This window comes from Cupressus sempervirens, chromosome 9, assembly GCF_028749045.1.
Source record: "Cupressus sempervirens isolate cs-2001-9-10 chromosome 9, ASM2874904v1, whole genome shotgun sequence".
Classification (NCBI taxonomy): Eukaryota; Viridiplantae; Streptophyta; class Pinopsida; order Cupressales; family Cupressaceae; genus Cupressus; species Cupressus sempervirens.
The window spans coordinates 747,955,233-748,027,321 of record NC_143126.1 but is presented as its reverse complement, the minus strand read 5'-3'; the positions used below and the strand labels follow the sequence as shown (position 1 = coordinate 748,027,321).

The following is a 72,089-nucleotide window of genomic DNA, read 5'->3' as shown; positions in this document are numbered from 1 at the left end:
AAATGTTCCAACTCTCACAGTTCCACTATCAGTGTTATGGGTTAGAGTTTTTAATCACCTTGGGATACATGTAAATGCCGAAAAAAAATTGGACTATGTAATTGAGCAATCATTTTGGTGAATTAGAAGGTGTAAATTGGTCGGATGAATGTAATTATAATTTAGAGCATTCCAGAAAAAGAATCAGGTCAAAAAACCCCACGATTTGAAAGTTATCGCAATTTTTCAATTTTTGGAGACCTCCTAAGAATGCTTCAAAGTCAGGTTAGGGGCATTAAATGACTTTGAACAGGGCCAAAAATGGGGGATGAGTGAAGTTGGTCCATAGGGCTATAGAGCATTTTGTATGCATGAATATGCGGCCTCTGCTAACACACACACTTCAACACGGTCTTTATTTGCGGATTCATCCCGGAATAAACATTGGATTGTTCATCTGAAAATCAGCCGGCAGGCCGACCTGTTGCCTTCTATCTAAAGGGAATTGCTTGTTAGATATGCTCAAATTTGAGTTGTTTAAGCAACCAGACCCTCTACAAACAAAGGATTTGAAAGAAAATGTGACTAATCTATATGAGAATGCAGATTAATCTAGAATGGAGTATGCATGTTTAATCTATAAACATGTAAAAGAAAGCTATGCTAAAATGTATGCATATTATGCTAAATGAGATTAAGCTAGAAAATGAATATCTTATGAAAGTAAGGACCTCAAATGAATGCACAATCCAACAACAATTCGATGAAAATTCTCATTCAACATCCTTCAAAATGAAGAGATGAGGGTCTCTTAAATAGACTTTCCTGGAATCCATCAACGATTGAGATCAATTTCAATCAACGGTCAGGATTAAAGGTGAAGTTCAGTCATAAAGGGAGATTTCCAAATTAAAGAGAGTTAACAGATTTAATTTGAGTAAAAAAAAGAGTTAACTGATTTAACTCATTTTTTATCAATAGTGAACTAGAAATTCCCCTTTTTGAACTGAAGAGAGATTTTGGTGAAATATTTAATTTAATAAAATGAGATATACTCTCATAATTACCTTTTCTATTTAATTAAATAATCTTTTAATTAATTTAGAGGCACTTTTCTTATTTAATTAAATAACTTCATTTAATTAATTAGGAATGATTTCCCATTTAATCAAATAATTTTGTTTAATTAATTAGAAGTAAGTTCTCCATTTAATTAAATAATTTTGTTTAATTAATTAAAATAGGCACATTTATTAAATTAAATAAATTTAATTTTTTAGTACATTAGCCTTTAGGATATAATTTAATTTAATTAAAGTATAAATACTTAGTAATTAAATTAAATATTAATCAATAGGTTTAATGCGACTAACATGAGTACGTACTATAGGAATTAAATAAGAAATATGATGAATGCAGATTAGGGTTTTCTGCATCTGACAATTAAGTCAAGTAGCGAATAGAAGAATGAGAATTGCTTATTAGAATAGGTCTTTAGGATTGGTTAAAAATAGACCAAAATTGGTATCATGGCGATGAGTCAATTTTGGGGTATTACACGCTTCGAGAGCTTTTTGAAAATGTAAACGGTTCATCAATCAAAGCTACAGTTCAAAAGTTATGCCTCCCAAAAGTTCGGTTACCGTTTCTGAATTCTTCTAATTTTGTGCCAACTTCTAATGCGACTTCTAGAGCCTTTTATTTGGTCGGTGGATGCCAACTAGCACTTTCTAGAATGTATTCCTAATCCTTAACCCTGCGGGGTCTATTTAAGAACATTTTTGGCATTGTAAAAGGCAATTAGGAGTGGAGTTTGAGAAAAGGTATTGGAAGAAGAATTTATCTCCAAATTTATGCTATTGTAAGCCCATAGGGCATGTTGTGAAGTCTATTTTCTCTGTACTGAATGTAGTAGCTTATTTACAAAGTTAATAAAATTCCCCTTTCTTGTTGTGTCCATGTTGTGCTTGGGTTGTGTCCTCATCAAGTGGTATCAGAGCTGGTTTCCTGAGTGTGTAGACAGAGCGCCGACTATAAGGCAGTTTGCACCAAGATTGTGTGGTTGTGGATTTGAATTAAGAAGATGTCTCCATGAAGAGAGCGTGGTGGAAGGGTTGGAGCTATTAATCCTAAGGAGTTTAGAGCCCTCCAAAGGTAGGAACAAGCATTGCAGGAGGAGCTCTGTAGAGGAACAAATGTTACTGCAGGTGATGAAAGTGAGGATGACAATGAAGAAGAAAAAATTGGACCAGAAGGAGAATTTGATAGGAAAGTTTTGAATCAGGCAGAGGAAAGGATTTTTAGGGCCATTAATAAGTTTGGGAAAAGACCTATAATTGATGTGGGTGTATTTTCAAGAAATTTGAAACCAGATGAGTTGATCGATTGGATCAATGAACTGGAAGAATACTTTGAGTATGAGGATATAAGGGATCCAAATAGGATTAAGTTTACAAAGGCCATGCCAAAATTTGGTGGCAAGAGGTTCAATTGGAAAGAAACAAAAGAGGAAAGGAGAAGATCACAAAGTGGGATCACATGGTGGACAAATTGAAGAAGCAATTCATTCCTGTTGATTATCAGCTTGATTTGTTTAAGAAGATGCATGGGTTAAAGCAAGCAAGAAAATCAGTCTAGGAATATTCATGGGTTAAAGCAAGCAAGAAAGTCATGTCCCCTTTTCAAATAATTAAAAAATAATAATCTTTGCTAAGGCAGGCAGGCCCAAGAAAGTGAAGTTTCGAAAAAAGGGGGTTAATCTTTGGAAACCGTTGGACTAATAAATGAAAATTATTATTAAAATATGTTTCATTAACCTCTCTTGGATGTGAGTTACAGTTATGCCCTCTTTTAAGGGGTTTGGAGGCATTTTGGGCTGATTCCAAAACTGAATTTTGCTCATTTCTTTGTTATTCTTCAAAGGCTGCCAAACCTGTGGAGAAGGAGACCCAAGAACGGGAGTTTGCAGGTTTCCAGGGAGACCCAAGAATGAGAGTTTGTAGGTTTCTAAGAAGGCTAAGGATGGGAGTTTGAAGCCATTCCATGTGCATGCTCATACAGAGTTTGCCTTTGTGCTGAATAGTGCAGATTTGTGAGTTTTCGGGGTTGTTTTTGGTATGAGTTTGGTGTTTTCAGTTGAGTATTTCATATCAGTTTGGGTTGCTGTTGTATTTCAGACTTTAAGATGTTAAAATAGAGCTGAATATATGTATTGGGACATGATTAAAATTCTGAGATAGTTTATTAGTGTTTTTGTGGTGTTTCCGAGCTTTTTGTGTTAATTTTGGGAGCCCGGTGAGCATAGTTTTTGTCCTACATTTGTGAGCTGTTGTGTAAAGGCTATACAGATCTGAAAATGTCATTTTGTAGTCTGTTATGCTGCTGAAATTTCTGTAAAAATGTCCATTTTCAGATTTATTAATAATAGGTGAAGCTATGAAGCTTTTGGCACCATTTCTGGCATACCTGATTTAGGGTTTCTTGAGAAATTTGGAGGATCTTTGTAATATTGGTTGTTTGATTTTAAAGATCTGATTTGAGGCTTGAAATATCATGTAAAATCAGAAAAGAGACATTTCAGCCCTCCAAAGGTAGGTACAAGCATTGCAGGAGGAGCTCCGTAGAGGAACAAATGTTACTGCAGGTGATGAAAGTGAGGATGACAATGAAGAAGAAAAAATTGGACCAAAAGGGGAATTTGATAGGGAAGTTCTGAATTAGGCAAAGGAAAGGCTTTTTAGGGCCATTAATAATTTTTGGAAAAGACCTATAATTGATGTGGGTGTATTTTCAGGAAATTTGAAACCAGATGAGTTGATCGATTGGATCAATGAACTGGAAGAATACTTTGAGTATGAGGATATCAGGGATCCAAATAGGATTAAGTTTGCAAAGGCCAAACTGAAAGGCCATGCCAAAATTTGGTGGCAAGAGGTTCAATTGAAAAGAAACAAAAGAGGAAAGGAGAAGATCACAAGGTGGGATCACATGGTGGACAAATTTAAGAAGCAATTCATTCCTGTTGATTATCAGCTTGATTTTTTTAAGAAGATGCATGGGTTAAAGCAAGCAAAAAAATCAGTCTAGGAATATACATAGGAGTTTTGTCGACTTCAGATTAGAGCATTGCATGCAGAAGCAAATAAGAGTGGGTTGCGACCTAGTATTCAGGAGGAATTAAGTCTGGTAAGAATGACTAGTGTTGAAGAGGCATACCAGTTTGCCCTACGAGTTGAAGAGAAGCTGAATAAAAGGTTTGAAGGAAGACAAATAGGGCATGGTCAAAGAGGAAGGGGTAGTGGTAGGTCATCTAGAGGCCAAAATGAAACCCAAAAGAAAAATGAAGATGTGGGTACTAGCAGGAACCAAAGGAATGAGGGTTTCAATCACTCCCATGATCAAGACTTTGGAAATCAGAGAGGAAGAGGAAGAGGATGTGGACAAGGAAGAGGAGGCTTCCATGGTACCTTTTTCCATTGCAATGAAGAAGGTCATCGTGTCTTTGAATGCCCTCAATGACAAGGAAGGACAGATAGGAGAGCTAAGGGTCAAGCTAGGGTTGCTCATATGGATGAGGATGCACAATCATCACATTCAGAGGATGCAGAAAGAGGAGAGACTTTAGTAAATGAAAGGGTCCTACTAAGTGGTGAGATTGAACCAGGACAAAGGAGGAGTTTATTCCATTCCAAGTGCAAGTGTGAGGATAAATGTTGTGATGTGATCATTGATGGTGGTAGCACTGATAACTTGGTATCAGAGGAGATGGTCTCTAAGCTGAAGCTCAAGAGGGAGAAACACCCCCAGCCCTATCAGATTGCTTGGGTGAAAGATGATCATAAGGTCCTAGTAAGTGAACAATGTTTAGTGAAGTTCAAAATTGGGAGTTACCATGATGAAGTTCTTTGTCATGTTATTACAATAGATGTTTGCCATTTATTGTTGGGTAGACCGTGGTAGTTTGATAGGCATGCATTACATGATGGTCATGCAAACACATACTCTCTAACAAAGGATGGAGTTTGCCACAAACTAAAGCCCATGAAAAAGGAAGGCGAAAAGGTATGTAGCAGTGCTAGGATTTTTCTTGTTGATGGAAGAAATTTTTTAGATGGCATAAAACATTAGCGTATGTGCTATGCTTTGATTCCTAAGAAAGATAAAGAAGGTAGTAGTGAAATACCACTTGAAGTTTCAGATTTACTGGGTGAGTTTGGAGATATCATCTCTGATAATGTTCCAGAAGGATTGCCACTAGTAAGGCAAATCAGTCATCAGATAGATTTAATCCCAGGAGCTAGTTTGCCTAACAAGGCTGCTCACAGGATGACTCCTACTAAAATTGAGGAGCTAAATAGACAAGTTCAGGAGCTATTGAGAAAGGGTTTGATTCAGGAGAGTCCGAGTCCATGTGCAGTACCTGCAATACTGGCACCAAAGAAGGATGGAGAAAGTGGAGCTCAGTACTTCACAACGATAGATCTCAAGAGTGGCTATCATCAGATATGGATACGAGAAGGAGATGAGTGGAAAACAGCCTTCAAGACCAAGGACAGTCTTTATGAGTGGTTAGTCACGCCCTTTGGATTGACAAATGCCCCAAGCACCTTCATGCAGCTTATGAATGAGGTACTTAAGAAGTTCTTGAGAAAATTTGTTATTGTTTATTTGGATGATATTTTAATTTTCAACAAGACTTTGGAAGAACATTTATTTCATATTTGTAGTGTCCTTGAAAGGTTAAAAGAAGAGAAACTGTTAATTAATCTGAAGAAGTGTATCTTTGCAAACAGGGAATTAGTCTACTTGGGGTTTGTTATATCACTTGAAGGTCTCAAAATGGATCCAAAGAAGGTAAAAGCCATCTTAGAATGGCCTACTCCAAGGTCTGCTACTAAGGTAAGATCGTTCCATGGTCTGGTTAGTTTTTACAGAAAGTTCATTAAGAATTTCAATGGCATATGTGCACTCCTGACCGACACAATAAGAGGGGATAGAAAAGAGTTCAAATGGACTGCAGCAGCTGCGAGAAATTTTGAATTGCTGAAGAAGAAGGTGACAGAACAACCTGTGTTGGCACTTCCAGATTTTAGAAAGGTGTTCCAAGTGGATTGTGATGCTAGTGGCAGTGTTATTGGGCCTGTATTAAGCCAAGAAGGTAAGCCTATTACATATTTTAGTGAAAAATTGAATGATGTGAAAAAGAAGTATTCTGTTTATGATCAAGAGTTCTATGCAATAGTTCAAGCCTTAAAAAAATGGAGGCATTATTTTTTGCCAAAGGAATTTATTTTGTATACTAATCACCAGGCATTACAGTACCTAAATAGCCAAGGTAAATTGAATCAGAGGCATATGAAGTGGGTAGAGTTCTTGCAGAGCTATACATTTGTGTTGAAGCATAGAAGTGGAAAATTTAATAGGGTTGCAGATGCACTAAGTAGGAGACAGTTGTTACTTATAGTAATGCAGGTTGAAGTAGTTGGGTTTGATGAACTCAAGAATTTGTACCTTGAGGATCCTGATTTTGCTAAAGCGTGGAAAGCTTGTAAAGAGCCTGTTGCTATAGACAGAACCAAGTGGCTAGACTATTTGATTCAAGATGGTATGTTGTTCAAGGGCAGTCAATTGTGCATTCCAAGGAGTTCCATGAAGGAAAATCTGATTAAGGAGAAACATAGTGGAGGGATGGTTGGACATTTTGGTCGAGATAAGACCATTGCCATTCTTAGAGAACATTATTTCTGGCCTCAGATTTCACAAGATGTGAAGAAGTTTGTACAGAGTTGTCAGATTTGTCAAGTTGCCAAGGGATTTAGTCACAATACTGGACTATATCAACCATTGCATGTTCCATCAAAGCCATGGGAGGACATAAGTATGGATTTTGTTCTTGGATTGCCGAGGACACAAAGGGGTAATGACTCAGTATTTGTGGTGGTTGATAGGTTCTCCAAAATGGCACATTTCATTCCATGCCACAAAACTCATGATGTTGTCCATATTGCAGACTTTTTTTTCAGAGAGGTGGTAAGACTACATGGCCTCCCAAGGAGTATAGTTTCTGACACAGATACTAAATTTATGGGGTATTTCTAGTGGACATTGTGGAAGAAGTTGAGAACAGACTTGAAATTTAGTTCCACACATCACCCGCAGACTGACGACCAAACAGAAGTGGTAAACAGAAGTCTGGGCAATTTGTTGAGATGTTTAGTTGGGGATAAGCCCAAGGGATGGGATTTGATTCTACCACAAGCAGAGTTTTCTTACAATAACTCTGTAAATAGGAGTACTGGTAGATCACCATTCCAAATTGTATATGGAAGTAGCCCAAGGACTGCACCAGAATTGAGGAAGATAGAGCAAGGGGAGAGGACAAGTGCTAAGGCTGAAGAATTTGTTGAACATATCAAGCGCCTACATGAGGAGGTCCAAGCACACATTATCAAGATGAACTAAGAGTATAAAACCAAGGCTGATCAAAGGAGAAGACATAAGGAATTTCAAGTAGGGGATCTAGTCATGGTACACTTACGAAAAGAAAGATTTTCAGCCGGTACTTACAACAAACTGAAAATGAAGAAATTTGGCCCCTACAAAATTCTAAAGAAAAATGACTCAGGAAATGCATATGAGGTGGAGTTGCTAGATGGTATTCACATTTCTCCTATTTTCAATATTACAGACTTAACAGAGTATCATGATGATGGTGCAGATGAGGAGCCGATGTTAGAGCCATGTCCAATTCCTACTTCTAAGAAGGAGGAGATAGAAGACATTCTAGATCATCGTGTGGGTAGGAGTACCAAACATAGGTAGTATGAAAAGTATTTGGTCAAGTGGAAAGGATAGTCAATCGAGAACTCAACTTGGATATTAGTAGCTGAGGTTTCCCATTTGGGATTTCCTCTACCATTCTTAAAGTGACAGGGTCACTTTTAAATCTACCCCAAGTGTCTGATGTAGGAGCATCCAGAGGTATAAGGACAATCTTGTGTCACCCAAAAAAATGTACTTAGACTTAGCTTTTGTTTCATGTGTTTTCATTTCTGGATACCCATTTGGGTCAAATAAAATTTCCAACTCTCACAGTTCCACTATCAGTGTTTTGGGTTAGAGTTTTTAATCACTTTGGGATACGTGTAAATGCCAAAAAAATAGGAGTATATAATTGAGCCATCATTTTGGTGAACTAGAAGGTGTAAATGGTCAGATGAATGTAATTGTAATTTAGAGCATTCCAGAAAAAGAATTAGGTCAAAAAGCCTCATGGTTTGAAAGTTATCGCAACTTTTTCAATTTTTGGAGACTTCCTAAGAATGCTTCAAAGTCAGGTTAGGAGCATTAAATGATCTCGAATAGGGCTGAAAAATGGGGGACGAGCAGAGCTGGTCCATAGGGCTATAGAGCTTCAAGAGCTTTTCGAAAATGTAAACGGTTTGTCAATCGGAGCTATGGTTCAAAAGTTATGCCTCCTAGAAGTTCGGTTACCATTTCTGGATTCTTCTAATTTTGTGTTGACTTCTAATGCGACTTCTAGAACCTTCTATTTGGTCGGTGGATGCCAATTAGCACTTTATAGAATGTATTCCTAATCCTTAACCCTCAGGGGTCTATTTAAGAACATTTTTGGCATTGTAAAAGGCAGTTAGGAGTGGAGTTTGAGAAAAGGTACTGGGAGAAGAATTTATCTCCAGATTTATGCTATTGTAAGCCCATAGGGCATGTTGTGAAGTCTTTTTTCTCTGTACTGAATGTATTAGCTTATTTACCTCTAGATTTATGCTATTGTAAGCCCATAGGGCATGTTGTGAAGTATATTTTCTCTGTACTGAATGTATTAGCTTATTTACAAAGTTAATAAAATTTCTCTTTCTTGTTGTGTCCATTTTGTGCTTGGGTTGTGTCCCCATCAATCTCACAACATGACATCATCAAGATCAAAACAAACACTTCAGTCTTATCAAGGCGACTAGAAAGTAATCCAAGTATAACTGATCGACGACTCAAAAATGATTACGTCAAGTGTCTCATACACATACATCTCAGCTTCACACAAGAAGATTGATGAGTATCAACGAATAGTGAATATAAACATCTCATAGAGCATACCATCACATTACCATGGTTGAGTTTAGAAAGATCGAGATCAAATAACATCAACATGCCATCACATTCACATAACCCCCGAGCCTCTGGTAACAACCTAAGACTGGTCAAAGCTAAGACAAACCCCAAAACACATATAGCATAGAGAAACAAGATACAAACACTTGTTTTTGCAATCACATGGTTAAGCCAAATATGAGGTTTTAGTTTTCATTTCCAAGTGTATTTCAAGAGTATAAGATTCTTCTACAAGTCAACCCATTTATCTTTTCGAATAAAACATAGAATTATCCCTCCATTATTTTAAAACAATTTTCTAAAATAGTCAAAAGATAATTATTTACCTATTTAAATCATTAAACTAATTCCCAGTGACTTGTAATAAAATCATTCACATTATTCAAAACATTAGAATAATACTTATCAACTTTCAAATAATTAGTTTACAAATTTCCTTAAAACACTTCAAGGACAAACATTTATTTAAAATAATCTTCATTGATTTTAAGTAAAATCAATCTCATTAATAATTCAATTATTTAATTCCACTTAATACTTATTAATATCTCTTTTCTTTTAATTTGCCCTAATTTTAAAATCCATCTACTAAAATTGACTAATAAATAATTACACTCCTTCAATTATTAACTAATCTTAATTTAGTTCAATTAGACTAGTTAATAAATCATATAAAACTAATGCGTAACAATAAGATTCTACTTTTATTCGAACCCAAACCCAAATCAATTTCCAAATCTTGATTCTACTAAGAGAAGATTGCAATAATATTTTTAATTCCCATAATTGGATGAAACAATATGCATGCCCAAAATCCAAATTACAAAATTAAAGATTCATTCATAGAGAATTATTCAGACACACATAACAGACACGATGAAGATAGGAAAAGAAAGAGCGTAATAAAATATGCGAAATAATCACGAGTGCCTACCTAGACACTGATGCTAACTCGCTACACCACAGAAAATTGTAGAGAAGCTCCTCCTCTTAGAACCTTCTCCTTTCTAAAAATTTCTTCTTTCTCCAACATTTGCAATTCGTCCAAGAACCGAACCCCATCGAGTGACTAGGAGTGCTTGTAGAAGCATATGAGGATGCAGAAGCATATGAGCTTTTCCATACACACTAATAGAGCCTCTATATAAAAGCCTCTAAGATGCATCTAGAATGTGTCTAGAAAGAACTAGGAGATAAGCATGACAACTAAGCACATAACTTCCACGATAAAAAAATTAAGATGATGAGGTGTCTAGAATGTTGTAGACACCATGTGCTCAATTAGTACGCTAACTCCTGTGTTGTAGACAACATGTGCATAATTAGAGTGCAAATTCTTGTGTTGTCAACTTGACAACTCCCAAGAGCTCGCATACTCCTATGTGAATAAATATTAAAATAATGCACATTAATTTATTTAATATTTACTTGACTATTTTTAAATTAATTTATTAATTTTAAATCTCATGCACTCACTTTATTAAATCCACTTGTTTTATCTTAATATATTTTAATCACATGCACGCATCACGTGATCTAGAATCTTTTAATATTTTTAATATTTTTTCCACTTTTAAATTTATTTTTGAAACTTAATTGATAAAATATTTATTAACCTAAATAATAATATTATTTAGCATTTATTTAAAAATGAACTCTAAATATATTATTATTAAATTAAATAAATATTATCACATTCCAACTTTAAAATTATAACTTTTATCTTCGAATTTAATTATTTTATTTAATTAATTTTTTAATTAATTAAATAAAATAAGTGTTAAAATACCATATTAATTTTTCATTAAATTAAATCATTAATTAAATCTTTTAATTAGACTTAATTAATAGAAAATACACCAAAGACTCATAAAGTAAAGTACGAAAAACCCATCATAGCAAAACACACACAAAATCAAACTAAATGGGTTAATATCACATAGTACGTCATCCGACACATTCGGAAGGTACTCAACTTATATACTTGTCCTAATTTTCAATTAAGACAAATGGCTTAAAGGGTTGAGATTTGGACTTGAGAATTTATCTCCCCTCTCTTACCATTGAGATAATGTGATAAGGTACGCTCATCCTAGCAATTTAGGAAAGTCGATACCCGATACCTGCAACTTGCATAAAACTCACGCATGTACAAGCACAATATATATACTAAGCTAAATAGGCAATGGCAAGAAGTTGTGCATCGTGTAGATCCCGACTAGTAGGTGACTACAACTCCCTTCCTTAACCACATCAGAAATGTCATACAAAAAGAAAACAAACACGCACACCATACACATGCAAGCTTGGGGTAAATATCCATAAGAAAACACACACAAAATAAACCATCTATCTAATCATCATCAATAATTGAAATCACTTAAATAATCATCATGCATACATGAACTATGAAGTACCAAGTAATCTCATCATATAATAAACTGAATCTGAAACAATATTTGATAATCTCAAAATAATGTTACTAATAATCATCAACATAAAACTAGCCTTAAAAGAGTTCGACAATGATAACAAAAATGCGACCTAGTGGCAAGCACTACAAGGGCTCCTATCATGTCTGAGTGACCTGTAATGTTCTCTCATCTGATTTACGAAGCGTTCAAAGGTCATCCTCTCCCAAACCTGCAATGCCAATAATTCTCATTCATCATTTGCAACCATAAGGATATCTGCAACTGTCTCATCCTCAACTTCCTTTGTTGGTTCCTGTACTAGTTCCTCTCTAACAAAAGTAGGACGTCTAGGCCTGTCTATTGTTCTGGAAAGAGTTCTATGAGTTCTAGGTGATCCCACTGCACTCCTGTTATCTCATTGTTCTTGATTTCGTCTATCTTGTGAGTTCATGCGCTCAACCATGGTGGTGAGTCCCTACAAAGCCTGAGTCATTCACTCTTGTCCTATAACCATTGCTCTAAAAAATTCTCTTGTTTCCTTATCCTCATTCCTATTGTCTCTTGGTGGGCTATGCTCTTGCCTGTCACTCATGATGTCTGGCTACCTGATAAAATCTTGTTCCTTGTCAAAGCTCGCCAGATAGTGAAAAAGCTATGAGAGCCAACCTCAAGTGGCTTGTGATTGCTAAACCCTCAAGATGACAAGATTTAGCTATGATACCAATGTAATAACCCCAACTGGTTATAACTTCTTCAAACACCAAATTCTTTTATACTTCAATTGTTTGACATTTCGTCAAACACTTTGCAAGCAAACTCTAATACCAAGTGTAATAACCCTTGCACAAACTAACTGATTTTCACTCGAGGAATATTGTCAAACACTTGTATTGCTACCTTTCAATACTAAGAAATTTAGAATGTTTGCAAATGATATTACAATGCCTCTTTTAATGAACTAATATGCAAGTGCAATTCTTTTGATATTTTCAATGCATATACATGAAAACTAGATAAGGAATGCATATCTACAGCCAACTGACATTTTGACAAACACTTGACATACAACTATTATGTTGATCATATATGTTATTAGATAGCCATTTCGTCAAACAAATGGTATGCAACATATATCTCCTTTATTGAATTCATTCTCATGTACAATGTTGCTATGAGTTTGCCAGGACAAATGGCTTACAATAATGACTACAATAATGCCAAAATCTAATTCAAAATTATTGCAACAAAATCATATGCCCTAAAAAAAAATTACAATGTTAACTACTAATAGTTGCAAGAGGAACCTAATAATAGTAATGCCCAATGATGGAAATGAATCAAACATAAGTATTGTAATGTAGCATTGTTCTTAGATACTATAGCAACCAACAATAAATGTATGCTTCAATTTAAGCACAAATAGAACTCCTAAATTGAAGTTGTTCTAAATACCAAATTCAATGAATATTTCACCACCTCAAATGGTTGCAACACTTAAAGCTTGACATTCTCCAATGGTTGATTGAAATCAGAAACCTTAGTTTCTTCTCCCAAGTTTATATCAAATGCAATTCACAATAATTAGATGATTAACAATGAAGCTCTCACTTCTATTTACTCTTTTCCTTCATCCTTCTAAAAAAAAAAAAATTATTATTTAATTGCATTCTCTAGAAGCTTCCCCCTTTCCAATACCATAATTAATTATATTTTTTAAAAATGCACTCTCTAGAAGCTTCTTCTTTGCAATACAATAATTAATTGTGCTTCTAAAAATTAAATTAATTAAATATAAAGTCACCTTTTAATTTTTATTTTTATTTTAATAACTTTATAAGAAATTAATTTAATCAATTTCTCCTTATTTCTTCACTTAGCCTTCAGAGAATATAAAAGTTAAGAACTCCACTGAGTAGCTTAAAAGATGGGGACATTATATTATAAGTCTAAAGTTTGTTAATAATATTCATAGTTGGGCAAAAGTTTGTGGAACACTTATTCACCTTCATGATAAAGGGATCTTGGTTCCTTCGATTATTTTTCCAAATGTGCAAGATAATGTAAATTTACCAAAGTATCAACAATGTTGATTCTACTTAACACCCATTGCTTTACAAATTATTACATTCTTAAATAATATTTTAAGTGAACTATGTCCAATGCTCTTTTAAATATTGATGGTTACAAGGATCTCTTGCACGTCTTGTACCATGCAATCTGACCTATATTATCATTAATTATTCACTCAAATTGCAAATGAGGTATAATTAATGCTGGGGTAGATAATTATCAACACTCAATTACTCCCTAATTAGAAATACTAATAAATATAAATATTTTGATTATCAAAAATATGGAGAGTAAAATTTATAAAAAATTAATTCACTCTAGTGATTACAACCTAATTAAAATGACAAAAAATCAGAGCAAAAAGTGAAAGTACAATTCATTTATACAAAGATTTAACATTAAAAGATAAAAACTTGAAAAACACTCTAAACAATCATTGCCTACTTGTGAAGAACATGGATCTAAGCAATGCTAGACTTTGCTTTAAAAATGTATTTTACATAAAATAATGTATAAAACAGGGAAAGGGAAATAATGAAACCAAAAACCCAGTTGCAGAATGAAATACATCGTGCAAATAAGGCCTGAACTCATTGTGAGGCCAAAGATATCCATCATCAACAAGGAAACTCTCTTCCTCCAAAACATTAACATTTCAGGATTTGCAATATTTCTTGTCACCCACTACTCTGGTGATTGAAGGGTGAAAGTTGCCAGCCTGTCACATAGAATTTTGCATCCACAGCTCCTTAAGTACTTTCCCAAGCTTAAATACAGCATGTCACATACACTCAAGTCCCGTTCACAATGATTTCAGAAACAATGGGACTCCCATCTTCAAGGAACTTCCCATTCACCTGGGATCTCTGCCTCTGTAATTGCCATGTTGCAAAAAATAATTCATAAAAGTTAAAAACCTTCGACCGATGAAATCACAAATCCTTTCTCCAGGCCTACCTTGGTAACTTGGGAAATCATAAAATTGACTATTTTTAATCAAATTACCAACAGAGAGATGATCATGATATTGTAAAACCGATCACAACAAGAAAGTAAATTTAAACTCATCAGACACAATATTCGCATACCCTATCAGGTGAATCCCCAGAATTGCCATTCATGAGCTTATGGTGTTCTTCTTTGGTTCTGCTATCTTTGTCTCTGCCATTTATAGATATTAAGGGCAGTGTACCACTGGTGCCAGAACGTTCCATCCCTTCTGCAAATATGAAAAATATCCTCAGTCCCAAGTGTTTGATTAAATTTATTTTTAAAATGTCCAAAATTCTATCTCAGTGAACCCAAGAATCAAAGAAAGTGTTGAGGAATATAAACCTTCTGGCAACTGCCTATCAACAAAGTAGACCACCAGATTAACCGTATACCTACATATCACAAACAAGAAAAATAACAAACACAAAAATGAATTAAACATGAATTTAGCTATATTCATGCAGTTCAAATACAACTATCTAGGAAAGAAAGATTGGAAGAAGACATTTACAATAATGAAATTCACCAGGGAAAATTTGTCTTACCATGCAACAACAACATCAACAGTGTAGTGCTTGCGAGAAGCTATAATCAGAAGGCTGAGTATAATGGCCATAAACCAAGCTATCTGTTTGATCCACCTGCAAAAGATAAAACAAGGCATTTCGCATCAAACTAATGTTTGATGGTTACCATATTCTATACTAAATTAGGGAAGAAAACCAACCAATTTAGTGGGATTATTCAATAACTAAGCAACGGTTCTATTTAGTGGAAAAAGCAGAAATAACACTATCAGATGACTTCCAAAACTAGTACTTAAATAAAAGTACTACAGAACAACTCCCGTCAAAAAATAACATTATTCCTTTCCTCTAGTAATTGCTCTAAAAAACAATTTTATACACAATATAAATGCCTGGAATGGGAACAGTAGCTTTAGCACATGCTATTAGTCTTCTGATTAAAGAATGTTACATCGGCATTGTTCTGCAAACACTGCAAAGCCACAACATATGATATAGAACTTCAGGCACAAAATATTTTCTTCTAATCAGCAAATTGTAGTCTACTGGAACACATTCTTTTGTTAATAATAGTAACAAAACGTTGCAAAAACAGTAAAACTTCACATCTCATAATGTATCTGGTCCAATTTTTAAACATTTTCCATCCTTTCTGATGGGATTGAATATCATATACAAGAGGCTGAACCAATGTTAGTTGAATCTTTCATTTTCTTCTGCACCATGGTCCAAAGTTGCATTGGCCATCTCATCAACAAGAGCCACTAAAGAAGACTTAGATCCATTTACTAACAAATAAGCTTGTATTGCTGAAACATTGGCACTCCCACCATCAAGAGTGTCTAAAGAAGGCTGAGATACAATAACTGAGACATAATCTTGTATTGATGATACTATACTCCATGAGGGAGAAATGAATTTCTGCTTGACTGTAGAGGACTCCTTTTGCACTAATGATGGCTCATGCAAATTACCTAAACTCTTTGGTGGCACAAGCAAGCCCTGACTAAGATTAGATGACAACTATGGGGAGCTTCAACAGCATGGTATAGGGCAAAACTTTCCACCACAAAGCCTATCTATCCAATTTGTGCTCGGCACTGTGGCAAACTACAGCATTATGGTCTGTATCATTACACCTACAGAACCAGAATAACTACAGTTGGCAACCTTTTATATAATGTTAGCAAGTAGATTTTTGAGATGTCTTGATCAAATTAAATGTGGTCAAGGGATGTGTAAAACATAAGTGTTTATATGTATCACCAAGAATCCGCCCAATGAATTGCCAATTGTTTTGTTTTAACTGATTTAGACAGCTGGAACTCACAAGGCTGCTTAAACTAAAAAGTTTAGGCAGACTCGGAGTCTCTTCTCTTAGTGCAATAATCCAGCAAGCCCAAAAAAATTAAAATTTGGGACTCCACAATAACTCAGCAAGCTTATCAAACATTTGAAAATAGACCATTTGAATAAGGCTAGCGGCAAAGTAACAAGAATCGGAATCGGATCGAAATCGGCAAGGCCGAATCAAATCATGAATCGGCCATGAATCGGAATCGAATCGGCCATGAATCGGAAAATTTAAAAAACCCTTGAAATTTAGTGAGTAACTTATTTCATAAACCCTTTATCGCTGATTCGATTCACCGATTCACAAAAAATCGTTTGGCTTGAATCGAATCGCCGAATCGCGTGAATCGCATGAATCGCCGTGATTCTTGGAACTATGGCTAGCGGGTCTATTGGCAGGAGGTTAAGTGTTTGGTTGACTTCAGGGCAGCGAGGTGGCATTGTTGCAGGTGTCAATGTCTTTGTTGGACCATTCTGGTGATGTGGTCAAGAGTAGCGGTGGCACGATGGCTATGGGTGGGGCTGGAGCTGAAATCCCAAATTTCCCCCACAAGGAGGCAGCCGATGGTTTAAATGAAGATGTGGCATGGCATTTGATTATTTTTGAGTCATGTAGTTTATGCATATTTTGTATGTGTTGTGCTTAGTCATAGTGTCTTGGGGGATATAAGGTGGTGTATGAAGTCCAAGTCTTCATATTGCCACTAGGTGGCCATTTTGGAAATGTAACCCTTGATGTACTTTTTATTCTTATTATTAATAAAATATATAAAACTATTTACCGATCAAAAAAAATTGCCTAGTACTTGAGCATCCTCCACATATCAATTTATTTTCAAACCCTGACCATTGCATTGATCACTGATTCACTATAAAAGAATCTCCTTCCGCTATTAAATCAGATTACATTTGCAATATAACATCTCCTAAAGGCTAAACCTGCAATTGAACCTTCCCATTCTGCAAGATTGTTTGTGCTTATACCCAAATAAAGACAGCCTGGATAAACCAATTCACCTAGCAAATTCCTAATAGCATATTCTCCACCAGCTGAACCTGGGTTTCCCCTTGAAACTCCATCAAAATTCAGTTGGTCTGTCTGAGGTGGAGACTTATGATATATCTATTGCATATGGCTTTCGAACCAAACTTAATATCTCTAATATGAGTGCCACATAACCCTTAAATGAGAGAACTATAGTAATTTTTATTCATACAAGATATTGATATATTTAGTATATTAATGAATTGATTATTTATTAATTATTTAATTAATGATAATGTAGTTTCGGGATTTTATTGTGTTCACCTTTTTGGATCGCACTGTATGATCCATCAACAGGATGATATAATGAAAAGAAAATTGGAATGCTATTGAGTGTGATCCAAAATGTTGACCCAAAAAGCTAAACACAATATTATCTATATGATGGGTTGTAGAAATCTCTTATCATTAATTATTTATTTACTGTTACTGCGAAATTTCAATTTCTTTACTATTTTTGTAATTAATCTTTTAAATATATTACTCCCATCCCAGCTTTTGAGAAGAAATATTGTAGTTCACAAAGCCTGTTCCCATAACCCCATTTCCAAAACTCAGTGCACCACTGATTTCTAATGTCCCTTTAGTTGTATAAACCCTACAATCCTACCATATGTATCCACATTTCTCATATTCTATAATTCTATTGAAACTACTATTTTTAAGTACGTAGATATTTCTATACGTGCAGACTGCATGCCTAAATGGTGTGTAACACTGACCTCTGTAAACATTACAACAAATGATTTTGGATATGTAAAGGAGCTAACTGAAATACAGTAAAACTAAAAAAGATAATAACTAATCTCTCAATACTCACAAGAAGAGCTATAAAATAACGATGTGAAATAACACCCAATAAAACTTAAGGGATAAAGTACAGAAAGAACAAGAAGCAAGATAATTTACCTCTTTGTTCCATATTTTTGATAGGTGAGTACAAAAACCAGAGTAAAGATCATGTGTGATGAAAAAATAAGGTCTCCACAACCATAGATTACTCCACGTGGAACTGTGTAAACGAGGTAATCAAATTTGAGATCTTAAATCTACTATAATTAATTAACTAAGCATTCTGTGATATTTTCACTCACAAACTCATGGTATATCAACTTACAATTTAGCAAAAGTACTTCAAGTATGCTATCAGGGCGAGGAAGGCGAGCAAGTTTAGACCCCTGTATTTAAAGATAAGATCAATAATAATTGGAGTTTCACCCAGTCAATTTTAAACAAAAACCCAGTGAGAATACAACTTGCATTAATAAGATGGATATAAATGGCCAATAGGCATGTAAAACACAAACATATTTGCATTGATGGCTGAAAGATTTTGTTAATGGCATCACAAAGCATGTCATCTTTAAAACAATTAAAAACGCACAGATTTTTATGTCTAGGATTCAATCATCAGAAGGAAGAAAGTGAATTACCTCACGACAGTGATAATTAGGACCAGGCAACTGAGTTGACATGAATGTGACAACTCTTAAGAATTGAGAAACCTGTAAGTCAAATAAAATATTAGAAACTCAATTGGATAATGAAATCAAATCTACGCATTTTTTTGGATGCAATAACAGCACTTCAAAATATCTTTATGTTTTTTCCAAAAATTTATTTTCCTCAAGATATGTAAAACCATAAAAACCTTGTGAACCTATTTAAGGATTTGGATCTAAAAGCCAGATAACTCAAACTCAATCTGACGGAATGAACCCAAATTAAATCTACGAAGTAACCCATCCGAAATGATCTATGGGGATCTAAGAAAGCCATCAAAAGACTCCATACACTCCCAAGAGATATCAAGCTCAAAAAATTAACAAATATGTTGTGGATTAAAGTAATTAGGTTTCCACAATCCATTAGAAATGCAAACAGTTTTGTGGAAACTGATTGTGTAGAATTTTTTTATCATCAACGTTTTGGATCACACACAGTGATCCATCATCATTATTTTTCCACTCTCTTGTACTCTTCTTCATCCTGATGATGAATTACTGTGTGATCTGAAACGTTGATAAAAAAATTCTACACAAGCAATTTCCAGAAAACTGTTTGCATGTTGTGAATTGTTACTTATAACGACATTGTCAAATTTGGAAGGGCGCATCATTAGTTTTGCTTCACCCTGACTCATTATTATTGCATATCTTGAATTGCCCTTGATAAGTTCTGCACTACAAGAAAAAAAAATGGCACCCAATATAGGAATGGTTTCCATACTGTCAAGGGACCATTTCAAAACTACTGGTAGCAGTTTTATTTTGAATAGCTGCATAATGCAATTTTGTTTCAGACACTTCCATTAAGCAGCAATTTTACTGTAAGAGGAACTATTGCATGGCTACGTGCAAAAGAATCACTATTAAGGAGTCCAAACTGTTTGGAAAGTCAGGATAAGGAAAAATGACTTCTTCACACAAACAAGAAAGAGGCCAAGACATACTCCAAGAAGATAAGAAACCATTCGAAATGAACACATTCAAGTATATCAATTGTGTACTACTTGCAAGGTAAATGAGCCTTGAGATGTGAAGTATCAGAAATTCCATCTACCTCTAAGTCAAAAAGAAGGAAGCCACAATCAAAAGACGAAGAAAAGCCTCCAAGATCAAGAATCAATGAGCAAACAAAATTTATATGTTTTCATGACCATTAATAACAAGTAGTGGTAAGGGAGTTCCATTTGATTATTGAAATAAGCATTTGCATGACTTGGAAAGATTGTTGAGCTAAATTCAAATGTGTGGCCAGAGAGGGACACTCCAAAGTTGTTTCCAAAATGATGTATGTTTCCACTTGTTGGAACTGCTGATGTGAGTTTTGTTCCACTACAACATGCAGAATCAAACACTCAATGTTTCAAGATGGAACACTATATATCCAATCCTCTCTTGAATACACTTCTTATACTAAGGCTGCAAAGAAAGATCATCAAGGGACTAAAAGGTTTCTTCTAGTGTGGATATTCACTCAATTGAAATGATGTGATACACTGGATCACTAAGGGAACTTAGTTGTTTCTCAAGACTTGTCAACTACTTGATTCTAAAGATTTGGCTCCAAAATGTGCAATGAAAATATATTTTGTTTTTCCAACTTTCAACTTAAACTAACTCCAACTACTCCTAACTTCTACCTATGGATGCAAGAAGTGTGAATGCACTTGGACTCTACTAGATGTAATATTATCAGCATCTCCACCGACCTAGTGCAAGCTTCTAAGGTGTATCCAAATGATTTTCAAATCAATACACTTTCTTCAAGCCCATCAATAGATGCAAACTAAAGACCAAGTGTAAATTGAAGTTAAGTGCACGTAAATGACATTTGACCATGCATGACTTGATTATAATATAGGGAGCTCAGTTACAATGGCCAAGACTATTTCAGAATCAATGGCCAGATTAATTCCTACAAACCATAATTAGGGTTGCCACATCATCGACCAACGTAAATAAAGAACCTTAAAATAGGAAAATAAGAAAATTACAAAGTTTTGACGACTAATCAAATGGCACCAAAACATGGGCCAATTAGAATTAAGGACCTAATCTAACAACCAATGATAAAATTATTTCCTACTTACACTTACATCAAATTATCTTTTAGAATATGATTTCCTTTTTTACTCTTTGTCAATTCAATGAACTTGGACAAGATATCATTGAGCTCATTCATTGGAGGCATAGGTGTGTTTTGTGATTTCCAATCTGTTGTGTCCATCTCAATTTTGCTTGTAGAAATAGTTTTTTTTTCCTATCTGGTGTATTGTCCTATACTAAAGTCGTGACAACTATTGGTGCAAAAGCACCCAAAGCAAAGAAAGAAGACCAGGAACCCAAAAATACACTTCAGTCTAAATAACACAAACATCATTTTATGGATGCAATGTAATAGGTTGTTAGTTCTTTGAGTCACTAAGACCCAATATTGTAAGGCTTTGTCATGGTTTGCATACAATAAGCCACCATGGACAAATGAAAAAATGGGTCAATGACTCAATAGGATGATAGGTAGGAGTTGTGTGTAGGTGCATAAGTCTTAATAGGACCCTAGGAGTCAATGAAAACATTTGTTCAATTACCTAACTAATAGAATGCAAAAGTGCAATTTCTTGACAACATTGTGAAAAATTGTCAATGCAAGAAATGCAACTCTTTGAGCAATTTTCTGTTAAGGTTGTAGCTTCTGTCGGATTGATTTTATCGTGAGATACCTTGTTGAAGGTAAATCATCTTTAAGATATATATCTTATATATATTATATATGTAATATAATATTTATTATATATATATATATATATATTATATATTATTATATAATAATATACTATATATTATTATATAATAATATAATAATTTATTACATATATGGTTAACATATTAATATTACATATATGCTTAAGATGAGTTACATATATGGTTATTTAAATTACTATTATATTAATATTTTAACTAGTGATGTTTAACTGTAGAGACATGTCTCTTCATGAGACATGTCTCCTCTCATATTTATGAGTCCTCAAATCTGCATTTGGAAGGTCATCAATACAATGACAATGTTATTACATTTGCAGAAGTGATCCCAGTTACTCAACATGGAATCAAAGCCAAACTACAAATGTAAAGGAGGTTGAAGAGATCTAAGAAATATATAAATTGATTCAAAAGATTGTTTCAATCAAATATCTTCACATGTAAAATGTTGATTAAGGGGAGCAGATTGTAGAGACACGAAATAATCCATGGACATGTTTAAAAGCTTGTAAACTATTACCCAAACAAAATTGGCGGCTCTAAGGCTGAGACCACAACCTTTACCAGCATCTATGTTGTTTATGCCCATTTGAGAACTCCGAAATGAGAAATCCTAATGAGATACAATTCTCTTGTGAAACAAACAAGCACAGATCCATCGTGCAAGTCTCAGCGTCAACCACTATGACCTTCATGCTGCGAAAATGAAGACAATGTGTCTCCAGTCAAATTTTTTTGCTTGTCCATAATGGAGTCCATTAGATCAAGCCTTGTGTGATTACACGTTGAGCTCAGGTAGTATGTGCCTAAGGCGGACCTTGAGCACCATTTGATGTTGTTGGTGATTGAATTAAAAGCAATGTTCGCAGGTGTGAGCCTAAACTACAATTGATCTACAAGTCTCAAATCTCATGATGCCAATGTTAGATCAGAAGGAATGTTGAGTTGGATCGAGGGTCTATGCTTGTCTCAGAATGATAATGGGGCTTGGCAAGAGAGGATCAATATCGTGAATGTTCCTCTAAATGTATTGACAGAGAAGCCAAGTTGGTGAAAGTAACCACAAGCCCGATTAACAATATTTGATTCCCCAATCCACCGCATGGGTTCAATTGCATGGATTGGAGTTTTTTCATTATCATTTCATTATAAACCCAAAGTGATAATCACAAATAAATTGGTATGATAGAAATTATGTTAGCAATAGATAATACTCAGAGGGGGGGGGGAGCTGAATCAATATTCTACAAACTTTTGTCCACAACTGAATATTGGTACTTACTTTATAACTTGCATATGAAAGTAAACCAACAATGCTGAACAGTAAATATAACCATGCACATAGATAACTCATAATTCCATTATTTGTTAACTAGGGAAACCCTGGCCAAGGGAAAACCCCGGTGGGGATGATACCCACTAGATGATTCACTAAACAATAGGATCCTACTAAGGATATTGACCCTATTAAGAGTCTATGAAATACATATAGTGTCTTGAGTCCCTGTTAGGAGACTAGGCCTTGTTAGAAGCCTCAACCCTGTTAGGAGTTGGTAGAACAAATACAATGTATGCAAGAAGAGCCCACTGCGCTAACATGAAATAATACAATTTGGTTCTTCACAAGATAGGCATACATACAATACTTGCTTTCTTGCTGTAACTCGCATTTGCTCTCATCAAACATCAGATCTCGCATCACATAAGGCTTCTATAATAGTTTGCATCACAATTATAATATCTCACGACTTCACTTTATTTGCGCATCACCCACTGTAACTACGCAATATAAGATCTTTACTTATACCTTGCAAATTCACAAAAACTCTACTCAATCGGCCTTCATGTGTTCACACACTTGATATAATATAAAATAACTTATGGATTAATATCCACAAAGTCGGCTCATCATAACTTAGTAATTACTTTGTAACCAAAATAATTCCTCAAGCCATACAGCTCTATTTACTGATATGCTTTGTTCTGCTTTGTTAAATACCCGCACTGGTATATTAATCATATCTTGCATCATATTGTCCGTACACATATGCGCACTTAACCACATCATCATGACAGAGTCATGAATCTTTCCTTAACTGCACATAAGCCAACTCTCAAAGAGTTGTCTGTACTCCTAAGATATGTTCTCTGTACTGCTGCAAATTGACTAACACTTAGACAATTTTCTAACTCTAAATGCATAAATGAAATCTTGAATACATGTTGCCATAAATGACAATCATCAAGATATCTAACTAACCATATTGCCAACAGATTATGTGCTATCAGTCATACAACATATTTTGAGGAAATCAATGTTTTATTTCCATACTATCGACTATATGAATCAATCAGTATATGCAAATTTTCAAATAATCCTAATATTCCTTTGAAGAACATGTTGAAAAATGCAAACAGGATGGTTGTAAAGAATATTGTCAATTTCAGAAAACATGGGAAGCGCTTGGAAAGTACAGATAGTCAAGCTCCCAATGTACAGACACCAACCAGGTGAATTAGAATTGGTGATTAGAGTTGATATCTTTAAAGAAACAACAACAAAAAATATGGGAAAGAAGATGATAAGGTTGAGTTTGGATAATATAATTCAATGCTAATGAACCATACCGTAATCAAGGATATTACTTTGAAGATCTGCTAATGATGTGGGAAATCAACTGATAGTCTAACATTTTGTATTATATCTAATATCACCACGATCGGTACTAAAGATTTCCATGAATGGACAGGCACGTCTCTTCCAGATATAAGCATCATATCTAATCGGCCCATTATATATTATGGTGCTAATGAAGTACGTTACAAGATGAACATAAGTATCCTCACAAAGAAATTAAGGGGTTAAATTGACATATCTATATAAACTAAAGAGTGACTGAAACCCCTATAAAATGGAGTAAGTGGGATTTTTACATTGTGAGGGGAATTATAACCAATGTTTCATTCCCCTTTTTTTCAAAAATGCTTATATGTAGACAATCTTTTGATGGACCCTCACTAAAGCAACTTGTATCAATGATGTTTATGTGCAAATAAGTATATTTGAGTATTACATTTATCTACTCATTGTACACTTTCTATTTGTAGTTCTATACATTCTATAAGAGTCATTTGCCTTGATCTTTTCCTTTATGTTTGACAATATTGTTACAAGAAAAGAAGGTTGGTACTTTACATATGCTACCAAATATTGTGCAGACGTTAACTAATGATAGTAGCTCCAAAGACCTTGATGATCAAGATGGATAAATTGAGGCTCTTGAAGCAAACATATTTGATGATTGAGATTATCAGATTCTTCTACATTAAGAGGGAGTATGACACTTCTTCCAAAAGTAACGCAAAAGCTTAGAAGATTAATACTAAAAGGGAGTCTAGAAATACATTTGGATATCTACATGATTTTGATGGGCCCACTCCTATGTATACTTATCACCAAAAAATTAGATATCGGATTCAAAGTGAGTTTGACAAGAATCCTTGGGGAAGAGAGACTCTAAGGGAGTAACTATTGGACCTGACTTCCCAGGATCATTGTTCAAAGGGAGAATTTTTGAGGTGCAATCCTTTGTGAATGATTTCTTTACGAGAAGTTCTAAGTGAAACTCCTTGTAATGCATTCTTCTTTGTGGAAAAAAAAAAAAGGTGAAAGACTTGTACCACCCTCTAACTGGGTTCATGGTGGTTACTATTGATATGTAATGAAAGGTGACGATCTTTCATTAACATTTATGAACAGAAGGTAACCATTATAAGGTAACAATCTTATAAATGATAGACCTGTTATCATGAAAAACTTCATTAAATTGTTGTCCTAGAGTGCTAGAAATCATGATAATGAAAAGATAGACGATAACCATTGTAAGGTGGTGATCTTATAAATGGTAGACCTATTACCATGGTTCTTTGGGCCAGATTTTGCCGGACACCATGATAACCAACTTGTTATGGTTCTTTGGGCCGGATCTTGCCGGACACCATAGTTACTACTATAGACCACAATTATGGTGATGTTTTTAAAGTTATGGAAATTGCTTCAATTGTGTGCTATGAAAGGTCAGAAATTTAGCCTCATAGTGAATTGAATATCATATTGAGATGATATCTCTTCATATTCTTGAGAGCATAATGTGTTCAATAAATCCTCCCTGGCTAAGAGGGAGTGTTAAGGTTGTAGCATCTATCGGTTGATTTTATCATGAGATACCTTGTTATGATAAATCATCTTTAAGATAAATATCTTGTATATATAATGTATATTATATATGTAATATAATATTTATTATATATATTATACATTATATATTATTATATAATAATATAAATATACCATATATTGTTATATAATAATATAATAATATATTACATATATGCTTAAGATGAGTTACATATATAATTATTTATATTACTATTATATTAATATGTTAACTAGTGATGTTTAACCGTAGGTACATATGTCTTCCATGAGACATATCTGCTCTCATATTTATGAGTCCTCAAATCTGCAATTGGAAGATCATCAATACAATGGCAATGTTATTACATTTGTAGAAGTGATCTTAGTTAACATTTTCTTCCGAACGGCTAGAAGGTTTGAAAACCCCTTGGAACCAATTGGGAAAGGAATATAAGGGCTTGGAAGATCATTTGGAAAACAGGTTGGTGGTTGTAAGATGTTTTTGCATGGTAAAGCAATAAGAAATCTGAAATTTTCCTGCATTTTCTCTATTGTTTTGGTTGGCATGTGAGTGTATGGACTTAAGATGATCTGAGATCTATTGGATGAGTTAACCCAGTCTTTCATCTTCCTTTTACAACAAATTTGAGGTTCTAATTCGATCTAGGAAGAGAGTTGAACTGAGTTTTTGTGCTGACAGGTTTAAAACCCTGATTCGCCTAAGGTTTAAAATGTATATGGCCCAAACTAACATTTGTGCCCTTAGAAGTTCATGGCCCTTGGTGGAATGTTAGTGGAAAGCATGTACTTTAAGACTTGAAAGGAAGTTTGCAGGTATCTTTCAGCAGTGAGGAGAAAAGCTTTGACCTAGGCAGGCAACTCCATGTGGCCACCTATGTGTTTAAATGCAAGAGAGTTTGCAGAGACCTAATTGCCCTAAGAGAGCTATTGTTTTGACTGGGAAGTCTCTTTTTGCTAAACTTGCTTTGGAATCTAGGCCTAATTGGCACAATTAGGTATGGCAGCATGGTGCTATTTAACACCCTTAGATTGGTGATCTGTCTGAACCCTCTTGAAAATTAGTGTAGCTCTGAAAAGGGTATTGTAAAATGCATTTTGTTCCTTAGGTCCTTTGTCAAGTATGAAAGTAAAGTTGGAAAAGCAGTCTGCCAAGGGCTAGTAGAAACTAGGCCAGTTATGAAGCAACTCATCTTTGGAGAGTTGGGAGTCAAGAAATAATGCTTGGAACATGTCATTGGGTTCACCAAGGGTCCAAATGTAAGTTGGTTTCATTCCATCTTTTGGTTCATGTAAGTTTCACATTCTTGGGTATAGTAGTCTAGTAAGGGCCTAGGCATAGTGAGGATCAAGCATGGACCTTGTCACACAAATAAGTCTAATGTCCAAAACCTATTGAATTGAGGGCATACACCATCCATGAAATAGAAAGAACATCTTTGCTTGCTTAGTTGTGTGGGTGTGGATTGAGTTTCATTGTTGGTCCTTGGGCTGCAAATCTTCTCAATTGCTCTCACTTGATAGCGTCAATATCCTCAAGGCTGAAAATTTTCAATTTTTCCTTCAAAACTTCTAAGTTAATGTTTTCTTCTCTTTTCTCACCAAACTGAAATGTTACTGCTCGGCTTCTTTAGCCTCTTTGGTCATCGTTTGGATGGAGGAATTGAGATGGTAACAATCATTTCTTATTTATTCCAAAGTGTCCTACCTAAATATCAAAGCAAAATACCATTCAGTTGCATCCATAATTCCATTCACTTTTATCACTTTGCTCTTCTCTAATAGCTTCTCGGGAAGCTCTATCATTGCTTGCAATTGAGGCATAGTTCTCTCTCTAATAGATTGGCATTCCTCCCAAAGTTTATCCAAGGTTTTGAAATCTTGCTCTAAGTGATGCAAGTGACTAATATTGCCTCAAGAATCTTGGAAGAGAGGCAATCACCTCTTGTGCAACATCTTCCATCCAAGCATGTGACTTCTAGAATGAAATCCTGAAACGCTTTGCATTATCTATTGATTTCCTCTCAAGGGTGAGAGATGGTGCAAATATGTGATCTCTTTGTAGGATGGAGTTGAAGACATGCTTGAAGTATTCTCTATATCTTTGACTTTCCTCCTTGTACTTCTTTTTCTTTGCAACTTCCTTGTTCACTCTATCTTGCAAGACTTAAAATGCATCTCAAGCATTTTCAAATTCTTGCTTTGTTGTAATCTGAGAACTATATAAAGGCCCTCATTTCTCATTTGTTAAGGACGGAATTTCAAAGATTGTTGGTTATGAGCTACTGAGATAATTAAGTTGTCGTTGAAGTATGGTGATTTCTTGATGTATCTTGGTGCTTGCATGTTCTCCTTGTTCCCTCACTTAGATTAGATTTGTTTTCATGTACTTAGATGAATGTAATTAATAATAGTGTTATAATGGAATCATCTTGCTCATAACTTTTGTTCTTAGGTGATTCTTAAGCACCGTGTAAGGTTGGATCTGAACCATTATGTGGATGCTTTACTTCTATCTTTGATCCGCATGTTTTAATAGTGTTCATTAGGATATGAAAACTATTTGCACAGACCTTGAAGATTGCACCAGCTCTGAGTAGTTGAATTTAGTGAAGCAAAGTTTGGTAGATTGCATTAGAATTATTCATCCTTCAAGTTCTTAGGATTAGAATAAAATTTCTCAACCCTCCTCTTATTTACCATTGTGCTTATCCAGCCTAGAAGGAACTTTGGAAACCGCTTGTGCAATCTTACTTGCAATCTTAGCATACACAGAATTTTGATGAAGAGGGGATAAGATACTTCAATATTTTATTCTACTGTTAATGTGGTCATAAAACACACATCAACACTATTCTTGCTAAAGTTATCTCCTTGTTTGATAACTTCTCCAGCTATAATTTGTGTGTTTTAGTTGTCATTGCATTTTTCTTTTGCTCCATTATGTTCTTTTATGAATGTTGCAAGTTTGAATAAACAAGAAACATTGCAATTTAAACTTTAAACCATTTCTAGTGGTGGAAGACAATGTTTTGAAGGTTATGATAAGGTTTTCACAAGCAATATCCATTGTCAATGAACATGAGAGAGGTATATCCTTCTTGTGTAGGATAGGCCATGAGAGGACACCATTTAAGGAAGAGTTATGGTTGGACAACAAAATCAATCAGGTTGTAGGAGGGCAAGAGGGTGGAACAGCCAACTATACTTGAGACAATCAATTCACTCTTCTATGTTGCCTTAGCACAAGGATTCATCCTATTAGAATGGGGTTGTCGTTGCACCAAAAGACCAATCTTTCAATGCCCAATACAACCACTCAACTTATAGTACACATGAAGCAATTAAGCCCTTGTCACATATCTCGAAGGGAGTGCTAAATAAATTTTGAATAATCTCCCCCTCAGAGTTACTTGAGGGTCTGAGGATTCAAACCTGTGACCAAGCTCTAATACCACTTGTACTTTTCCTGTCATCAATGTTTCCAACCCAATCAGCATTTATATAGGCTCTTAATTCAAACTTGTCATTCTTCTTATAGTTTAGACCCTAGTCTTTTGTACCTTTTAAGTATCTCATAATCCTTTTAACAGCCATTAAGTGATTCTCCTTAGGATTTGCAGAAAACCTTGCAACAATCCCAACAGTTAGTGCAATATCAAGTCTACTATGAACTACATATTGCAATTTTCCAATCATAGACCTCTACAATGTTTGATTTACTTCAGCAAAATCATCAGTTTTGGATAGTTTATGTCTTTTCACCATGGGAGTACTAACTAGTCTTGATTCTTTCATACCAAATGTCTTCAAGATTTCCTTTACATACTTGGACTGAGTAATGTAAATACCATATCTCATCTAATAAACTTGCAATCCAACAAAGAACTTTATTTCTTCAAACATAGACATCTCAAATTCTTTCATCATTTCATTTGCAAATGTCTTACAGAATGCATTTTGTCCTCCAAATATGATATCATCAACAAATATTTCAATTAGTAAAATTTTTTTACCTCCTTCTATCTTCAAGTACAGATTGTGGTTGTAATCAGTCTTCTCAAAACCAATCTTCACAAGATAGTTGTGTAGTCTTTCATATCATGCTCTTGGAGCTTGCTTTAAACCATATAAAGCTTTGTGCAAGCTACACACCATGTTCATATTGTTTGGATTAACAAATCCTTCAAGTTGTTCAATGTAAACCTCCTCTTCCAGTATACCATTAAGAAATGCTTTTAACATCCATTTGATAAACATTGAATCCTTTATAAGCAGAATAAGTAAGTAGAGTTCTTACTCCTTCCAATTTTGCAACTAGGTCAAATGTCTCTATGTAGTCAATTCCCTCTTCTTGTGCATAACCTTTGCAAACTAAGCTTGCCTTATTCTTTGTTACTTCACCCTTCTCATCCAATTTGTTTCTGTACACCCACTTTGTTCCAATAACACTCTTATTCTCTAGTCTTGGTATTAGTGTCCAAGTTTTGTTCTTCTGAATCTGATCAATTTCTTCTTTCATGGCTCCACTTTAGTCTTCATTTTCTAATACATCCTTCACTAATTTAGGTTCATGTATACTTAACAAACATGTTTCATTCCTTAATCTATTCCTTGTCATTGTTCCATCTTCTTTTTCTCCAATGATTTGTTCAACAAGATGATGTCTTCTGACATATTTTGATAATCTTGGTTGTGTTCTTCTTTCTTCAACAATAGGTCATTCATGAAGTTCAATCTCAGGTTAACTATGTACTTCTTTGTCAGGTAACTCGACATTCCTTTCTTGAAAACTGATCTCGGCATCAGAATGTACCTCAACTTTTGATTGTAACTCGGCTCCTGAATGCAACTCAACATCCATTGTATCAACTCCACAATCACTGATTCTTGTTGATTAGCAGCTTGGTTCACAGTATCATCAGCATTAGCAGACATGCCTTCATAGTAGTACATAAAGGTTTTGTAATTCTCAGGTTTCTTCTTTTGTTCATCTTCATCTATTTCTGTATATTCATCAAATTTTACATTTGCACTTTCCACAACTTTGTTGGTGTTATTATTTAAAATTATAAGCTTTACTTCTTGTGGAATATCCTAAGAATATACCTTCTTCACTTTTAGCATCAAGTTTACCATTTTTGGTGTCCTTTACAATATAACACTTGCTTCCAAATATCTTAAAATATTTGACAGTGGGTGAGTATCCATACCATAATTCATAAGGTGTGAAACTTGTACCTTTCTTAACTTGTACTTGGTTCAAGGTATAAACAATTGTACTGACAACTTCTCTCTAGTATTTTAAAGCAACATTTTTCTCCATCATCAGTGTTCTAGCACAATCCATCACAAATATGTTCCTCCTTTCACCTATCCCATTTTGTGGAGGCATCCTAAGTGTAGAAGTTTGTCTTTTGATTCGTCTACCATTGTAGAAGTTATTGAATTCATTTGATGTAAACATTCCACCTCTGTCAGATCTCAGACATTTCAAGCTTTTACTAGTTTCTTTTTCAACTTTTGTCAAATACCACTTAAACATTTGAAAAGCATCAAATTTTTCTGTCAAAAACATCACTATCATCATTCTATAATAATCATCAACAAATAGAATAAAATACTTGTCACCTTTGTAGCTTTGCACATTAATTGGTCCACATAGATCAGTATGAACTAATTCCAAAATTTATTTTGAAGTATGAGTCTTGCTATTACAACTAGACTTTGTCATCTTGCCTAACTGACATTGTTTGCAAATCACATTATCAAGTTTCTTCAGTTTTAGCAAACCTCTGACTCTTCTCATCTTACTGATACTAACCAAGCTGTCAAAATTTACATGACATAATTTTTTGTGCCATAGCCATACATCATCAAATTGTACAAGACAAATAGCTTCATTCATGTCAAAATAAAACAGATTACCTCTAGTTTGATCACCATTTCCAATGAGTTCTCCATCAACATCATAGATCTTAGACTTCTTGTGTTCAAATTCAGCTTTGCATCCTAAACTATTCAATTGTGACACACTCAGTAAGATTATAGTTAGGTCCTTCCACATAGTAAGCATTGTCACACATGATCTTGTTTATCAATCTTGTTGATCCTTTACCTTTCACTGGATAGGGTGCATCATTACCAAATCTAACACTATTTCTATTGTAATGCTCAAGGGTAATGAACTTACTTCTGTCACCAGTCATGTGATGAGAACATCCAATGTCAATGATCCATCTTTCACTTTTGGTTACATAAGATACTAATGCAGTTGCCTCATCCTCATCTGAATCTTCTTTCATAGCAACATAGACAACTTCATCATCATGATCATCAGATTCATCATTAGATTCTTCTTCAGTAATGTAACAAGCTTTCTTTCCCTCATCTTTATAGCCTTTGTTACTCTCATCTTTTCTACTTCTAGATTTGTCTTCATTTATGTTGTTTTTCTTCTCAAGACATCTTGCTGCAATATGACCAACTTCATTAAAATTAAAACATATGATGAGTAACTTACCTTTGTATTTTCCCTTGCCTCGGTAAAATCTCCTAGCCAATAGTGCTTCCAGTTCTTCTAGATCTGCATCATCTGTTTCACTGTCACTAGCAACATGCTTGACCTTTTTCTTTCCTTTAGGTTCTTTGAGTGTCAATTTAGTTTTGAAAGCAAAATCAATATTCTCAAATTTGAAATTATCAAAATTTGAAAGTTCAAAAGCAATGAGTCTACCAACCAATCCTTCAAGGGTTAGATCACTACCAGAAGTACACCTCAGTTCTTGTATAGCAGAGACTCTAATAGCATAGATAGGCAGCAAGGTTCTCAACACTTTGCTGATCACAGTCTCATTTTCAATAATTCCATTGGCTCCTCTGATTGCATTAAAAATCATCTTTAATTCTTGCATAATACCCAACTATAGTCTCACCTTCTTGCATTCTCATTTCATCAAATTTTCCTCTTAGACTCCTCCATAGATCTTTTGTAAGGCGGATGCAATCTCCAACATTGCCTGATTGTGTTCTTTCTTCTGTTTCAATTGTTCAGCAGTTAAGGCTCCAACTACTTCAACATGTTCAATGGTGATAGTTGTCTGTATATAATCTCCAAGTCCTCCTAGATGCAGCTTCATCAAACTTTGCCATGCAAGAAAGTTATCCTTGTTTAACTTGGGCATCTCCTCTCTGTACATCTTGATCTTTAGCTTCAAGTACCTTCAAACTTTTTCTTTCACAAGCACCAAACACTCTGATACCAATTGTTGGAATGGGGCTGTCATTGCACCAAAAGACCAATCTGTCAATGCCCGATACAAACACTCAACTTATAGTACACAGGAAGCGGTTAAGCCCTTGTCACGAATCCTGAGGGGGGCGCTGAATAAATTTCCAACACATCCAACATTCTTCTAGGCAGATGAGGAAGGAGGCATCCTTGTAGGTTGATTGATGTTACCCTAGGGATGTGAATATCCTTAGAATCCTTCCATGTTGCACAATGTGTTAGGTTGCAATGCTACCTTATAAGGAATAAGAGGAGTGTAAAGCATCACCTTGGACTATATAATAGAACTCTGAGAGAGCTTTCTTGCAAAGGGTAGTGTGCAGAAACCAAATTGAATTACAAAACTGAGTGAAAAGTAAGGAGATTTGTCACTGTCCAGTGGCAATCTGTCAGTCTACTAATTTTTTTTCAAAAAATCTGCATAAAGTAGTGGTTCTGCCACTGTCAGTTGCTTGCTGCAACAATTTCATCATGAGAAGTTGGGCGGGTAAAGGAATGACAAAAGGCAATGCTTCTTCAATTTTTTGATTCTCAAGAGTCCCATGTTATGCAATAAGATATTCCCAAAATTATAAATTCCAATTAAGGAAATAAATGGAGAGTAAAAATGAGAGCATGCGTGAGGAAGTGAATTGGTTATGTTTAGTAAAGAAATCAGTTGTGTTTAGTGAGAATTACTCTAAGCATCTTATAAATCTTTCCACAGTAGAATTACAAAGCTAGGAAACAATTGAAAATGTGAATTGTGCTTTAAAGCTCTTTGTATATCATTGATCAAAGATTCAATTACTTCTTCCAGATAGTTTTCTCCACTTTGGAGGTTTCACTGAATAAATCCCTTGTGTTATGCAGATTGTTTGTTTCTCTTTTATGTTGTCCACGGTTATGCATGTAATCTACACATTTCATGCACATATCAACTGCTAACACCCTCTAAAACATAGTTCAAGTAGTTGCAGCATGTCCAAGAAAAATAAAATTGCCTTTGATTTCCAAAAGCATGTTTTGTAGTAAATAGAGAACAAGAGACCCTAAAAAAAACAAAAAAAACAATATACCCCCAACAATAACCCTCAACCACACAATAAAATTGGGAGATATGCAGTACTGGTGGGCTGAGTGGTGTACTGGTGTCAATCCTATGCTACCATCCCAAGGTACATCTTTAAATCCAGTGATGTTAGGGTTTGTGCAACCTGTATATTAAGCAGAATCAAATGCATAGCGGTTCACACATGCCTAATGCTAATGCTAACCATATTCTAAGCACAAATAGGTCCATGCAAAGCAGTTCATCATGGACCATAAATATACATCTCTTTTCCTCTTCTTCTATCTTTGGTAAGAAACATTGCAAAACATGTTCTTATTTTCGATCTCTTTAACATTCTAGTGTCTATCAGAGATGAAAGAAACTTTATGTGCAGCTCTCCTAAAAATATAAACGGATTCGTATCAAGGACTAATTAAACCAGTAGTGTAAATGTGAAGAAAATGTGAGATACAAGAAACATATACAATTTGGCAAAAGTTTTTGCCAAGCATTGTGGTAACATGTGCCTAATTAGCAAACAATAATTGGTAGAATCAAAGCTATGATCCTGAGAAGTTTTTTCACCTTGCCAAATTTCTTAATTTTTTTATTTTCACAAACAAATATAACAGCAAAAGTTACTGTAGTCTACTTCTACTTGGTGAGAAGATTCACAAACTGAACAATTCCCACAGATTTTATCATAAGTTCAAGAAATAATGTTTCTAGAGTTCAATTGCTTAAGACTTGGTTACAAACAAAGAAATTGTCTTGCCAAAATGAAAATTCACCAGACAAAGATACAAACCTACCACCAAAAATGCCAATACTCTGCACCATAATAGCACCGTGTAGAACTTCTTGTTATGGCAAATGAAGGGGTGAAAAGTCCACTGCAAAGTCAGATTTAGAGCAACAATCAGATGCAAATTTGAGAATCCTTCAGCATGTAAATATACAAAGTAAACAAAAAAATATCAGAAATCAATTTCAATTTCTTAAACCCAAGGGTATGATTAGTTTCTGCAATTTAGCTCCACATTATCTGACATGCAAGAACTTAAAATAAGAAAATACTATCTGCAATTAACTCTATTTATTAGTTAAATGCTACATCTCCTGCACAATTTTCCCGTTTGCACAGCTACAGATATTGACAAACATGAAACAGCTAATTCATTAAACAAAACATAGGCAGCTTTTTAAGGATTGCAATCACTTCTTAAACTTAACGAAGCTTGGGACAAGACATTTTAAGCTACACAGCACATGCTCAAAATAATAAGATAACAAAACAACTTAAGGTCTGATTAGATGGCTAGAAGCCCCTTATAAGTGTTTATCCAAATTCTAATTTTTTTCTAGAAACTTCTTTCAAAGCACTTTGATTGTTAAGTTTGTCATACATGCCCAGCTTAATCTTCAGAAGAAGGATCAAACTTGTTTTTTGATTGTAGATACTCAGTATCTATTTCTAAAATTAGGATGTATCTCGATATAGGCACATGCCCCATGCATCCTAAAATTGCCAAAATCGATAGATATGTGCAGAAGAATATGATAGAATTGCATGCCCATTTTAATGTGGATATGAACAAAAATCTTTCCTTCTGGTCATCTAATATATCCATCCCCAGACTCGAAATATTAAAAAACTCATTTACAAAGCCATTGTACATTCAGCATAATCATCCAATTTTAATTATCTCATGAATTTTAACCAAATAAATGGCACGAGAAACAAATCTATATAATAAGAAGCATTTTATAATCTTCTCTTATCACAATTAAAGTCATCTGCTAATGTCAGCTGAGATTTTGAGCACAAGTTTTCATTACATGTTTTTATCTTGTTTATCTGCCAATATTCAATAACGAAAGGCTATGAAAACAAGATATCCAGAATTAGGACTTGAATAGATAGAAACCTTTAACATATCAAGATACACAAGCTGTCTGTCTTTCATTGGTTGTGTACTTATACTTATCAAGATAATAATATTCTTATATAAAAGGACATTTAACAATATTATGGAATTTTAAATGTGAACAGCTTCTTAATGTCAGACAGCAACTGAAAAAAAGATGAGATGAGGAATATGAAAGATAAATCTGATAACAGAAACAGGCTTACTAAGATGAAGGTAAAAAAGATAATGCTGAAAACCGTCTCGCTGATGTAGGCCTTTTCTTGCCCAAGTTCCTGCAGTAATAAAAATAATTAATATATTATCATAATAGGCAACAAATTGGATAAAGCTGACATTCCTTAGTTAATTCATGTTCAATGTAAATGCACAACTATTTTCCACACAAGCATAACAGAGCATAACATTAAAGGAAGGAAACCAGTGGAAAAAAAATTTGATATTGAATCCAAGACTGTGAACCAATCAACAAATCTAGACAGATATTCATCATTTTCCTATCAAGGATTAACCATCAACAAGACAGTCAATAGGCATGCTGGGAATCTTGGCTAGTATACCTATAAACATTCCCAATCTATGAAACAATTGTACAAAACTTACAGGAAGAACTATAAACCCAACATCTTGAAGGGTTGGCCCTGGACGGTGTAAATAATGAACTCCTCGAGCAGCTAAACCATGGAGATACTGCATAATGTAAACTATACAGATAGTTAGTATTTCTTTCATAAAGCTATTCAAGTTTGCTATAAAACAATCATTCTAGGTTGCTATAAAGTAATTATTCTAGTTTGCTATGAAAGAATCACTCTCAAAGCGCTCTATCATTTAGTTTGCCTTTACATGCAATGAGTGATCCTTTAAACCTATGAGATGGAGTAAATTATAATGTGAAGTATATGTCACTTTAACTCGCTTAACACAGAGAATGAGAACTAATCTGGTGAATTGGTATATAATTTATTAATTTCATTCCAAAATAATGACAACTAAGGAAGGATGTTGTCATGCTTGCTTAAATTTCTGATTTATGAAGAAAACTGTGTTGTGTTGACCGGACTATCAACATCACAAAGTGGAATTTAATCATAAACAAAATGCTATTAGAAAACTCAAGCAACACAAAAAGTCCAATAGACCTTTCTGTCTGCACAAAAAGACAATCTTCAAAGACACATTTGTTTAGTCTACCCTCGTCAAATAAATACCAAGGATCAGATTCCTTCCCTGCAGACCATTAAATCTAAAACTGCATTTCAACTTATGCAGAACCCATTATCTAGTTATATGGGGTAGCCCTAACCAGTAAATACCCTCTAGCCAAGATGTTAATGCAGATTCATATTCTTTTACAAGACTGAATGAAAATAAGAAAACATCTTTAGTAAATTTTGGCTATTAGGCCATTATAATCTCAATTTTTTTGATAACTGAAAATAAATTATTCTGATGAATCTAAAAAGAGATCAAACTAGATAATATTATATATTATTTTGAGCTACTGTTGAATACTGCATCATTTAAACAAATGCCACCTGTAGCTTAGAGAACTGAAAACATTCCACTACGAGATAACGTGAGGATAATGGATGTATGCTAAGTTCTTTGCATGCCTTTGATTTGTTTGGTATTATGATTTGTTTGGTTTAACCAGTGTTAAATCAAAATGTGTAGTGTTTGTCTCTCAGCTCCCATTTGTCATTCTGCTGAAGAACAAAGAGACCAAAATGGCAAAACGCTACCAAAGATATGGTGTGCATATGTGTTTTCCCCTTATCTATAAGGAGGTTTTATATTTTCAAAATCTGAAGTGTGTACTATAAGACTGGGGTTTTAACATGGGTAATTCTCCCTTCTGTAAGCAGATAGTGACGGAGGTATGCACAAGGTTATACTGATAAATATTTAAGTAGTTTTGATTTATTTGGTACTATGATTGATGTCTTTTGTGACTGTTAGTCAATTATATTTGATACAGAATCTGTTACAGCAGTGAGTAGACAGGTCATTTGTGGTGATCAAGGTTTGCACTTATGAAGTAGGATTTATAAAAGACAACAAGTTTATGAGACTCTGCAGAAACCTAAAAAATGGAATCAGGGTCACAGAGGTTAGTTTGAGAACATATAATGGTTTGCACATAAATGGTTGAATTGTAGATTTCTATTTTTAGCATTTAAGCTCTTAGAATTTCATAATGTTATATTTTATTGAGTTTGACGAAAAACAGAATACCTCATTAGTTTATGTGCATACATAATAAGGAGAGGCAACAATATAGGCAACATTAGCCCCATATCTACTAATAACTGAGCACTGTTTAGACTTGCCTCTGTGCTTGTATTTTCACTTTGTTAGGATTAATGAGACAAAAATAATAATTACATGCATAAATAACCAATATCAACAAATAATAAATCACACAGAAGACAACACAAGACACAAAGATTTAAAGTGGTTTGCCCAATCCCAGGGCTACGTCCACCATGCATCGAGTCCAATATTCTTATTATTCAGTGATTACAACCTGATTACAATCTGCAATCCCTTGCGACTCAATACCGCCACAAGAAACCTACATAGTCATCATACATTATGAAATCCCTAACCTTAAGCCATTTTATACAATCTTTTTGCCACTTATAAAATTAGGGCTAGAATATTCCAACCAATAGAAGATAGCTCCTGATGCCTCTTATAATAATAAAGTCAGTTGAACTTTTGGGGTCGCTGCCCCCAAAAACCTCTGCGGGGGCGTTGCTCCTTGACCCTACCCTATATTGTGATAGGGAGCACACCTAGGGCTCTGCCTTAAGACCCCGCAAGGGGCACTACCCCTTGCCCCGTCTTGTGGGTGCTGCCCCCAAACCCCCATAGACAAAACTAGGAGGAAACCACGACGAAAGAAGTAGGGACGGATTAACCTCTGAGTCTAATTAGCTCCACATAACAACACACTTATCCATGTGAATATTTTTAAGAGATATTTTTGTTTTATATGTGTATGGCCCGAGGCTACAGTATATGTGCACATGAATATACCATATGCCCAATATGACAATGCAGATTTTTCCATTACTTTGTGTAAAGATGTGAAAGGACGTGCCTGTGCATTTAGATATCTTGACAAGTTTAAGTAACAATTATTAACTGCTGTCTGAGCATAAACTCAATTTCAGCCCTACAAGCAATCCACCCTCAAAACAGAAACATAATCAACTTCAATTGAACATAATGTAGATTTACCCCTTTGCATAATATAATAATATGCCCATATTTAGGATTATGGTCACCATTAAGGATCATTGTCAATTTCCCTGATACCTCAGCAGAAACATAATCAACTTCAATTGAACAAAATGGAGATTTAATCCTTTGGCTAGAATATAGTAATATGCCCACGTTTAGGATTATGGTCACTATTTAGGATCATTGTCAATTTCCGTAATACCTCGTACCTAGTGACTCGATGTAATGTAACCACCTAAAATTTATAATCCAAAATTAAAACATGTGCCTTTCTCTTTCTATGTGACTTGCAAGATTTATGAATGCTGATTCACAAATTCAATAATTAAAATGTATGATATGGTGAATGCCAGCAACGTCTTAAAAAAACATTAAATGATCATAAGCTAAAATTAATTTGAAGTCTAGTCTTAGTGAAAGCAATAAGGTATATGAAGGGTTATGAATATTCAAAAAAAGAAAAAAAGGTATATAAGGAAATTAAAAAGGGGAAAGGACTATCATCGAATACATTTTATTACTAATTATTACTCTTTGCGGAATATGAACTGTGGTTCAATAAGCTGAGGTCAAAACCCCTCAAGGTCTGAAATTAGAGAACAGAAAACCACTCATTTCCATTGCTGAGTTAGTGGATGAAAATCCCTGATTCAAGCAAATTTACATATATTGCAAAGGCATATCCCATTGAAAACAAATTACTATGGAAAAGAGATTGTTTTACTTTTAACAACTTTTGGAAAGAGACAATTTGATCATTCTAAAATTAATTTGAGTATTAAATTAAAAAATGGTTTAGAGAATTAATTATTAGCAGGAATTTCTGAATTACAAAAATTTTATGTTATATTAATTGTGAAAATTATTATAATTGTGATTTAGGGTTCATTATATTCAAAGAAAATTAAAAAAAGGAACATTACAAATTGTGTCAGAGCTGTATTTCGCCAGCCTACAAGATTTCCTTCTTATGCAACTTAGTAACATAGCCAGCAGATATTATCAAGGAGAACTTCTAAAAACTATAACATCAATTTTCCAACGTCAAATAGATAGAAGAAAATATATGCCTGGATTGCCAAGGCCACGAGCAGCTTCTTTCCTGGTATGGTCTTATCCAGTTAATCATTTCTCCGGTAGCTTAAATGGCAAGATGGCACTAATTTCTTTGAGGTTCCCACTAAACAGCTATATAACATGTTGAAAGAGGACTCTTGCATTCTTAAGTGGTCAAAACAGTGCTGGAAACTTCAATGACTGGATTCTAAATGGCATTTTGTTCTTGATTTGATTTGACACCAAGCCCTTGAAACTAAAAACGCTTGCTTTAGATGGACTTTGTTGGTCAATAAACTCGCTATTGGTTCTGTTTTATCCTCTATTGTATTACAGCCCCTTCTTGTTCCATTTGTAATGTGCACGAGACTATTGAGCATGTTTGTTTTGAGTGTCAGCTTGCTGGCCTATCTTGGATTAAGGTCCTGGCTGGGTATGTTGATGTTTTTTATCATAAATTGAATAAATTTTGAGCTGTGCTTTCTGCTGTAATCTTATCATTCCTCTGGAAACAGAGAAATGAAGAAGTTTTCCAAGCTAAGAGGAGAGTGCTTACTGAGTTTAAGATTAAACTCACACACTACCTTACAATGTAGGATTCTGCCATGCTTGAAATTCCAGAAAGTACATTTATGATTCTTGTGCAAGGAGCATTTCTTATCTACAAATCAGACATTCAATCAGCCCACTATTTCAATACCTACAGAGATATGTTGGACTAGAAAGAGCTTGAAATGTTGAACCAGTTTTCGGATGAGAAAGGTATTGATAAAAAAGGGATTAATGTAAAGAACAAGGAAGCCAAACCAGTAGATGCACCAAGCTGGGAAGCTGCAGCAAATGTTCCTCCGGCAGCTGATCCTCCACCTCAGACATATGAGATTGGTCATGCTGAATGCAGGAACAATATCATTGGGTCATGGGAGTCTTGATGACCTCTTTTAAGACTTAGTACTGTTAACTTTTTATTGCTCTTAAACTCTCGAGGCAAGGCTATTTTGATATGTAAAAGCAATGTAATATGCATAACAGATTGAGATTACAGTGGTTAGTCTAGGAACAGTTACTCTCCGTTTAAGCTTCTTTTGATGATAGTACTGTCAGGCTGCTGATATAGTCTTACAGTTATCTTTTTTGAACTAATATTAATAGAAAAAAAGGACTCAACTCCCTAGGAAGTTGAGGTAGTAGAAACAAAAATTGTTCACAAAAATGACAACAGTGATTATGAAAATAAGATTGATACAAAGTTTGACCTTGTGTTAGATATGATGGGACAACAAAATAAAAGTGAATCTAATGGACACATGATGAACTTTGCAAAAAATTGATCAAAAAGTTTGATAGGAAGGATCTAAAGTGCATTTTAGAGAGCTGACCCAACTGTAACAAGGAGGAGCAGTGGAGAAATATGTACAATAGTCCCGAGCTTTAGTTGTGATGATGCCTGATATTACAGAAAGAAGAATTTTCCTTTTTATCAAAAGACTAGCTGAATCTCTCAGGGTTCATTTAAAGCATTTGATTGATTGACCCTTCAAGAAGCTATTTAAAGAGCGTTGAATGTAGAAACTTCAGTGGCAATAAATTTGTTCTCACAGAAACCCCTCCTATAGGACAGAATATGAGGCCTTTTCAAAAAGGTTTTTCTCATTAAATGGAGTACCACCAAAATGCCATTTGGATGAAGTAACCATGAAGTAACCAAAAATGAACATCACAGTAATAAATTATGTTTTTTTTCCTGTAGAAAACCATGGGAACTTGGACACTGCTGTTTCAGCCAAGTACATTATGTAGAAATGATATCTGGTGAGGAGAAGCACAATTGGGAGCCAAAGTAGACAAATGTGAACTTGGATTAAAAATAGAAAAGGTGAATATTCAAGGGGAAAAGGATGAATATTCAAGGATGCACGTGCAACTTTGTCAAGTGCTCCTAAATATCATATTTTTTGAAGGAGAAATTTGAAGGGGCACAATGTTATAATTCTGATCTACAAGGGCGAATCACATAACTAGGTAACTTCATTGATGAAGCGTGAGCTGCTAGAAGATGGTTACAAACAGAACATTTCAATGATTCACTGCCAATTCTACCATTACATGAACTATGCAAATTCAACAGTTAAAGATAGCCTTAAAAGGCACGAGATGCAGGATGATTTCTATGTGGCCACATAGGTGAGACTGATGTGGTATTCAGAGTAAAATGGCTACACTCTTTTGGAGAATTTAAATAAACCTGATATTAGGTGCCTTGAGTTTCCATTCAAGGCTCAAGCAGATTGTCCATGTGCATGTTTTCATGTTTGTAGCTATTTGTTCCACTCAGTAGTCATCTATGGAAGCTGTGTAAAACATGTCTGCGATGAACTCTACCAATAACATACAGAAAAATAGTATAAATAGCCCAGACAAACAATTGCAACCTGGACAAACCCAAAACTATTCTAATCAGCAGCTATTTTTGCACTTCACTGATATTCCTTGAAAACAGTACATAAGCAGAGTGAAGTGCATCAAAGTTTCAAACTACTACAGATTACAATAACACACCCACTTGCTGATCTAAACATTACTCATATTCCCAATGTCGGTCTGAATGCAGGTCTGCTGTTTAAGTGTTTCCATCCTCAATAAGCCTGATTTTTTATGCCTCGTGGATTTTGTCTCTAAGCCACAGCTGCTGAAACACAATGTACAGCCCAAGAAAATAGAGATGATTTTGGTTTCCAAATGTCTTGTGTATCCTTTCATTTCTATCCAGTGACATAACTCAAATCTTTCAGCACACCTCAATCAAAGTTCTTGACATTCATCAAATGTTGACAGTAACTGGGCAGCAAACAGACCTATCCACCTTAATTCTAGTCCAGTACAGTCTAAACTGGTTGACCACATGCCCTCATTAATGTTCTGTTGCTGACAGAACATTCACTTTGTACCTAACTGTTGCCCAAACACTCCAGAACACACACACAGCTCTGAAGTGTAGAAATAAATTCGTATCAATCAAACAAAATAAAATGTTCATTCAAAACCTAGGTCACCTTATATGGTCTGCTAGTGTCATTCAACTGATGCCATAATTATTAGATACACAATACATAAGCCCGGAAAGTGACAAGTCTAATTATATCTTATTGAGAACTGTAAGGAAGCTAAGGTGCGCGGAATCGCTTCCTACACTAATCTTTGAGGGGACGATTATGCAAATTCAACTAACTATTGCAGAGATCTCAAGAAATGCATAATAAAAATAACAATGAACGCATAACACAATGATTACCGTGGGGAAACCCTTCCGGGAGAAAAACCCCACCCTCCAAAACCCTCACAATATATTCTCAAATCTGAAATATTACAATACACTTGCAATGCAAGTTCTTACAAGAGCGCATCATCACAACTCAAACTCGGACTTGAACTCAAAGAGACTCCTTCTAACACTAGTTTTGCAAACTAAACTCGATGATTCAAACACCTCCCCAAGCCCTCCTTTTATAGTGATTTGCCACGTGGAAACCATTTGTGGTTTTACAAAACCATGGGCCAAAACCATGGGCAAAACAACCATGCCACATGTTACCCACTTGTAATTTGTAATTCCAAAAATACCATTTTCGTCCATAATTTTGTCCTCTAGTTTAGACCCCCATAAAAGTTATATAATGAGTTGTTTACACCAAGGTTGCATGGGTATGTGGGTACGGGAACGGGAACGGGTACGGGTACGCATGTTTTTCAAAATAGGGGACGGGGATACGTGTGTATGCCTAATTTTTTCTATATAATTAATATTTTATAGAAAATATAAAAATCAAAATATCTGTCATGAGTCATGACATTGAGCATTCAAAACAATAAATTTGAAAATATGAGCCATAAGTCATATATATATATATATATATATATATATGCTATTGCTGAATGTTTAAAGTATTTTTCATAATAGAAGACGGAGGTACTTGGGTATGTCAAACTTATTTAAAAATTATACTTTTATATTTATAAAAAATCTGAAATCATGAGTCATGACGATGGTTTTTCGAAACAAGAACAGTGATAAAGTTTGCAAATGTAATGTACTGTTTTCAGTTTCAGATTTGCTATATGTTTGAAATAATAATACATGATAAATGCTTAGATGCATAACAAAGAAGGCAGACTTTAAACATGAACAAGAAGATCCTAAACCATATGACAATGACATATTGCAAATGATAAACTTATGACTTGAACAGTGATAAAGTTTATTGTTAATGAGTATCAAAGTTTCAAATTGATTTGGTATTGAATTAAGTTTGATAAACAACAAGCTAATACAAAAACAAAAAACCAAAAAAAAAAATCAGAATCTTAATCAAGGTCCTTAGCTATGATGCTCTCCACCAAGTACCCAGTACTTGGGTACGAGTACCAAGGATGTGGGTACGAGTACCCATGCAACCTTGGTTTACACTCTAAAAATAGCCCTTCCACATTGTTCTAGAGACTAGACACATTCTTAATAACTCATACACCTTTTTCCAACTCATAAACATGTGGAAAACTACCACAAAAAAATTCTAGAGTTTTCTGGAAAAAGCTTTCAAGGTTGAGACACAATTCTCAACATTCTCCCACTTATTGAGCACCTTGTAAGAGTCAAGGGATCCACAGTGTCATGGACTTAATTGCTAGAGGCCGAGAGGCCCATAGACTCCGAACACCATCTGAACTTCTCTGTGGTCATGGGCTTAGTTAATGCATCAGCAACATTCACCAAAGTCTCCACCTTTTCCAGCTTCACCTTGTCATCCTTGACCATATCTCTCACAAAATGATATTGTAAATCAATGTGCTTGGTCCTGGAATGAAATGTCAAGTTCTTTACTAGGCAGATTGCACTCCAACTGTCACTACAAATTGTCACTGCACCCTGTTTAAACTCTATATTTGAACACAATCTCTTTAGCCAGATGGCTTCCTTGCAGGCATGAGTAGCTGCAATATACTCTACCTCAATAGCGGACAAAGCGACCACAACTTGTCGCTTGCTCATCCAACTGATTGCACCACCGAATAATGTAAACACATGCACTGGTGGATCTTATTCTATCAACATCACCAACCCAATCTGAATCCACGTAACCTTGAATATCTAAGGAATGCTCATATCCTATTCCATGAAAACATATAGAGTACTGTGAGGTACCTTGCAAGTATCTGAAAACTCTTTTTACTGCATCCTAATGTGCTCTTCCTGGATTAGACATATAACGGGAAAGTACTCCCACTGCTTGGGCAATGTCTGGTCTTGTACAGACCATAGCATACATCAAACTTCCAACAGCACTCTAATACGGTACTTGACTCATCTCTTCCATCTCCAACGAGGATGAAGGGCACTGTGAGCTAGAAAGCTTTGTTCCCATGATAACAGGAACATTCAATGGTTTGGAATCCTGCATATTGAATCTTCTTAGAATATTAGCAATATACTTACTCTGGCCTAGCCAAAGCTTTTTGTTTTGTCTATCTCTTATAATCTCCATTCCCAGAATGTACCTTGCTACACCAAGATCTTTCATTTCAAACTTTGCTGAGAGCTGAGATTTTAATTCTGCAATCAAACATTTTCCTTTGCCAATAAACATGTCATCAACATATAAGGCAATAACCAAGAAATAATCACCATCAAACTTGTAATATATACAGTGATCAGATTTGGATCGCACAAATCCCAAACTCAATACATATGTATCAAACTTCTGGTACCACATCCTAGGACTTTGTTTTGAACCATACAAGGATTTCTTCAATTTACAAACCAAATGACTTTTACCTTTCACCACAAAGTGCTCTAGCTGTGTCATATAAATTTATTTTCCTTCAAATCTCCGTGAAGGAAAGTTGTCTTCACATCCATCTGCTCAACTTCTAGATCATAAGTTGCTGCAATAGAAAGTAAAATCGAATGGATGTCATTTTTGCTACAGGAGAAAAAAATTCACCATAATCAATTCCTACAACTTGGGAGTAACCTTTTGCAACCAATTGTGCTTTATACTTCTCAATGCTTCCACCTGAACCCATCTTCCTTTTGAACACCCATTTACAACCAACAAGCTTCCGTCTTTCAAGCAATGGTACAAGGTCCCATGTGCCATTCCTCTTAAGAGCTGCCATCTCTTCTTTCATGGCTATCTTCCAAGACTCTGAATCATTCATACCAAGAGCCTCTTCTACAGATTTGAGTTCATCAATATTAGCATTCAAAGCAAATATACACCTCCAATCATCAGGAGAATATCCATACCTTTATGGTGCTTTCCTTTGTCTCCTAGACCTTCAAAAAAGATTTGGTTCAGGTTCAGGTTCTCCCTCTTCCTCTGATGATTTAGGACTCGTAGAGCTCTATTCAACAACTTGTCTTTCTAAGGGCCTCGATTCAACTTTCTCAGGTGTAACAGGAAGTTGAATCATATCTTTTTTTTCTTATCTGTTTTAGCTGCACTGTAAAAGAAGAAGGCTCAATTTCTAAAAATAACACTTTTGGAGTAAAATACCTTTTGTGCAATAAGATCCCAAAGCTTGTATCCTTTCACACCATAACTATATCCGATGAAGATATTTGTCCGCTTCTCCTTTGGCACATGAGCATATGCCTCACAACCAAAAACTCTCAGATGTCTAAGTGAAGGCTTGTGGCCCGACCATGCTTCCATTGGTGTCTTATCAACAAGAGCTGATGTAGGAGACTTGTTTATCAGGTAGCAAGCAGTGGCTACAGCTTCGGCCAATAAATTTTGTTCTAGTCCAACTCCACTCAGCATACTCCTAGCCTTCTCCATCAAGGTTCTGTTCATTCTTTCTGCAACTCCATTCTGCTATGGAGTTGTCTTCTCTCTTTTAATACCACAATCTTTACAAAATGTGTCAACAAGCAGTGGCTACAGCTTCGGCCAAAAAATTTTGTTCTAGTCCAACTCCACTCAGCATACTCCTAGCCTTCTCCATCAAGGTTCTGTTCATTCTTTCTGCAACTCCATTCTGCTATGGAGTTGTCTTCTCTCTTTTTATACCACAATCTTTACAAAATGTGTCAAAATCATTGGAGCAATATTCACCGCCATTATCAATTCTCAAATGCTTTATCTTCTTTCCAGTCTGCAACTCAACCATTGATTTAAATTCTTTGAAACGACTGAAAACTTCAGCTTTACTTCTAAGAAAATAAACCCATGTTCTTCTACTGAAATTATCAATGAAAGAAACATAATACACTGATCTACCAATAGAAGGAACATCAACTAGACCAAATACATCCAAATGGATTAGATCCAAAATACATGAGGACTTATGAGAACTTGAGTAAAACTAAACACAGTTTTGTTTACCATAGATACAATGCTCACAATAATCAAAATCAAGATTGCGGTCATTCAACCCATCAACAAGGTTTTCATTCTTTAAGGTTCGTAGACCTTTCTCACCAATGTGGCTAAGTCTTCGGTGCCATAACATAGTCTTCTCTGCAGGTAACTTTGATTCAGTATATAGAGCACCCTTGGGTACCCAAAAACCACAACCATCTGCTAAACAAGAAACCCTCTCCTTCTCCAACAAAGTAGTCCTCTTCACAATCTTATCAAAAGTACTATTGCACTCAACTGTGCATGCATCAAGCTGGTACAATGTACCCAATCTGTTTCCTCTTGCTACTACCATAGCACCTCTCACCATTTTCACACCTGCTTCAGAAAACTGTACATGCACACCCGCATCTATTAGTTTACTAACAGATAACAAATTCCTCACTAGTCTCAGGATATGCAAGACACCATCAAATCTTCTAATTCTACCATCAGAAAATTTCAAACGAATACTTCCACGACCAACAATATCAAAAATTGAGTTATCACCCAAATACACCTTACCACCATCAAACTTTTCACATTTACTAAACCAATTTCTATTAGGAGTCGTGTGAAAAGATGCACCTGAGTCTATCAACCATGCATTATCACCTGCATGAGTGGCCAAGGCTGTGATGAAAACATCTTCATCTCCCTTCTTGGACTCGAAATCATAATCTTGCTTCTTTTTCTTTTCCTCTTTGCAGTCCTTTCGAGAGTATCCAGGTTTGCCACAATTCCAACAAATCACCTTGCACTTACCACGAGATTTTGATCTCCCCTTTATTCTTGGACCTAGAATGGCCATGCTGCTCTCCTTCTTGCCTCTTTGCTTTGGTCTTCCTCGAACACTCAAAGCCTGTTTGGCATTCAGAGAGACCTTCCTTCTCATCTACTCAGAAAGTAGGGAACCAACAATGTCCTCCATCTTTAAGACAACTAAAGTGCTCCCTATGGCCATGACAAGGCTGTCCCATGAGTTTGGCAACGAACATAGCAATATTTGGCACCTTTCTTCTTCATCCATCCACACCCCAACTGAGGTCAACTAAGTCACCAACATAATAAAACTTTCAAGATGCTCAAAAATATGTTGACCTTCTTCCATTCTCAAGGAATACAGCTTCTTCCTCAAGAAAATCTTGTTCACAAGTGATTTCGCTTGATAGATCTCACTTAGCTTCTTCCAAAGCTTCTTCACAATAGGTTCTTCATGGACATTAATCAGTATAGAGTCTGCAAGACATAATCTGATGAGACTTTTAGCTTTTTTGTCTCTCACATCATACTTTGCGGCTAAAGTTGGATCTGTGGACCTTGGCTTCTTTTCATCGACTACATCCCATAGATCCCAATCAATCAATAGATCTTCCATCTTCAGCTTCCACATTTCAAAGTTTGTGCCAGAAAACTTCTCTACATCAATCCTCCCTAATATGCTTGCCATCTTTGCAATCCTACAACACAAAAATGAAAACCTTTGCACAAGCTCCCACTCAAACCTTGATTAGCTCAAAAAACCTTGTACCCAACAAATAGAACCAAAACTGGTCAAGCTCTGATACCACTTGTAAGGAAGCTAAGGTGCAAGGAGTCGCTTCCTACACTAATCTTTGAGGGGAAAATTATGCAAATTTAACTAACTATCGCAGAGCTCTCAAAAAATGCATAATAAAAATAACAATGAACGCATAACACAATGATTACCGTGGGGAAACCCTTCCGAGAGAAAAACCCGCACAATGTATTCTCAAATCTGGAAGATTACAATACACTTGCAATGCAAGTTCTTACAAGAGCGCATCATCACAACTTGAACTCGAACTCGGACTCGAAAAGACTCCTTCTAGCACCAGTCTTGCAAACTGAACTCAATGATTCAAACACCTCCCCAAGTGCAAGGAGTCGCTTCCTACACTAATCTTTGAGGGGACAATTATGCAAATTTAACTAACTATCGCAGAGCTCTCAAAAAATGCATAATAAAAATAACAATGAACGCATAACACAATGATTACCGTGGGGAAACTCTTCCGAGAGAAAAACCCGCACAATGTATTCTCAAATCTGGAAGATTACAATACACTTGCAATGCAAGTTCTTACAAGAGCGCATCATCACAACTCGAACTCGAACTCGGACTCGGAAAGACTCCTTCTAGCACCAGTCTTGCAAACTGAACTCGATGATTCAAACACCTCCCCAAGCCCTCCTTTTGTAGTGATTTGCCACTTGGAAACCATTTGTGGTTTTACAAAACCATGGGCAAAACAACCATGCCACATGTTACCCACTTGTAATTTGTAACTTGAAGAGTACCATTTTCGTCCGTAATTTAGTCCTTTAGTTTAGATCCCCATAAAAGTCATAATGAGTTGTTTACACTCTAAAAATAGCCCTTCTGCATTGTTCTAGAGACTAGACATGTTTTTAACAACTCATACACCTTTTTCCAAGTCATAAACATATGGAAAACTACCACAAACAAATTCCAGAATTTTCTAAAAAAATTCTAGAGTTTTCTGGATAAAATTTTCTAGAGTTTTTCGAAAAAAGTTTGCAAGGTTGAGACACAATTCTCAACAAGAACAAGGAGATTTATACGACAAGTTCAGGATGTTTGAACAGGGGCCATCTGATACACACTAATATCCGATATAATAACATATTCTCCATTTAGGTATAGATCTTGGGCATTCAAAGGCGATCTTAATAAAATATCCCCAAAATGTTGGGGAAGTTCCATAAATGTAATAAATATGCAATGCTTAGCTAATCATGATCCATTAGCACTTGCCGGTGCTGTTACCAGGTTTATAACAATAATAATTATCAAAAATACACTAGCAATGCTTACATTTTTTTAAAATCTCAATAAAAGATGACAAGAGATATCAAATTTCAAAATATTTACATAATCAACTTCACAGAGAACACCGTGAATTAATGTTCATATTGAGTAATTGAATGTTTGTAAACTAAATTTCAATCAAAATGAGACAACTACTGGCTTAACCTGCAACAGTGATACTACAAACATGCGAGAAAGAGCCTAAGTATCCGATAAGTTATATCAACATAGATTATAAAATATAGTATAATATTATATAACATTCAATGTTAAAAATCTAATAACAAACAAACATATTATAGAACGATGAAATAGAAAAACTGCTAAAGTTTGTAGCACTTTGACAACAAGTACTTATCAATTTTTTATTGTATTTGATTACTAATAATAGTAGATTACATTAAATGCGTTATAAATCAACTGCTGTTTCAAATAAATGTAAGAAACAAGACATATTGTATTCAAAATTAGTAAAGCACTGTAATTAGTGCTTCAAGTTAAAGGATGAGAAAAGAATGAATGCTTGCAAGAACCTGTGCAGTTCCAAATCAAAAGCGGGACCACCAAAACGCATACTCAAAGAATGAAGGATGAGGTGACATGAAGGCCTGCAAGAACGTCCAAAACAATATAGTCCCGTCATAATTCATAATCAATAATGGAGTGTGGCAAGGATTTCTGAACAGAGGGACACCAACATGCAGAGCTCAACTTAATGTGACATTGTTTAACTAATTTCACATTCCTCTTGTAAAGCAAATAGACCCTTAGCATGGGTAATCGATCCAAAGCTCTGGTGGTTTAAGGTAACTCAAAACTAATGGGGATGCCAATATGTGACAAGAGTAATCAAACTTTAGCAAGGTGACTTACGAAAAGGTAGTTTGGCCATCTCCATTCACCAATGCTAGCAAGGATGGAACTCCACACATGTAACTACCTGGATGATTGAATGCCTAGGTTGCATGGGTTCGCGTACCCACAGCCCTCATACGCATACCCACATACCCAAGTACCAGATACACGTAGCCCAAGTACCAGGTACCTAGTGGAGAGCATCATAGCTAAGGATCTTGATTAAGATTTCTGAATTTTTATTCAGTTTTTAATTTGCATATCAGCTTGTTGTCTATCAAGCTTAATTCAATACGTAATTCATTTGAAACTTTGAGACAATACTGATTAACAGTAAATTTTATCACTGTTCAAGTCAGAGGTTTATCATTTGCAATATGTCATTGTTTATGATTTATGATCTTCTTGTCCATGTTTAAAGCCTGCCTTCTCTGTTATGCATCTAAACATTTATAATATATTAGTATTACAAACATATAGCAAATCTGAAACACTGAAACTGACAGTAAATTCAAATTTACAAACTTTATCACTCTTCTTGTTTTGAAAAACCATTGCCATGACTCATAATTTCAGATTTTCTATAAATATTAAATTATAATTTTAAAAAAAAGTTTGGAATACCTAAGTAACCCCATCACCTATTTTGGAAAATACTTGTACCCGTACCCGTACCCTGAGTACCCAAGCATCCCCGTCCCCGTGAAGACTTGCTGAATGCTATAATGAATGGGGCTCTTATAAGACAAGCACTGCACCCCCCCAGTTTCCGTTTGGGCAACACCAATAATTAAAATATAGATAAAAATTAGGACTAGTCTGACCTAAATATTATTAATCAGAAATACCTACGGCCAGCAGCAATTAAGGTTTGGTCACAAGAGCAAACAAGCTTTGAACATGCGCATCATGAGTTCCACTGTATTTCACTCATTTTCACTAGTCCCTCTAGCGAGAATGAAAGTGTGCACCATATATTCCCCTTGCAGTAATGAATTGTACCTTCAAAATAGCAGCCATTGGTCTAAACAAATTCAGAAATTTTGAACACCCGTATTCTCCATATACGACATTATAACATATTCTCCATGTAGGTATAAATCTTGGGCGTTTCAAATCAATCTTAATACAATATCCCAGGAAAGTCTGAAGGTTGGGGATGTTCAACAAATGTAATAAGTGTGCAATGCCCGGCTACTCGCCAATCAGTAGAACTTTTCAGTACTGCTACTAGTTCTATAAGGACTATAACCATCAGAAGAGAGGCCACCTGCCGATTATCCACGGATTCTTTTGCAAAATATATAGATTTAAATCAATTCCCTCTGTTTTACTAACGTTTCAATGGAAATACACTGGATGTAGGATGAGAAGATTTGACCTAGACCAATCTACTAATCAAGGAATAATTTAGGCATCATATATACACGAGAACGTCTGCTACTCATCGATATGTTTAGGCATACCTATCTCACGAACTAGGATTGATTTAGACATATAATCTGTAGACAATAATAGGTACTAACTTATTTCATTTCTACCACAAAGTCCAATAACGCAGGCCCTTATATATAAAATTAGACACTAAGTCGCGTTATTTATACCACAAATACCCATTACGTATGTCCTGCCCTCATAGAAATGACACAAGTTAAAAAATAGAAGGAATTTAAAAGCGATTGGCAATCTAACCTACAATAAATATAAATAAAAGAGTTGGTGACCTGGCATAGAAGACCGAACAGTAGAAATTTCCATCTTTCAAGGAGTAGGGGTAATTCAACCATTGTTTCCATACTTATTCTCCTCCATACCTGTTCTCCAACAGCACAGCAGGTATGTTAACTGTTAATCGAAATTAGAAACTGAAACCCTATTTTAAAAAAGTAGGTATAAATAATCACACACCTTTGAAGCCGCACGAGCAATATAGGGCGGCATCGCCAAATTCGTGTGCAAGTCAGTGCAAATGCTGATGCTAATTCTAGGCCTTGTGCTAATGCTGCCATATTACTTCATTGCATACTTGAAATAAACTCAACGGCTCGGGGCCTTCGAGTGTCTAAAAAGTCCACAACTATGGCCATTGCTAATGGATTGTATCTCACTGTCTCATTCAGACTTGCTGCAACGACCACGTTGCAGTTAATATATTTTCTGCACGGGATTCAAACGATCGGACTAAATATCCTATAAGGAACTCAAGTTTAGGCTTCAAAAGCAACTTGGCGAAAATACGATCACCGGAATAAGATTTCTAACAGAGAAGACTGCAGATTGATGGAACCCGCAAAGAAAGCCTCAAGATAAAAATATAAATACAGTAGCGGCAGGTCATGGAGTCGAAACCTCGGGGTTGAAAAGCAGATACAGAACCGCCAAAACAGCAACTAGTAGAAATCAGAGGCAATAAATCTGCACAGGAAACAGCTCATATCACTTTGCGATGAACAAGCAGCTCAGCTCAATGGAATCGGACACACATCGACATAAGAGATTTCACAGCAACCCATTGAAGTCGAGACCCGACAGGTTTGGGTAAAATCTCTATATCTCTACACCAACAATTAGCACTAATACATGACTAATCTTATCTCAGACGTTTAAATAAACAAGTTTCTGGCTGAAGTGAGTCAAATTTCTTACACTGGAGCTCAAATGACGCGGGGAAACAAGATCCAGAAGCCGGCTCCGTTGAATTAATGGCCGAATTTCAAGAGCCGGCTTAGAGGAAAATACAAACTGATTAGTGTACCTATAATACCCCACGCATCTCTCACGACGAATAAAAACCTCGGCAGCAGGTCCACAGGCTTGCTGAAATAGTTATCAACGTAATATCTGATTTGAATCCAAATTCGAATCTGTTTCGTAGTATCGATGAAAGATTGAATACACTGAAGGAAGAAATCCTCGGCAGCTAAAGAATCCTAATTTTCAACGAGGGGATATTTATAGGCCGCCTTTTATTGTTATTTATTATTATGAATTAATTGTTAATTATATTTTATTTTCTTGAAAGTACTTTTATTGGTTGTAAAAGGAAGACCTTTCTTGGTATGTTCGAAAACACGTTCAGTCTCTTCTGTTATTGTAATGCAAACAATGGATTTGACCATGATTTTGTGGAGTTTGAATGAAGTTTGATTAGATAATTATTCATAGTTAAAACTTAAAAACTTCATTAATATTGCAGAGGTAGTATTGACTAGGTCAAATAATGGCGCTATTTTCTCTATAAATTGCACCATTCACTAAATTTTCTAAATTTTCTAAAAACGAAAATAAATGAATTTTTTTTGAAATTTTCATCATTTCATCTTTATGAGAGCCAAAGAAATTAAATATGTAAGTTGTTTCCAATAGTATTTAGATGTGAAATTTAAAAATAATTAAAACTAGAGAGTATAATAATTATGTTGAATGATGTTGTATTATTTATTACTTTAAGTAAAATTTGTAGAATAATTTAACTTAATATTTATAATTTACATTTTTTTATTTAAAAAAAAAATTGATAAATGTATGATCACCCATCCAAGTTTCGGATTCCGAATTAGTACTATCAATGAGTTTGCAAAATATTAATAATTAAGTTTTAATTTTAGAACTAGATGTTAAAATAATTTTGATTAAAAAGTAGTACAAATTGATCTTTCAAGCATAACATTAAAAATCATAACTAGATACAACTTTTGTGATTACTCCAAGAAATAATATATTTTAACATAATTCATTTAAATTTAAAGTGATTGCTCCAAGAAATGATATATTTTAAAATAATTCATTTAAATTTAAAAATAATTTATATTGCTTCAATATTAAGTTAGCTTTGAAACATATATCTCTTCCCTTAACATTATCCTACTCATAACTATTAATTTAAAAATATAGTATATTTTAAATTACTAAATAAAAATTTATGATATAAAATTTTGAAATCATTTTTGTCATTTCTAATCAAACTATAGTAGTCTATATTATCTTTTTTAATTTTAATTCAATTAATTATTTTTCTCACGTATTTTTATTTAAATAATATAAATGTTTAAAAAAATTTAAAAGAAAAATATATGATTATATTTAAAGATATATGATTATGTCATTATTTATATTTTTTTCCATCCTAAACTGTTTTCTCTTTTTTTCTAATTAAGTATAAGGATTTCAAAAATTATAACAATAGTTGCAGAGTATCAAAACATATTTACAAGAGGCCTAGCCTTACATCAGATAATAGTCTAGAGAACAGAACCAACTATCAAAAAGAGACCATGAAAAAACAGCACTAGTGGAGCACATCTTCAAAGGTATCAACCCAAGTTGTCCAGCCCATAGGGCCTTCCATCCAAACAATGGTTTTCTAATCTTGAATTTGCTTAAGCATATATATCATTTCTTCGATAGTGCTATGATTATTCCATTTAATTTCCTTGCTGAGAAGATCTATGGTGTGATTAAAGGTCTGAATGTTATCCATATGCAGCCTCCAGAAGTAACCATTCTTCACCTCATTTGCGAAGAAAGTGGCATGCCCATCTTTTAGAGTCTTTTGAATTTTGCTTTGTCAACTTTCATAGTGATTTTAACCTACAAAAAAATTTTAAAATGTGTGAGATGTCAAAAAGACTCATTAAGCAATCTGGGAATGTTTTGAAATTCCTCATTTCTACATTTTTCAAATTTGCCCAAGCACGCTTAACTGTGGAGTTCTGATAGGATCTGGTGTACTAATGCTGGTATGATCACACCCTTTTCTCATTTCTTTAAATCTAATATGCAATATTAGAAATAGTAAGTTAATCATTTGAATTGATTTAGTTTTTAGTTTTCAAAATTATTTTAAATATTTTTCAAATTAGATTAGTTTTTAGCTTTTGTAATTATATTTTTCATATTATCTTTTTATTAATTTTTCTTGATAGATTTTTTATGCAAACAATTTTTTAGATAATCGCACCATAAGAGGTTCAAGGGAATAGCCATAGGAAACTTTGGATTTGACTATTTTGTTAATTGTTAGTTATTAAGAGCTTGGATCCCTTTAAAATATTTTACTGACTGAAATAAATAAGATTAATTTTTAAATATAATTTTTTTTGTCATGAGTGATCAATATGTAGACATTGATTCATTGGTCATATTTTTTTTTGGAGTATTTTTAATCTTTGAAAAAATTGATGTTATTTTATGTTGTACAACTTTGAAAGAAACATTATTATATAATTAGAATGAGATTAATTTTGTAGTGTAACACCCCGCCAAGGGATCCAAAAGAACTAACGTAAAGTTTTACTAAGTTTGCCAAACTTTTTTTTTTTTAATAACATAAACAACAATTATTAAGTAGTGGAAGCAATAACATACAATCATACATAAGCAAACATAACAAATTACATTCCTTAAGGATCTCAAGACATTGAATCACATTTAATTTTAAATAATACTAAGTCTAATAAATACCACATCCACATGAAAGAATAATAACAAGTCCAAGTCCATTTAAAAAATATACATTTGTTCTGAATGCCACTTGGCAATAAAATTTGGAATGCTCAATCATCCACTATACATGTCACGGGGTATGAAAGGTTGAAAGAATATACATTTATAAAAATAGATTACATCATCCCTTTCTGATCCATGAAATAAAGTACAATACAATAAGCAAAATCATCCACCATAAAGATATAACCATCCATCGTAATACACAAAGATAGAATGAAAGGAAATGCAGAACAAGGAACTCCAAGCACGGCATCTACAAACAGATCTCAAAGGTAAGAGTAAAAAGCACTGCCACCCGACCTCCTAGTAACCCAAAAAGGTCCACTCCCACCGCGCCAAGGAGATAGTCTCAAGTCCCAAATAGGATATCAATCCCAAAAATCAAAAGTAATATCTAAGTCAAGGAAAACCCTAAAAGTAATCTAACTCAAAGGTTCCAAGGTAAATCGACATCTAGACCCAGAGGCAAACAAAGGCATGTAGGGAATCTACTATGCAAGCGGACAAGTGTCATCGCACGAATCAATGCTAGAGTTACCCTAACAGTCAAACTTGACCCCAGCCCCATAGTGACTCTATGCAGCACTAGTATTTTTTTCGTACTAATAATGCATGGTCACAACCAAGCGTCCTGTCTACTCCCATCCTAGTTTGTACTAGCACTTAAGGCATAGATGAGGAAAGACAAAGACTCTTATTAGGTTCATTTTACTCTCATCTAGTATAGTGTTTTCACTTATTAAACAACCTACAATGGGTTACCCTGGCAGCCACTTTGGGCCCTGACCTCCATTGCAAGCCACTTCCTAACATTACATATAGATAACCTACCCTAAGCTCATAAAAGTACAAATCAAAGAATCATTGTATTTCACTCAGTCCTATACAAGTGACTGGAAAGCATGAAAAGATAATTCACAATAATACCTCAGTTCTTTACAAGCAACTAGGAAACATCCCAAAATAATTGATCGAAGAATCAAAGGTCAAGACAATTATGTTATACCATTCCTCACATTATCACACACGAACACCGAAAGCAATAATGAAAAATAGATCCAAACTCATCATAAAGCATATTAGACTCATTACCATGGTTGAGTTTAAAAGATCAAGATCAAATCATCATAATATCACAAACACATAACTCACAAGCCTTTGGTAGACGTCCTAAGATTGGTCAACACTCTAGTCAACCCAAACCCAAAACATAAGACAACATGTAGTTAATAGTGTAGGTTTCATAATTTGGTTTGATTTTGAAAACACATAGTTTCAGTTAAACAATAAGGTCAAGTTTTCATTTTAAAGTAAGTTTCTGAGTACATAAGATTTGCATTTTAACCCTTACTATTTAACCCATTTCTTGTATTTGAACGTAATGCACAAATGCCCTTATCTTATGAGATAATCAATAATTCATTATTTTAATAATTTAATAAATAAATTATTTTAAATTATTATTTTAATAATTAACAATTATTTTAATAATCAAAATCATTAAATAATAACATAATGAATAAATTTAAACTTTATCCAATGATTTGTCATTAATAAAAATTTAATTAAACTTCATTTAATTAAATTTGACTAATAATTATAAAAGAAATTATATTATATATTATTAATTAATAATTAATAATAATGAACAAAACTATTAATAAAATTATTAATAACTATATTAAAAATTCATTAATTAATTAAACTAATAATTAATACAAATCTTATTAATAATAATTATTAATAAAATAATAATTAAATTATAAAATAAATTTTACAAAAAAAAATTGCAATTAACATTAGCGTTTTAGGTCCGCCGGTTGGCCTTTGCAAGCAGCTATCATGCGATCGTAGGCTATCTGCTGCCACACACAATAGCATTAAATACTACTGCTATAAACAACAACACAGTCTACGTACATAGGCAATGTTAAGGCCGCAAGGGGGGGAAAGGTAAAAAGGGGAGGTGGGGATTTGGTGGCCCTACCTCCTCTCCAATATATATATATATCATTTTTCAAAACAACCCCCCTCAATATTTTTTTTTTAATAAACATTGAAATTCAGTCTGATAGGAAAACCCAGATCAACCCGTCAAATTTTTTATTTAAAATTAATTACTTTTCAAAACTAACTTTGATCAATTAAAAATTATTTAATTCATGAAACGAAGGTTTCCTAGTTTTCAATCCTCATATATAGAAGAATTCACAGTGAGTAACAGTAATTCACAATGAGAGATTGAAAGATTTATCACAAATGAAATTTGAAACAAACGATTCAACAAGCACAATGAAGACATGAAATTTGAAGAACATAAATCACTGGGTGAATAAAACACAAGGCTCTACTTGGTTTTGATGCTAATTCGAAATCACCCAAAGATTGTGAGAGAATTATGTTCTCTCAAAACCTTCTCTTTGAAAATTCTCTTCTCCAAAATTCCTAGTCTTTGCAAAAAGAACTCTCAATCACTGATATGGAGTTCCTCGCTAAAATCGAGGCACTGATTGTGCGATTACACGAGGGAACTCGTTGATCACAATCTTTTAACTCTTTATTAACTTTTTCGAATATTCATGCATACTTTATGCAATTTAAAATATCTTTAATAAGTTAATTCCTCTTTCACTTTTTAATTTAATTTTCAAAACTTTATTTGATATAATATTTATTAACTTAAGTAATAATTATATTTAGTATTTATTTAAAAATGATCTCCTAAATATATTATTATTAAATTAAATAAATAATATTACGCTCTCAAACTAGACTATAATTTTCTCTTAAAATTTAATTCTTTTTATTTAATTAATTTCACAATTAATTAAATATTGAAATTATCATAATATTTTTCCATTTAATTAAATCATTAATTAATCTATTAATTTGACTTAATTAATAAAAAATCACCAAAGACCTACAAGACAAATAATGAAAACCGATCATAAAATACCACATACAAGATCAAACTCAAGGGTTATAATCACGAATTTACATCATATGATGAATTCAGAAGGGTAATCATCTTAGATACTTGTCCTAATTTTCTAGGACAATTGGTTTAAAGGTTAGGATTTGGACTCAAGAATTTATCTCCCCTCTCTTACCATTGAGATATTGTGATAGGGTGCACTCATCCTAGCAATTTAGGGAAGTCGATACCCAGTACCTACAATCTGTATAAAATTCACACATGTACAAACACATATATACTAAGCTAAACAAGAAATGGCAGGAAGTGGTGCATTGTGTAGATCCCAACTAGTAGGTGACTACGACTCCCTTCCTTAACCACATCAAAAATTTCATACATAAAGAAAGCATACACGCACACCATACACATGCAGTGTGGGGTAAGTATCTATAAGAAAAACACATATAATAATCCATCTAACTAACATCATCAAATAATTGAAATTACTATAATAATCATCATCAAGGTATAATCATGAATACATGAAATAAGTACCAAGTAGTCTCATCATAAAATCAACTAAGTATGAAAACAATATCTGATAATCTGAAAGATAATGCTACTAATCATCAAGCATAAACTGGCCTAAAAGAGTTCAGCAATAATAATTGAATGTACACTAGGGGCAGGCACTACATGTAGTTATAATGTTTCTCAAAATTTTGGAGAAATATCATTTGGGTTTGTGATATTTATTTTATTTACATGTATAATTAGTAATTAGTAAACATTAGTTTAGTATCAATGTATTTGTCATAGTATTTGGAATACAATTTTTAAGTTATCATATTTAGACATGACATTGTATGTTATCAGCAAGTATAAATCCAAATATATTTACTATTAACTACTAGATTATGCAAAAACTCTAAATTGTAGAGTAATAGTTTGTATTTATTTTAATTGAAAATGCATAATATTTCCACTAAGCAATAAGAAGTTTGTGAACAATTGTATTACAATGAGTTGTTGTAATATTTGTAGAATGCACCAATTAAGGCTACATTTTTTAGATTCACACAATCTCTTTTTCCTTACATATTTGTCTAGCCCCAAGACTTGATGGAGAAGCACACTGCAAAGACAAGGACAACTTGAAGTAAACACACTCCTTATTCTTTGCTCTAACAGAAATAGTTGCATTTATAGAAAGCATGAATTAAGACTACATTTTTTAGGTTCACCTAATCTCTCTTTTCTTACATATTTGTGCAGCCCCAAGGCTTGGATGGAGAAATATGAGGTGTGAAAGGTCTAGGCAAGCATGTGAAGAAAGAAGTACCTGCATTAATAGAAATTTAAGAGAGTTCAAAAATTGTGGCGTAGAATGAAAAGCTAAATGGTTGTAGAAATGAGGAAAGGGCTACAATGTATAATATTTGACAAACCCAGTTTATAAGATTAGCAATGACATTGTTGACCTATAAATTCATAGATCAAGAGGTAGATTGCATATGACATTCCATCAAAGGAGTTGAATTGAGCGTTCGTTGTAGTGTGTGAATGTGAATTGAGCGATTTTTTTTACAAAGCATGGTCTGAAATCTATTGTCATAGTAAGATGCAAAGTTTAGTCATTCCTAATATCAAATCGGATAGTGTCTTGTTACTAGAAATGCATATGTAGGCTCGAGGAAGATATTGTCTTAGTTTGCACATGGCATTGCTCTACAACTAGTTAGGTGTCCATAGCCCTAGTAGAGTTACTTGCATTGCCTGATTTTCTCAACCTTTCCTTTCTCAGTTAGTTATCTTGTAGAAATACAAAAAAAAAAGTCATTTCTAGGTTGAAAACTATTGTTTTGTCAAGGAATAACCTTTTTATTTTTCATTTAGTATGATTTTGTAGATCAGCAACACACCAACTCATATAAGGATCTATTTTGCATTAATTTGAAGATGTAATGAATTTTTTCCATTCAATTTGATGTAACACATTATAAGTCTACTCAAATGTTGTATGAGTTTGTAGGCTAACAATGTCAAACAAAATTCAATGTTTAAATCATTTGACAAATGTCACTTCTTTGGTGTGCATAGCTTGGAAGAAGGATTAGTTGTCAAAATTTTAAGGATAATCCAATGCCTAATTTGGCTATGAAGGAAGATATTTGTGTCCTTGTGTACATTCCCCTATTGTATATTTCCTAACACATAGAGAACATCATTAAAATAACAAAAGATCAAAATAAATATTTTCTCTAAAGATTGAAGGACAAAAACATACCTCTTTGTGTGTGTACCTCATTTACTTTGAAATAATAGATGTAAACTCTTGCTATACAAAAGTCAAGAAAGACGACAATCAGTATATTAAATGAACAATTGACACTTAACACTATACAAAATAGACAACTACCGAAATACTGACAATTGAAAAAATAATTTGAACCTTATTCATATGAATATGTCAAATGCATTTCAATGTGTGATTCTTCTCAAATTTGTGACCTTCTTTGAAATGCTTTGACCTTATATTTATAAGCAAAAGTTCAATACATGAGAAGATTTATGCATAGTTTTTAAAGAAAATTTAAAATACTAGTAAGACCTCTAGGAAGGTTGGCTCTAAAATTAGGATACCATGTGAGGAAGAATCTAAAGATCAGATGATGGAGGAAGAAATTGAAAATAGGAGAAACTATCTAAATTCGAGTGCTTTTGTTTTTAATGCTAAGAAGATGATCAGGAGGCCAAGGAGAGGATCTACAGAGAAGAATGGTGAATTGATTTTGGATGAGTCTACCATTAGGGTGGAATAGAAGATAGTTAAAAGAAAAAGAGGGAGGCCCTTGATATCCTGCACACCATCTAAGCCTTTTGAGATCTAGAAGGGTGAATTACCTAAATGCTTCAAGAAATTTAATTCCCCCAAGGACAAGTCTCACCATTCCTCATAATTATAATGGCCAAAATTGTCTCTTGGAATGTAAGAGGGCTTGAATCCCTTGATAGAAAGTATGTGATTAAGAGACTTCTAAGAATTCATAAAGGCGTTGACTTCCTCTTGCTCCAAGAAATCTAAGTTATTGGCTTTCAATTAGACATTTCCCTTAAGTGCATCTGGAGAGATTCCAACCCCTTTTTTACCAATCACCCTAGTGGCAAGGGAGGTACTACCATCCTCATTAGCCCTAAATGGAAAAATGCATTGGTTGGATGGGGGGCTTCTCCTTGTAATAGAGCAATCTAGGTTTCTCTAAAACATCAAGGCAAAGAGTTTGGGATATGTTCAATATATGCCCCAAGTGACCATTTGGATAGAATATCATTATGGAATTGGCTATCCCACCTAAAAGATATCCCTTGGCTATTGTTAGGAGACTTTAATATGGTTAAAAGACAACAAGACAAGGTGGGAGGCTATAGATTTGAATGAAAGGGGGAGGGGAAAAAATTGGACTAAAATGATTAATAAACACCCGTTGTTTGATCCCTTGGCTAGAACTAGGAATGAACATAATGGCCTATGGTACAGTTGGTCAAATTATCAGAAAGGAAGCAAAAGGATATGTTGCAGACTATATAGATTTTATGTAAATAGAAACACCTTTAGTTTTCAAAACTCTGAGGAAGGGTCTAATGTCCTGGTTTATCCTTTCACTTTATTTGACCACCATCCCATTATTGCTACCATATTTTGGCTAACCCATCAAACTATTGTTGGTCCTAAGCCCATTGGATTCACTCTCAATACATCCTATTTCAAAGACTCTACTGTAAATGTTGCCATTGTATTGATAAGATGGTTTAATCATAGTATTATCAAGCACCCCAAGGCCTCGAGTAGGTGGACTACTATGATTAGCAGTTGGAAGAAGGTGTTTTAGGGAGTAGGAAGAAAGAGAGCCAAATACATGAGAAGGGAAGAGGTTCACCTGCATAACACCCTGGTAAAGGTAGAAATAGGATTTTAATCGGATCTAGATAACATCACCCTACTATTTGTTTTATCCAAGGCTAGGGATGCCTTGAGAAGGATTCAAGAGATTATAATTCAGGGAGCTACAAGAGCTAGAATCAATTGGATTGACCATGAAGACGAGGGATCTAATTTTGTTTCTTTCAATTATTCAAGAACAAGGAAGCAAGAGATAAAATAGGTGTCATTAGAGAAGAAGACAAATTGATTGAGGAGAATAGTGAGATTTTGAAAACCTTTGTAACTTACTATAGGAAGCTATTACCTCTAAGGATATTGGCCCTAACACGGAACGAGAGAGAAATTGAATTAGGAATCTAATCCTAGAAAGAGTTTTGGAATAGGATAGAGAAAAGTTTGCACAACCCATCTCTAGATAAGAAATTCTTTTTGATATCTCCCAGATGAGCAATGAAAAATTTCCTGGACCAAATGGAATTTGAGTAGAGTTTTACAAAACTCACATTGACTAGATATGACATGATCTTCTCCTTCTGTATGAATAAGTTATGGAATATGGTTCCTTAGGTACATACATCAATTCAAGGTCGATCAAACTTATTCCCAAGGATGGGGATAAGACCTTGATTAAAAATTGGTGGCCCATCACTCTCCTCAATGTTTCATATAAGATATTAGAAAAAGTTTTGGCTTTAAGAATTAAAGATATTCTTCCTTACGTTATCAACCTTACCCAAAATGGTTTTGTTAAAGGTAGATATATCTTGGAGAACCTCATCACTTGTTGGGAGGCTATGGGTTGGGCAAAGAACTCAAGACAATAGTCATCCATGTTCCTCATAGACTATGAAAAGGCATGTGATAAGGTAGAATTGAAGTTTATCAAATTGGTTCTAGAGTGCTCGGGGTTTCTAGAAGGCTTCATTAACATGGTGCTTGTTCTAATGGTAGGCGCCTCTACAAATATGGAAGTAAATGGTTCCAAATCTGACCCTTTCCCCTTATCTAGATCCATCATGCAAGGGTGCCCTCTGGCCCCTTCTCTCTTTGACCTTGTCATTGATTGCTTACATTATATCTTAAGTGATGAAACCCTATCTCCTAAAGTTAAAGGTATTGTTCTACCTAACTCAAAGGAAATATGTAATGTACAACTTGCATAAGATACTTACTTAATTATTGAGCTATCAGAAGAGAACATCTCTAGACTAAATACTAAACTTGATATCTTTTTATCAAGCATCAGGCAAAAAAGTATCAATTTCTAAATCTGTTATGCTATGCTACGATGAACATCCCCAAATGGTATAGTACATTTGGTTTTTCCTGGGGACACCCTACTCACATAGTTAGGTATTTGGGAATACCATTCTTTATTTCACCCAATCTTAATGCCACGTGGGATTGGATCAAAACCAAAATCGAGAGTAAACTTGGTAAGTGGAATAACAACTATTTATCCCTTGATAGGAGAGTTCAAGTTTGTCAAAAAATCCTATCAACCTATACAATATATTACTCCTTAGCCTGACTCTTTAACCAAAACTAAATCAATTATTTAGAAGATTATCAGGGACTTCTTGTGGTTTTATGGTAGAGGAATTAGATGGAGACATGTTTTCAAGTGGAGTTGGTGTACTACGAGGAAGGAATTAGGAAGCCTTGGTCTTAAAGACCCGTTAGCCCTAGTTTTGAGTCGTCATTGTTGTTTTTTTTTTTTTGTCCTTCACTTTGAAAATCTGCATCAACAAGTTTTTCATATTTCCCTCTGCTCGAGTGTCATCTTATCTTACCTTTGAAAGTTGAGCCTTGTGATGCCTCTTTGTAAATTTTACTTCGAACCTCTTTAAACTCCGATTAAAAGTAGTTCAAAGTAGTTTAACCAATGTTTTGAAACTGACTCTTGATTTTGCAGGTGGGACCTATTGAGTGTGGTGACAGTGTTCTTTTCAAACACTTTGAACCTCTTTGAACCTTGGTTCAAAGAAGTTCAAAGTAGTTATGCTACTCAAGATTTTCACCCATGAGTATTACTGATTCTTGAAAAGACGGTGGTTCCCAAGTGTTAGATACAGTGTTAGAATAATGATTAAGACATCCTCTTTGCCTCATCATCAATTGATGTGGATAGTGAGTTGGCAGCACAAACAATAAAAAGTAGATATTTCACTTGGAAGCTAGATCTATTGTCAGGGGATTAGGACATTTCCCTGGAGGCAATCATTTAATTAGGAAGTACCATCACTCTTTTAAGCATGTGTGTTAGGTTGTGATGTTCTCATCATAAATGTCTCATTATGAGGCAATACTCTCGCCAATATGTTAGCCTACCTTTTAAATGCCAAGTTCACAACTTATTTGTTTTATTGTACATTGTGGTTAATTGAAGGCAAAGCAACAATGTGGGAAAGGAAGTTTTTTGGTACTCTTTCAGAAGATTATAGGCGAGAATGTGAAAAATCACTTATCTCTCCATTTGTGTTGTTATTTTGAAAGACATAGCACTGTTGGGGTGTTTGTTTCCTTTTTGTTAAAATGAAGTTCATTCTGTATTTTTTTGGGAATGTTTCCAACTTCTTGAATGTAGAAAGCCCATAATTTTTTATACCAACTTGATGGGAGTCTGGGTTGACAAGTTACAAGAGAATTTCCTTGAACATGCTGACAATGTTAAAGGGTGTTTAGATGTTTTGACAAGTGGCTCTCTTGAAGTTGTTGCTTTCCCCCTTGCCCTTTTAAGCCTAGAATTACTTAAGTTGTGTATTGACCATTATGATGTAAGAACCAAAAGTATTTTGAATAGGAATGGTGAGACAATGTTGTCCATCACTAGGGAAACCATTATCAGAATGCACCTTTGCCACTTATGGCCCTACCCAGTCCCTGGTTCAGTACCAAGAGAACCCTACAAAGTACTACAACCTCATGGCCCAAAAGTGGATGGAAACATACTATAAAGGAAGTTCAAGATTGTCCAAAATAGTTACCAAAGACCATATGAATCCTCATATCCATGACTTGGTGGCTCTATTGCACTAAGCTAAGGGGTTTGTTGATGTCTTACTTTTTGAGGACTAGATGTATTGTTACATAGATATTATCCTAGTTGGGAAGCAATTTCTAGATTGGGTCGAGTTGATAGCTAGCTCCCTAAGATAACAACTTAAAAACTCAAAGATCTCAAGACAGGAATTTTATATGTCCTCTTACTTGACTTATTGCATTGCATGTATCAATAATATTACTTCCATCCCTCATGAACCTTGGAGTGAGAATATAACTATCTATCAATATTGCCCCTTGTTAGAGAAGGACAAAGTGTTAGAGGAATTCAAAAAAGTGCATGATGTTTTAATAGGGAATGTGCACCTAAGTCTCAGAAAAACCCCAATGCCAAGGATAACCCCAAAAGCTCAAAAACTAATCTAAGCCTATGGGAGCTTTTACATCCAATTTCCAAGGTTCACATACTTGAGAGTAGGGGTATTTGAAGAAGAGCTTATTGAATTGCCTTGGTATGCCCTAGATTGCTTCATCATTGCATAGAATCTATTTTTCCCATCAAACTTGGCCCTCTAGCCTGTAGCACCATGGTTAATTCTTTTGTAATTAGAAGTATCCTACTCAACGTTAACCTTGGTTTTTATCAAAGGAGGAGGTATTTTGACAGTAAAGGTTTTGCAAAATTAGTGCTTGGGATAAAGGGTCAATTTCAATCAACTCCTCATTTGGAGGATTTGTGGGAAAATAGTGGTGATGAGTGTGAAGTGGTTAAGAGAGACCATTCTAGGTTGACGCTCCCCCAGATTACCTCATTAAAGCTAAAGTTCAAGTTGGATGGAATAACTAAAGATGATTCAAAAATTTTTGACCAAGCTATGAGGAAGCAAAAGAGAAAATTCAACTTGAATTGGATTGGAGTAGAGTTGACGAAGTTGATATAAACCTGAGGACTAGATCCATTTTGGTTCATATAGACAACTTGTTGAGGAGGAAGAGTATGAGATCAATTAGCGAGAAGCATATTGTGAAATCTCCCAAATTAATTTCTTTCTCTAAACCTCTAACCCCTAACATCCCATTTTCATCCAATGTTGCAAGTAACATTTCAACAACCAAAAAGAAGAAGGAAGTGACATCTCTAAAGCATCTCATGACTCCCAAAACCAGGTCTAAAATCAAGTCTATGATACTCATTCAAGAAACGGTTCAAAGGGGGACTACCACGGGCCAAGGACAAAACAAAGAGGAAGGACTTTCTTTATAAGATAATGAAAAGGGTGATGTGGAATTGATAGAGGCTCTGAATGCAACTCAATCTGGTTTGGTGACCCCTCCTAGAAACATTCAAGGAGTAATGACCACTCCTGCCATCTCACCTTGGTTGTCCAATTAGTGAGCAAGAAGCATAACCTCCAGAGTGTATCTATGCCTATCAAAGACATAGTCATGAAGTATGTTGCTCGCATCCCAAAGAATAAGAAGATGAAAAATGGCATGCAGTTGATCAAAGATTCTATAATGGGTAAGGTTACGATGAAAGTGGCCATTTACAACTAGAAATAAGGCTCAGGGGAAGTTGATGCTGAACACTTCAAGGTTACCATCGTGGACTTGGGAGTCATTACTAGAGACACTGGGAATCACTTTTTCAAGTTTTTTGTGGATCATATGTCAACTCAATCTGAAAAAGATGGCAAGGAAAAAAGAGAACTCAAAAAGTTGATAATCACCATGGCCAAATACATAGATTCCTTGATGAATGTTAGTGCCCTCTCGTTGATACAAACTTTGCAGTCTTTTGATCCTAACTCATCAGACAACCAACATCTAGTCAAGAAAATGCAAAGAGGAAGGTTGCTTTCATAAGCGATGAATGAGTGGATGGAGTCCATTGTGAAAGAAGGAATCAAATTTATCCTGGACTTCACCACTACATACACGAAAGGAGAAATGTTGTTAGGAGAAGTTCAGACCTTTATTCTAGTACGGGAGGCAGATCAGAGTTGGTGTCAGACAGTCGTATTTCAAGTACATAAGGTCAAGAAATATGGTGTATTGAAGTTCTTAAGCGAAAGCCCCATGAAAGTCATGGAATCCTGCATGCTATTCATCTTTAAAAGTAAGATGAATTGGAAGGACTCTATCTACAAGACAACCATAGAAGAAATGTGAGTGGTTAAACTTGAAGTTACTAGGATGCACAAGGAGATATTGAAAGATATGCAGATCATAAACCCCACTGGTATCTTGCAATTTGATGATGGTAGCATGGATTTTGATACCTTGACTAAAAGCTTTATTGACACCATGTCTGGGATAAGAGATAGTGACAACCCCTCCTCTCAAGATTTCACCATAATAGCCAACATCGAATCAATTTTGTACCTAAACAAAGATCTTATGCCTAGGTAGAGTCAGAGGATCAAGGAATTAAGGTGGCAGAAGGATGTATGTAGATCAAATTTTCTCAGTCTAAAGAACCCCCATTCTAATTTCTCATGCAGTCCAGGAGCTTACAAGTGCCTTTAGGAGTTGGAAGTTGGTCAAACAAACCATGGCAGATGGGGAGAATCCCAGTGAAGAAATTTAGTTATGGATAGTTATCTCTTGATTTCTCAAATTTGAAAAACTATTTTAAATTATTTGCATTTGTAACCATTTGTAACTGAAAGGCTAGGTTTTGATGGAGGCCTTTTTGGGTTTGTGGAAAACTATAAATGTTGGAGCATTAAACTAGGAAAGGGTTAGATTTTAGTTAGATAGAAAAAACATTTGTAGTATATAGTATTCTTTTTTGAAGCTTTTTCTGAGATAGTAATAGATAGAAGGTGGTGATATACACAACTATTATTTTCTTTAAGACTAAGTGCTTGAGAAATTTACTTTGTATATAAATATCTATCAATATTTTGTCATGGTTTGAAACTTAGAGTTTGAACTAAATCAATTGCAGTTACTTTGAGAGTTGTTATGATTAATCATGGATAATATCTATTACTATTTCTTGTGATTTTTGTACATGTCTCTTCCTTAGTATAAATCAATTTATGTTGTTGTAGGATCTAAATTATTCTTAAATCTTGTTCTATCGTGGAAAGACTGTATGCTTTTTAGTCTTTTTCTTAATCTCCAAATTTGTGAACTTTATCTCTGTACCTAAGAGTGTGTGAGAGATCCTTAAGCATTTTCAAGCAAAACTATGCATTTATGTTATTCTTTAGTTGATTTAGATTCATCGATAATCAATTGAAAAGGGAGTTGTACCTATAAAAATTCAAAGGGAAACAATTAATATAACATCTACCCAACTATTAAACACCATTAATTTCCTACCTTGGGCATAGATTGAATTATTGAATTTCATAAGGAAAGACAATCTGTTCACCAACAGATTTTTGGTGACTCTACTAAGGAGTCCCTTGGAAAAGAGGACTATGCCCTTTGAAGAGGTAATGAATTATAATGGTCCTACAACATTATGATGTTTTCCCTATCCTATAACCTAAATTAGGTTTTGAAGATACATAGGAAGACATAATTTCTGACTTAACTTTAGTTGCTTGAACATTGTGTTGAAACAATCAATAGTTCTGACATGTCCTAAACATTCTAGAAAGAGAAGAGGAACACACTAAACTTCTAAGAGGTGTACTAGAGGTTCAAGAAGCAAAAGTGGTGGATAGACTTGTTCAAGCCCTTATAAGACCCTAAGTTTGAATAGAAAGGCAAGTTTGGCTAAGAAAAGATACATTAGGGGAGAGAGGGATAAAGGTGTTCTTGACAAAATTTTGAGCCTTTAAAAAATTTGAATTTTCTTCTTGATTTTAATACCCTAGGTAAGCGGAAGACTAAATCTTGTAGTAGACCTAGTTCTCCTCCCAAATACTCTCCTATCTCACCTCTAGTGCAATCTCTTCTCCCACCAAGAAATCTAATCCCTTCTCACATTTTTATTCAACCATTGCATTTTAGGCTACCAAACATGGCTGCCAACCAACCTTGGGGACAAAATATAGGACCTTTGAACCTCAGGGTAAACCCTGTTGCGTTGCCCAAAGGTGCAACTAAGATTTTGTCCAAGTTTAGTGGTGATGGCAAAGTCTCTATAGATAATCACCTAAGTGCCTTCCACATAACATGTGGAGTCATAAGTATCCCCACTCAGGAGATAGTCATGAGGCTATTTTTTCAGGCACTCACTAATGTGGCAACCAATTGGTTCAACCATTTACCTTAGCATTCCATAGCTAGTTGGGATGACACTAAAATAGCTTTCAAGGGTAGGTTCAAAACTCCTCACGATGAATGCTCTTTGTTGCTTCAATTGAGTCAAGCAAAGAAAGAAATGCATAAGCCCTTGAGAGAATTTGTGGCTAAATTTATAGATTGATACAAAGAATCCTTGTTTCCTCTAGACTAAATGGTGAAAATTAGAAGATTTTCTTTGTAAATGTTGTCCCACCTGATGTAAGTTTTCATCTACTAAAAGATGCAGTAGCTGATTTGGCAATTGCTCAGAGACAAGCTATCCAACTGGAAGATGCCTTGATCACAGCTGGTAAATGGAAAAGAAAAGTACAATCCTCTGGACTTGCCTCTACTTCTGCTCCCACTGACCCCTTTATGTAGAGATTGATGAATGATATGGCCATGCTGAAAAGGCAACAAAATAGAGCTGGTGCTCCTTACCAATCCCCATATCAAGATATTAACCAAAGGAAACAACACCCAGGCCATGGAAAACCCCCTTTCTTAACATCCCCTCAGCCAAGGTTACACATTGAAGAGGTGTTGAAGGAGACTATGTGTTCATTCCACCTAACCACAAACTATGATGGGCGAACTTGTACTGATTGGTTGAGGCACGTTTAGATGATGAAGGATGCTTTTACTGCAAAACAACTCATAGAATGTGAAGGGATTGAAATTGAAAGTTCTGGTTCCTAGTTTCTAGAATATGAGTCTGATACGAAAAGAGAGGGAGATGCTTTTGTCACATTGTAAGACCCTACCTACACTATCTTGACTCAAAATAAAAAAAAATAAAAAGATTTATAC

The 72,089-nt window shown here is 34.7% G+C and overlaps 1 protein-coding gene across 3 annotated transcripts; it reads right to left on the bottom strand.

The window, feature by feature from the left end:
* Window positions 1-14,054: 14,054 nt before the first annotated feature.
* ATIPCS1 (Inositol phosphorylceramide synthase 1) lies at window positions 14,055-54,582 on the bottom strand. 3 transcript variants are annotated; one of them, XM_089801918.1, is made up of 14 exons: window positions 54,307-54,582; window positions 54,010-54,075; window positions 53,569-53,817; window positions 53,385-53,474; window positions 36,847-36,933; window positions 36,450-36,518; window positions 35,128-35,208; window positions 18,944-19,015; window positions 18,628-18,688; window positions 18,420-18,522; window positions 15,131-15,226; window positions 14,928-14,977; window positions 14,681-14,811; window positions 14,055-14,464 (listed from the first exon to the last, which is right to left on the bottom strand). In XM_089801918.1, exons 3-14 carry the CDS (start codon window positions 53,599-53,601, stop codon window positions 14,384-14,386), a joined length of 954 nt encoding a protein of 317 aa, XP_089658044.1. In that variant the 5' UTR covers window positions 53,602-53,817; window positions 54,010-54,075; window positions 54,307-54,582; the 3' UTR covers window positions 14,055-14,383. The 3 variants fall into 3 exon arrangements, with proteins under 3 accessions (XP_089658044.1, XP_089658045.1, XP_089658043.1); XM_089801919.1 differs by having other exon boundaries at window positions 53,569-53,785; XM_089801917.1 differs by having other exon boundaries at window positions 53,569-54,075.
* Between the last annotated feature and the right edge of the window lie 17,507 nt (window positions 54,583-72,089).

What these genes read in the sequence shown, in the direction of transcription:
- ATIPCS1 (XM_089801917.1), bottom strand. Translation starts at nt 53,601, where the DNA reads ATGCCGCCCTATATTGCTCGTGCGGCTTCAAAG. An exon ending in TCTTTTTTACCTTCATCTTA is followed by an intron (nt 35,209 to 36,449) that starts GTAAGCCTGTTT and finishes CTGACTTTGCAG; the next exon opens with TGGACTTTTCACCCCTTCAT. An exon ending in CTGGGGATTCACCTGATAGG is followed by an intron (nt 14,465 to 14,680) that starts GTATGCGAATAT and finishes TGGCAATTACAG; the next exon opens with AGGCAGAGATCCCAGGTGAA.